At 40.9% G+C, this 72,089-nt stretch overlaps 2 pseudogenes; one reads left to right on the top strand and one right to left on the bottom strand.

Annotated features, from left to right (window-relative positions):
- Positions 1 to 29,203: 29,203 nt before the first annotated feature.
- LOC130028385 (TAR DNA-binding protein 43-like) lies at positions 29,204 to 30,471 on the bottom strand (annotated as a pseudogene).
- A 26,974-nt stretch (positions 30,472 to 57,445) lies between these two features.
- Positions 57,446 to 60,334, top strand: LOC130028136 (ribosome biogenesis protein NSA2 homolog; annotated as a pseudogene).
- The last annotated feature ends 11,755 nt before the right edge of the window (positions 60,335 to 72,089 follow it).

The raw sequence follows: 72,089 nt of genomic DNA, 5'->3' as shown, positions 1-72,089 counted from the left end.
GCACTGCATTGTCCTCCCATTGTTCATTGATTTGCTTGAGCAGGCCCAGTAACGTCTGCATTGTGAGACTTTGTTGTTACTGGGTTTGGCATATCCAATACGGCATGGGGAGCTTGCCAGGCTCTGACAAGCAGGCGCGATACTCTGGGTAGCTTGCTGGGCTCTTCAAGAGGGGCAGAGGAATTGAACCTGGCTCGGCTGGGCTGACTGCTTGCAAGGCAAATGCCCTACCGCTTTATTTATATATATTTATTTATTTTTGCTTTTTGATCACACCCAGTGATGCACAAGGGTTACTCCTGACTTTGCACTCAGGAGTTACTTCTGTTAGTGCTGGGGGGGGGGCGGGGCAGGGGGACCATATCGGATGCTGGGAATCGAACCCTGGTTGGCTTCGTGCAAGGCAAATGTCTTATCCACTGTGCTCTTGCTCCAGCACCAAGAGACACAAATTTAGTTCATATTGCTTGTTATTCTTATATAGTAATGTAAAGTTGCAGGCTATAAAATCAATACCCAAACGTCCATGGCTTTCCTGTATACAAACAGTGAGAGAGAAGAAAGCTACATTAAAAAACAATCCCGTTCACAATTGTGCCTCAGAAAATCAAGTACCTAGGAATCGGCTTAACTAAGGAAGTAAAGGACCTGTACAAAGAAAACTACAAAATACTACTTCAGGAAATAAAAGAGGACATGAGGAAATCTAAAGATATCCACTGCTCATAGGTCGGGAGACTTAACATTGTCAAAATGGTAATACTACCGAAAGCATTGTATAAATTCAATGCAATCCCTATAAGGATATCCATGACATTGTTCAAAGAAATGGAGCAAACACTCCTGAAATTTATATGGAACAATAAGCCCCCACGAATAGCTAAAGCAATTCTTGGGAAAAAGAAAGTGGGAGGAATCAACCTCCCTAACATCAAGCTCTACTACAAAGCAGTACTAATTAAAACAGCATGGTACTGGAAGAAAGGCAGAACAGCAGACCAATGGAACAGAGTTGAATACACTGACACTCCCCTCAATCATATGATCACATAATCTTTGATAAAGAAGCAAAAAATGTGAAGTGGAGTAAGGAAAGCCTTTTTAACAAATGGTGCTGGCAAAACTGAACAGCTACATGCAAAAAATGGGCTCAGATCTCTGCCTAACATCATGTACAAAAGTAAGATCAAAATAGATTAAAGACCTCAACATCAGATTGGAATCCATAAGGTACATTGAATACAAAGTCAGCAACACCCTCCATGATATTGAAGCTAAGGGTATCTTCAAAGATGTCATGCCACTGGCTAAGCAAGTGAAAACAGAGATAGACAAATGGGACTATATTAAACTAAGAAGTTTCTGCACCTCAAAAGAAACAATGACCAAAATACAAAGACAGCCGACAGAATGGGAAAGGATATTCGCTAAATACACATCCAACAAGGGGTTGATATCAAGGATATACAAAGAACTGGTTGAACTCCACAAGAAGAAAACATCCAACCCTATCAGCAATTTGGGCAACGAAATGAACAGAAACTTCATCAAAGATGAAATTCGAATGGCTAAAAGACAAATGAAAAAATGCTCTACATCATTAATCATCAGGGAGATGCAGATCAAAACAACAATGATATATCATTTCACACCACAGAGACTGGCCCACATGCAAAAGAACAAAAGCAACCGGTGCTGGCGCAGATGTGGCAAGAGAGGGACCCTCCTTCACTGCTGGTGGAACTGCCGACTGTTTCAGCCCTTCTGGAAAACAGTATGGACGATTCTCAAAAAACTGGAAATTGAGTTCACATTTGACCCAGCAATTCCACTCCTGGGAATATACCCCAGAGAGGCAAAAAAGTATTGTCGAAGAGACATCTGCAGTTGTCTATTCATTGCAGCACTGTTTACAATAGCTAGAATCTGGAAAAAAACTGAGTGCCTGAGAACAGATGACTGGTTAAAGAAGCTTTGGTATATCTACACAATGAAATACTATGTAGTGTCAGAAAGGAGGAAGTCATAAAATTTACATACAAGTGGTACTACATGGAAAGTATCATGCTAAGTGAAATGAGTCAGAAAGAGAGGGATAGACATAGAAAGATTGCATTCATCTGGATAACATAAATTAACAAACTAGGAGACTAACACCCAAGAATAGCCAAGATAAGTACCAGGCGGATTACTCCATGGCTTTGAGGACAACCACACATGCTAGGGGAAAAGGAAACTCAGATAGAGAAGGGAGCACCAAATAAAGGGTGTTGGGAGGTTCCTCTCAGGACAGGAGATGTGTGATGAGAGTAGACTATAGTCTGAACAAGATTCCCGCTCAATGTCAATGTCAATGTCCCAAAAGGAGAGAGATAACAAAAGGGAATGCCCTGCCACAGAGGTAGGGTGGGATGGGGGGAGGGGGGTGGGAGGGATACTGGGACTGGTGGTGGTGGAGAATGGGCACTGGTGGCGGGATGGGTATTTGATCATTGTATAACTGAAACCCAAGCACAAAAAATTGTAAGTCTACAACTGTACCTCATGGTGTTTCACTAATAAAAATTTAAGAGAAAAAAGAAACCCTTTCATGAATTATTCTCAAATGTGTTTATATATTAGAGAATTATTTCCCATAAGAAAATTAAATAAAATTAATGAACCTCTAGGCCCAGAGAGACTGTACTGTAAGTAGGGCACTTACTTTGTATGTGGGAAACCTGAGTTTGATCCTTAGCACCATATATGACCCCTGATCCCCACTTGGAGTGATCCCTGAGTGCAGAGACGAGAGTAAGCACTGAGCACTGTAAGGTGTGTTCCCACAAAATCAACTAACAAAATCTATGTGTGTAACACTATATGATTTGGGGGTGGGGGGTGGCGTGTCACACAGCCACTGGTGCTTTGGGGCTACTCCTGTCTCTTTTCTCAGGGCCATTCCTGATGGTGCTCATTTTACCAGGTTTGATTCTGGACATCAAACAGATTGAGGTCAACCACATCTGAGGCAGACATCTAAACCTCTGTACCAGCTCTTGGTTCCATGGTCCATGTTCATCACTTGAAATCAGAAATATACCGTTTATGTTCTGGAGGGGTCATGCTTGGGAAGTACATCCGGTTTTGCTCAGGGGCACTTCCTGACTTGGTGCTCAGGGAACCAAATGTGGTACTGGGAATCAAAGTTGGGCCACCTGTATGCAAAGCTTTCAAAATTTCAAGTTTTTTTAAAATATATATGTGTGCATATATGGGCTGGCACTCCACTTAGCACAGCGGATACGGCGTTTGCCTTGCTTGCAGCTGACCCGGGTTTTATTCCCCCGTACCTCTCGGAGAGCCCAGCAAGCTACCCAGAGTATCCTGCCTGCTCAGCAGAGCTTCAGAAGCTGCCTGTGCTCTGTGGCATTTTCGATATGCCAAAAACAGTAGCAACAAGTCTTACAATGAAAACGTTACTGGTGTTCGCTCGAGAAAATCGATGAAAAAAGGGAGGACAGTGCTAAAGTGTGTGTGTGTGTGTGTGTGTGTGTGTGTACACATATATATAAATAATTTATATGATAATTTTTATGAGATGGTAATTTTCCTAACGTTAAGCCTTGAAATTCATTTTCATAGTCTTTCTTTCTCCTTGCATATTATCTTTATTTTACAAATGACATATTTTTTGATGCATAAGTGTCTCACTTTTGTTAAGTTTATTTCTAGGTTCATAAATTTTTAGATAAATTATAAATAAAATTATTTATTTAAAATATTTCTTTCATTTTTTCTTACATATAAATATTTAGGATATTTTAATATATTGATTTTATAGCAGGCGACTTTACTATATTGGTTTATTTAAAATCAGCTTTTCAGTGGGGATGTTCAGAAGTTTTTAAAACATAAATCTTTGAAAGCACTGGTCATTTTAATTTTTCTTTATTGCCTAATTTATTTCTCTTTGCTACTTAATTTATCTGACTTTAACTTCTAGAGTTATGTTGAATTATAGTGGTGTGAATGAACATCCCTTCTTTTACATGATGATAGGGGAAAATCTTCCAATTTTCACAACTGAATATGATTTAAATGTGGGTTTCTCAAATACAACATGTACTTTACTGAGATATGTTTCTTTAATCCCAAACTTAATGGGCTTTTCATTGTAAATGTTTACTAAATCTCATCCAATGTCCTAGGATTATGTAAAACATCATTTGATACATCTTTACATGCCTTCCTATATTGCATCAATTAGTTTGTTTTTATTTAACTTTCCTGTGTCCCTAGGACAAATCCTGAATCCTGCTGTTGACTGTGAATTTATTGTGGAATTCAGTTTACTTTGATGATATATAATGCTTTTTCACTTTCTCCTTTTCACCTCCTCCTCTCATTTTATTTTCCCTCCATTGCAGTTTTTGCCCCCTCCTTGTTCTATCTCCAAGTCCCCTCAGTTGTTATGTTTCCTTAGACTACCCATTATGTTCTTTGCTTCCACTTCCTTTGGAAGTGACGTTCATTATTGACATTCATGATTTTTGACATTCATTATTCCCCCATTATGTTTCCTTACTCTCTGTATTGCACTCTGCATATGAGAGAGATCGTTCAGTATCGGTACCTTTCTTTCTGATTAACTTCACTCAGCATGAAACTTGACAGTTCCCTCCATGTGCAGGAAACTGCATTACTTTATGTATTTATGGCCAAGTAATATTCCATTCTGTATCTGTACCATAGTTTCATTTTTCCGTCATCCATTATTGGACACTTGGGTTGTTTCCAGAATTGTTTTCTGGATAACGCTGCAAGAAACAGAGGGCTGAAAATGCTTTTTCTCATTTTGTTATTGGGCTCTTAGGGTATATTTCAAAAATTGGATTTGCTGAGTCAAATGGAGTCTCAATTTGTAGATATTTTTAGGATCATCCATATGTTTTTTTTCAAACAGGCTGGACCATTAGACATTCCTACAAGCAGTGAATGAGAATCCCTTTCTCCCTACATCCATGCCAGCTTTGGTTGTATTCTCTTGTTATTTTAGATGTGTGTCAGTCTCCCAAAAAGAAAAAAAATGCTAAGAATTCTGTTCATATCCAAACCTCAGGTGTGTCATCGTGTGATCTTTAAGAAAGCATGCAGGTTTTGATGTGCTAATTTTGCCCAGAGATTAGAAAATTTTTAGTACTTTTAGAAATATTTTATTATTATTCTAAACATACATTTAGGAAAAGTGTTGTGGGATTAGGAAAAGTGTTGTGGGTGGGGAGGAGGAGGGTGGTGGGGAGGTGGAGAATACAACAGAATTACACTGTTACAATTTTTGACATGGTGGGTCCATGTGACCGCTTAATAAAGGGGATAAAGGAGAGGTAGGACCTCAGTCCCCAGCTTGAATTATTTTCTGTTTCCACAGAATCCATTTGTATGATGACATAGTCAGCGGTCTCATGGCCTGTGGCCTTCTCGTCCAGTGGGGACTGGGATGATTTTCCTTTCCCTTCCATGTTCTTTAAGATCTCCTCAATCTCCTCTTCGGGTTGTTCTTGTAGAATGCATGAACCTTGCAGCTGGGGGAAGATCAAATGGGGTGTGTTGGTTGGGTGTCCTTGGGAAGGGCAGTCCCTTCCTGGCCCCTAATAGCATACATGGGTTTTCAAGGAGGTGTTGAGAAGAGGTGGCCCAGAATATGCCATTGGAAAGTTGGGGGTTGAGAGAAATTGGAAGGGAAAACAAGAGTTAAGGAGGATTTCTCCCAGGGTCCCCTGAGGGCAGCAGTCAGTCTCACCGAGGTTGTGGTAAACACTGTGAAAGGCTCATTCTGAACATCAATGTCTTGTTCTGAAATTTGTAGGACTGCCACATTCTCCTTCACCTCCTCTTCCTCCTTCTCCTTTACAACCTCCTCCTCTTCCTTAACCTCCTCCTTCTTCACCTCCTCCTCCTCCTCCTTTTGGTCCTTCTCATTGTCCTCCTCCTGCTTTTCTTCCACCACTTTCTCCTCCTTTTGCTCCTGCTCAGCTCCATTTCCTGTGGGAGGATCCCCAGGGTCACCAAGAGCCAAAGACAGTGGAGCCACCTAGGGCAGATCTGGCTTGTTTCTGCCTCCCTGTGTAGCCCTACCCTCACCCTGCTGCCACCTCCCCCAAAGCTAGCTTCTCCCTCCTGCGGTTCCTGTCACTTACTATTTGCATTAATGCTGAGAACTTTGAGCTGAGCCTTCAGGTGCAGTGTTTCATTTTTGCTGGTTTTCACGAGTTTCTAAAGGAGAGGGAGGAAGGTGGTGAGGGAGTGAGGAAGGAAGCCTGCTTCAGGTCTTCCTGCTCAACTGTACAGGGCCCCTCTCTCACTTGAAGTTCTTTAATTTCAGACTCATGGTTTCTTTTCTCTTGGTCTAATTGCTCCAGGAGCTGCCGCTCCTTTTTGATGGCTGAGTCTTGGCATGTAGCCAGTTGTCTGTGCAGATTAGCAGAGCACTCTTGTAGATCTTGAAGGTAACAATCTTGTAGGATGAAGAGTGTCCAGAGTTCCTGGTTGCTCTTCCTCACCTGCGGGCATGAAGCTGGGATTAAGGATGGCCAGCAGGGGCAGCAAGAACAGGTGACTGTCACACACAGACTCCCAGGCCCAAGGAAAGAGCATTTGGGACAGTCTGTTCCCCGCACAGGTCCTGATGTTCTTACTCTCAGGACTTAAGAGATCCCCCTCCACACACACACACACACACACACACACACACACACACACACACGCACACCACTACCAACACCACTCAGGCCCTTGCCTCCTTCCCTCCTCCAACCTCGCAGGAATCTTTGTACCTGGCTTTAAGCTTCCGAATCTTGCTATTGTGTGGTGAAGTTTAGGCGTCAGTCCAGGGCTCAATCCCTGCTTTGTGCCCCTCCTCCCTCACCCCTCCACCCCCCATTGTTTGGACTCTCTCTTGATACATACTTCAGCCTTGATTATAATTTCCAGGCCAGGCCCTAATTGACATAGAGGCCTTCCCACTGCCCTTCCCCTTTTCCCTCATGGGAACTGCCTTGGTTCTCTCCCACCCTGGCTCCCTTTCAGGCAGGAGCCGCACCCCAGCAGGAGCAGAGCTTACCTTATCGGTGATATCTGCTAACGTTTGCTCCAGAAATTCCATTTTTTGTCTCTCCGGGTCCTTAACGTATTCTCCACTCTGGAAGACCCAAGTGAGTCGGTCAGTCAGCGCCACCCCAGCCCCTTACCTGAAAACCTCCTGCCCACCTCTACCCCCATCATCCAACTAGGGCTCTGTGCTTTCATTCCTGTTCCCTGCTTCCTGATGAAGATGGAAGAGGGAAACAAATTCCAGAACATCCCAGTCAATCAAGCAGTAGAGAAAACATCCAGAACGGGCCAAGGGGGGGAACAAGAGACACTCCGACAGTGGGAATGCAGCCAGCACCTCGTGCAGATCTGTCAGAGGGCATGGCACCTGGCATGCCACTTTTCCCATGGGACAGTATTCTCCGACACTTCACCCCAGTCCTTAGTCTAAAGGGAGCAAAGAGTACAGAGCAGACAAGGGCCAGGGAAAATAGGGAGTCAAACCGAGACCAGGTGTCCAGGGGTGGCAGGTCCCCTTGCAATGTGGCAGGAGAGAACAAAGCGGCCATAACAAATAGGGCCATTGGCCAGTACCACACATTTCCCTACCTGGAGGATTAGCCTGTCCCATTGCAAGGCTTTTTTTTCACCGTGAATCCCTTTCATCAGGCCCATGAGGATGGGGTAGGCGGCCGAAGGGCTGCATCCATCCACCTAAGCTTCTCCATTGTAAGAACTAGAACCAGATTTCTGATGAAGGGGCTCGCTTAAACAAAGGGGGCTACAGATAAATGATCATGGTTTGTGGCAGAGAAGAGACACAAGAACCCTTTTTTCTTAGGCTGCCCAGCATGCTGATACCTAAGAAACACTTCTTCCCGCCTTTCCCCCTCCCTTCCCCTCGTGTCCTAACTCAATCTCAAAGGCCAAACTTGCCCATTCAAGTGAAACACTCCAGTTCAGGGCTTTGGGATTGCCCCCCCCATGTCAGGCCAAGCAGAGCACGAGCATGTGGGGAAGCAGCAACAGATTTTCTGTGGGTACCCCCTCCTTCCACATTCCTAAACATCTCTGCAACACCCTTTGAGCACATATGTCCTTGGGATGTCCTGCAGGGCAAGACTCACCCCAGTCGGCAGTTGGCAGGGCCTGGAGGTGGCGGTGTTCCTTCCACTGTCTCCGCAGTTGTTTTTTCTTCTCTTGCCAGGGACTAAATCATTCTCCACTTCGAACTTTTTGAGCTGCAGAAAAGCAAAGCAACACCTGCTTGAGCCTGCTTGTTCCCATCTCTCTGACAAAAGTTCTCTTATACTCGTCTCCATGGGAGGAACCCATGGGCAGGAGGATGGTGTTTGTCTCGAGAAGGGGAGCCCGAGGGGTTACTGGACTAGAGTCCCCAGGAGTCCCAGGAGGGCAGCAGCTGCTGGGTGAAACTGGCTAAAGACTTGTTTGGTCTGGAAAGGGCCCAGGGGTTTATCAGCCAGTGGCCACACACTGACCACTGATGGGTCATCATGGGCCTTGGGCAAGCCACGGGAACCAGATCCCAGCACTTTTTCCTTACAATTTCTCTAGCTTTATCCGATTTTAATTTTATATCTTTATTCAGATGGGTGTCCATTGGTAATAGGGGTTGGGGCCTCAACTCGTTACTTTCTTGAGGATTTCTCATCAAAGTGCTGAGAGAGGTTGCCACAAGAGGCTGAGGTGGCGCTTTTATAGAGGGCTTCATGGGTGTGGTCCAGGTTCTGCAACCCCATTGGCCAGTGAGAATTCCATGTCCCACAACCCTGTGCAGAGAACACAGACATCACAATGGAGACTGCAGCCACTCCTGCTCATGCAGCAGTTGGGCCTGAGGGCAGCTCCCCACCCCCACCCCATGACCCCCAGAACTCCCCATTCCCCAAAGTGACTCTGAATGGCAAGACAAAGAGTGGGAATGGAGTGTCCTCAGAGAGAAAGTGCATGATTCTATGCCCTGACCCTTCCTGCCTTGACATAGTTTAGTGCACTACTTTCTCGATCCCAGAAATCATGTCAGAGATTCCTAACCTTAAGCACTATACTATATTTCTGCCCTCTCAATATGTGTTTCTAGCATTTTCATTCTAATCTCTGCTGAAGAGATAAACCCCTATAAAGAACACTTACTGATAAGAGCTTTGCAGTCTTCTGAATCTCAAATATCAGTCCTGTCTCTCCCTCTGTGGGCAACCAATAGTTCTTCTAATTGCATGATTGTTTTCAAGAGCAGCAGCATGTGGACATTCAAACTGTTAGGGTCTGTGATATCACGAACGGGTGCAGGACAAATGGGAAAGTTCAACAGAGCTTTATTTCGTTCCAAGTATAGCGTCGAGGTACTGATCGATCAATCAATCAGGGTCTTCTCCCCAGAGAGAGAATGAAACCCTACATCTTTGAGCCCCTTTTATACCCTGAACCCCAACTGTCAACAGACCTATTCTCTGCTTGGTTGGACTTGGGGAAATTAGGGACGTTGTGGTTCTGATTGACTGCCTTTCTGGGTCCGTTAATTCAGTGATTTCCTTCTCTCCGCTATCGGTCCACCAACTGCTGAAGATGGTAGTCATTCCAGCTAGGTGGGCTTACGTGGGCCCTACCAAAAACATGGGGCCAGCATCGCTCCAAGGATGTGAGTACAAGCTTTGCCTACTGAAGGCCTGGATTTGATCCCTCGACCCCTTGGTACCTGAAGCATCCCAGGAGCAACTCCTGAGCACCCTGCCTGGAGAAGCACCTGAGCACGGTTGGGTTTGAACATTAAGCAAAACACATCAAAGGAAAGAGGACTGTTTCAGCCCTATGATACAGCAAGAAGTAGGAAATCGGTGACTGTACATTGTATACTTGTGGGTAGGCTTAAGGACGGTTGTAGCCACTCACCAGCTATCCAGCTACATTGGACCCTAAGAGATATCCAACTCCCCCTGCACTACTGCAGTACTGGACTGTAGCTGGTTCTGGAAGTGGTTCCTCTCCTCAGACAGGTTGTTGGGAAAGTGGGGAGGCAGGTGAAGCCTTGATTCTATGTAAACTTTGCCATGCTTATTTGCCTCTTTGTAATTAACTGAAGTAAATGACCCTAAAATTGATGGTATTTTTTGCAACCTATGAACCCCACAAGAGGGCTTGGCTCATCAAAATTCATGTGAAATCTCTTGATTGTTGAATTCTTTTTTTTTTTTTTTTTATAATTTATTTATTTATTGAATCAATGTGGGAAAAGTTACAGAGCTTTCGGGTTTAGGTCTCAGTCATGTAGATACCAAACACATTTCCCTTTACCAATACTCATTTTTAACCCCGAACCCCAATAGACCCCCACCTCCCACCCCTCCCAATTCTTTGTGAGGCAGATGAGTTCTAGTTAATACTCTATCTACTTTGACTAGATAGATTATTTCGATAGAAGATGCACAATTATTGTTTAGAGTTTACGACCCACCCCCCCGCCCAATCAGACATGCTGAAACAGTGTTGTGAAATGATTTGCTTTCTACAACTTGGTTTAAGAATAAAATGATGTCGCGCGGCCGCAATAGCGGCCGCGAGGTTTTGAATTTCTGCTACTTTACTTATTGACCCTGGAAGAATTTCTATTAAAAGTTAGCTAGTTAAGAGATTGGTTTCTGTGCCCTGGAGTCGTGGCCGTGCAGGAGAGCCGCTCGTGGGGGGCAGCTGGCGACCTCGGTGGGGCGTGGGGGACGGCCCACAAAGCCCCCCTTCCCATGAGGTCCCCGCCGCTCCCCCGAGTCCGGCTCAAACCCGCTTTCCACAAGGCTCCCATGCGGCCGCCATCTTTCTTTCCAGAGAGGAGCGGGCGGGCCTGTCAACGCCCTTCCCCCTCCGGGCAGGCTTGGTGGCGCGGATCAACACAAGTCCATTTGCTTTTCTGCTCCAAGCGGCTGGTTCTCTGTGCTAAGTCCTTGTGCCTCCGGGGCCGTGGCCGTGCCGGAGAGCCGCTCGTGGGGGGCAGCTGGCGACCTCGGTGGGGCGTGGGGGACGGCCCACAAAGCCCCCCTTCCCATGAGGTCCCCGCCGCTCCCCCGAGTCCGGCTCAAACCCGCTTTCCACAAGGCTCCCGTGCGGCCGCCATCTTTCTTTCCAGAGAGGAGCGGGCAGGCCGGTCAACGCCCTTCCCCCTCCGGGCAGGCTTGGTGGCGCGGATCAACACAAGTCCATTTGCTTTTCTGCTCCAAGCGGCTGGTTCTCTGTGCTAAGTCCTTGTGCCTCCGGGGCCGTGGCCGTGCCGGAGAGCCGCTCGTGGGGGGCAGCTGGCAACCTCGGTGGGGCGTGGGGGACAGCCCACAAAGCCCCCCTTCCCATGAGGTCCCCGCCGCTCCCCCGAGTCCGGCTCAAACCCGCTTTCCACAAGGCTCCCGTGCGGCCGCCATCTTTCTTTCCAGAGAGGAGCGGGCGGGCCTGTCAACGCCCTTCCCCCTCCGGGCAGGCTTGGTGGCGCGGATCAACACAAGTCCATTTGCTTTTCTGCTCCAAGCGGCTGGTTCTCTGTGCTAAGTCCTTGTGCCTCCGGGGCCGTGGCCGTGCCGGAGAGCCGCTCGTGGGGGGCAGCTGGCGACCTCGGTGGGGCGTGGGGGACGGCCCACAAAGCCCCCCTTCCCATGAGGTCCCCGCCGCTCCCCCGAGTCCGGCTCAAACCCGCTTTCCACAAGGCTCCCATGCGGCCGCCATCTTTCTTTCCAGAGAGGAGCGGGCGGGCCGGTCAACGCCCTTCCCCCTCCGGGCAGGCTTGGTGGCGCGGATCAACACAAGTCCATTTGCTTTTCTGCTCCAAGCGGCTGGTTCTCTGTGCTAAGTCCTTGTGCCTCCGGGGCCGTGGCCGTGCCGGAGAGCCGCTCGTGGGGGGCAGCTGGCGACCTCGGTGGGGCGTGGGGGACGGCCCACAAAGCCCCCCTTCCCATGAGGTCCCCGCCGCTCCCCCGAGTCCGGCTCAAACCCGCTTTCCACAAGGCTCCCGTGCGGCCGCCATCTTTCTTTCCAGAGAGGAGCGGGCAGGCCGGTCAACGCCCTTCCCCCTCCGGGCAGGCTTGGTGGCGCGGATCAACACAAGTCCATTTGCTTTTCTGCTCCAAGCGGCTGGTTCTCTGTGCTAAGTCCTTGTGCCTCCGGGGCCGTGGCCGTGCCGGAGAGCCGCTCGTGGGGGGCAGCTGGCGACCTCGGTGGGGCGTGGGGGACAGCCCACAAAGCCCCCCTTCCCATGAGGTCCCCGCCGCTCCCCCGAGTCCGGCTCAAACCCGCTTTCCACAAGGCTCCCATGCGGCCGCCATCTTTCTTTCCAGAGAGGAGCGGGCGGGCCTGTCAACGCCCTTCCCCCTCCGGGCAGGCTTGGTGGCGCGGATCAACACAAGTCCATTTGCTTTTCTGCTCCAAGCGGCTGGTTCTCTGTGCTAAGTCCTTGTGCCTCCGGGGCCGTGGCCGTGCCGGAGAGCCGCTCGTGGGGGGCAGCTGGCGACCTCGGTGGGGCGTGGGGGACGGCCCACAAAGCCCCCCTTCCCATGAGGTCCCCGCCGCTCCCCCGAGTCCGGCTCAAACCCGCTTTCCACAAGGCTCCCGTGCGGCCGCCATCTGTCTTTCCAGAGAGGAGCGGGCGGGCCGGTCAACGCCCTTCCCCCTCCGGGCAGGCTTGGTGGCGCGGATCAACACAAGTCCATTTGCTTTTCTGCTCCAAGCGGCTGGTTCTCTGTGCTAAGTCCTTGTGCCTCCGGGGCCGTGGCCGTGCCGGAGAGCCGCTCGTGGGGGGCAGCTGGCGACCTCGGTGGGGCGTGGGGGACGGCCCACAAAGCCCCCCTTCCCATGAGGTCCCCGCCGCTCCCCCGAGTCCGGCTCAAACCCGCTTTCCACAAGGCTCCCGTGCGGCCGCCATCTTTCTTTCCAGAGAGGAGCGGGCGGGCCGGTCAACGCCCTTCCCCCTCCGGGCAGGCTTGGTGGCGCGGATCAACACAAGTCCATTTGCTTTTCTGCTCCAAGCGGCTGGTTCTCTGTGCTAAGTCCTTGTGCCTCCGGGGCCGTGGCCGTGCCGGAGAGCCGCTCGTGGGGGGCAGCTGGCGACCTCGGTGGGGCGTGGGGGACGGCCCACAAAGCCCCCCTTCCCATGAGATCCCCGCCGCTCCCCCGAGTCCGGCTCAAACCCGCTTTCCACAAGGCTCCCGTGCGGCCGCCATCTTTCTTTCCCGATTGTTGAATTCTTAAACATTGTTTTTACCAGGTTGCAGGACTGTGCCACAAATGCTGGATTCTGGCTGCCCAGAGGTTCATTACACTTGTCTTAATATACTTTGACTTTTTATTTGTGTAACGTATTAAAATAATAATAACAATGTTGGTGACTGAAAAAATGTAAGACAAATAATAAACAGCAAATTTTGGTGTTTCAAAAAATAGGTGGGAACGTATATGTGGTTTGGGAACATCAACACAGAATTCCTTACTTCCAGATTTGTCAAAACATTTCTATATAATGGGCATATATAGTCATGTCTATTCTGACTTTAAGTCAGTTTTTATTCACTGAGGTATTCATTTGTAAGAATTATAAGTAGTTATTCTTCTAAATGCTAGGGTATTTCTCATTTTTTCCTAAATGCTGTTATTTATATCTTGTTTTTATTTTTTTTAAACTCAGTGGGAAAGAAGTGTTTTCTAACAAGTTTCTTTGAAGTCTAATATCTTATGCATTTTCTTGCCTTTCCACTTCTCTAGTTTTTGTTGATATTCCCTTGCTCCCCAATGCACCTGTCTGAATCTATGACTGGCTAATTATTATGATTATGATTATTATCATAATCATTATTACTATTTTTGCAATTATTTATTGAAATTTTTTTGAATTTTACTACTGAAGTTGTCTTTTCTCAAAGAGTAATTTATTCAAGCAAATGGATCAGTATTGTTTGAGATAGCTTCCAAGAGTCTATCCCCATCTGGAAGCAAGCCTAGGATTTAAGGCATTTTCCACCTCGATTAATATATAAAACTTCAAAAGCATGGGCCAAGTAGTGATTATAGCTGATAGTAATATGTTGTGTACTTAGTGTTACTAAGAGAAATAGGTTTTAAAAGTTCTCAGTGCAGACACCCAGTTGTACATATTGGATGATGGGTGTGCTAATAAACCAAGATGCGTTATCAATTTTGTTTGTTGCATTTCTAGTTTTGTACTTTGTCTAATACCCTCCCCTTCTATGTGCAGGGGTTACTCTTGGCTTTGTGCTCAGGAATCAGTCCTATTGGGCTTTGGAGTTCATATGTGGTGCCAGGGATGTAACCCTGGTTGTGTATTTGCAAGGCAAGTGCCTGTCCACTAATTATCTCTCTGTCCCCGTAATCATTTTTGCCACATTGTAAAAGGGCTAAATTAGTTCCATTTGTCACAACTCTTCACGATTAAATGAAATTGACACTGACACTGACACTGTCCTACCTTTGTTCAACGATTTGCTCCAGTGGGCCCAGTAACGTCTCCATTGGAGACTTTGTTGATACTTTGTTTGGCATATTGAATACATCACAGGTAGCTTTCCAGGCTCTGCAGTGCGGGCAAGATACTCTCGGTAGCTTACCGGGCTCTCCGAGAGGGGTGCAGGAATTGAACTTGGGTCCGCCATGTTGGCTGCGTGCAAGGCAAACGCCCTACCGCTGTGCTATCGCTCCAGCCCGAGTCAAGCATAAAAAAATATTTAGGTTGGAATAGAATCTTACACTATGTAAGAAAATTAACTTAGAATAGGCTAGACCGTGATATTAGAACTGAAACCATAAAATGGAGAAAAAGATGTATAAGCATGCCTTCATGATATTGATTTCAGAAGTTCCCAATGATTCAGCTCTACTGACAAAGAAAACAGAGAAATATAAACAACTTAGCATTCATTATATTGAAAAGTGTTCTGGTATTTCTTCAGATGGTTGGTGATATTCCAATGCCTAGAGGAAGGCTGACAGAGAAAATTATGTTTTATTGATATTAATATATAATAAAATCCGAATTAAATTGTTTTCTTTAAAACCATAGTTTGCAAGAACTTACGAATAATGATGCTAGAGATTGAACCCGGGTTGTCCACCTCTAAGACAAGCACCTTACCTACTATACTCCCGCACCAGTTCCTGAGCCTTGCCCTGTAGAGGAGAAAAAAATAAGCAGAATTCATCAAACTACAATGCGTATGCACTGAGAAAGAAACTATCAGTAAACAAAAACATGTTCTGCTAAATAGAAAAAAAATTCACACATCACACATCTGACATAGAACTAGCATCTAAATTACTACTATAAAGAACTCACAAAATTCAGCAATAAAACAAATAACGTCAGGGGCTGGAGTGATAGCACAGCGGGTAGGTTGTTTTCCTTGCACGTGTCCGACCCATGTTTGATTCCCAACATCCCATGTGGCCCCCTGAGCACTGCCAGTAGTGATTCCTGAGTGAAAAGCCAGAAGAAAGCCCTGTGCAGCGCCAGGTGTGACCCCAAAACAAAAAATTAAAAAATATAAAGAAGAAAATAAGATAACTGGGTGCTTCTACAAAACCTGTGGAGATCCAGAGTAGGTGAATATGTGAGGCTTCCTTCAAAGAACAGAACAGTGCATATTGTTTGATATTATGGGTTTTATCTGAAGATGTCATCATTACCTCTCTTCTCTTTTTAATGTTGCTCTTCCTTAGGCATGATATGCCCCTAAGGTGAGTACCAAAACTCACGGATATCTGCAACATCATGCAACCTGGCAGAACGCACTGCCAAGGACTAAGAGACTGTGTCTGTGTTCAAACGTGAGAACTGAGAACCTGCCTGCCCTATAGGTAGGAAGCAGCACGATGCAGGATTTTGTGCAAGCCAAGTCTCCAAGCTCCCTGCCATTTGCACCATCCTCCCTTTGGACCTCACTAATGAAAGTCAAACCAAAGCTAGCATGACCAAGAATTTCAGGAGGGCAGTCCCAGAGGCACACGACTGTTTCAGTCAACTTGTTTAGACTGGATTTGTTGGAGACGAACTGCAAAATTGAATGTTTCTGTGAAAAGTGTCCTCAGGAAGTGTTGGCAAAAATACCTCATAGGAAAATAAAGAAGCAATGTGGGGGGAAAAATGAGTGATTCCTGAGTGCAAAGCCAGAAGAAACCCCTGTGCATCGCCGGGTGTGACCCCAAAACCAAACCAAACAAATAAACAAAAACAAATAACCTCATCCAAACAGAGGGGAGAGGAGTTGGGCAAATATTTTTCCATAAAAGATATAGAAATGACCAATAGGAACATAAAATGAAGTGTTAATTATCATCAGGAATTATCTAGGGAACGTAAATAAAAATGACAAAAATATCACTTTACACCAGTGAGGATAGAACATATGAAAGCACCAAGTGCTGATGGAGTTGTAGAAGCAAAAAGAATAAAGAAAAAAGAAAACCCCCAATCCTTCATTTTCTCTTGTCGTTTGCTGTTAGGGATGGAGAACTCTCTTGGTGCTCAGGCCATACTACTGGTTATGTCCTCAGGAGTCAATCCTGGTGAGACTTGGGTTGGGGGTTTGAGGGAGGACGTAGATTGTGCAGGGGCTTGCATTGGTATAAGTTGTTGGCAAGGCTAGTACCTTACCCCCTCTACCATTTCTCTGGCCCCAACCTTCTCTTTTTGAAGTGAAAAAATACTGGTTCAGCCTTCCTGAAAAGGCCATGGAGATTTCTCAAAAAGATCTGCCATATGATTCAGTGATTACACTCATATCTCTTTCCAAAAAAGTACAAAAACACAATTTGAAATGAGATATGCATACCTATGTTCATTGTGGTGCTTTTTTTTTACCACAATCTGAATACAACGTAGTATTCAATAGCAGATGAGCAGAAAAAGAGAATGTGAAAACGTATATCAATGCAGTACGTTTACCTCTCAACTGTCAGAAATTATGAAAATGTGCCCTTTTCTTCAACATGGACGGAACCAGAGGGTGCCAATATCATCACAATGAGTCAGAAAGAGAAAGTAGAGTCTGTACAGTCTCATTCATTCCTGGTATATAAACCTACAAGCATGTGAATAGCAATTTTTAATGAAAATAAACCCTCAGGCTTTGATGAAATAAATTTATTTTCCATGACTGTCCATTTATATTCAGGTGCAAAATCATCTATGTATAGTATGAAGTCTGACACCACTGGGTATGCCATAAAATTATAGGTTTAGTACAGAATTATATATTGTATATATTTACCTTTGAAAACAGTGATTTAAGTATTGTTAATTATATGGTTTCTTGCGTATAAAGTTTTAAATCATATACATCACCAGAGTGTCCAATTTCCTCCAACCTCTATGAGAGAGAAAGAGAGAGAGAGAGAGAGAGAGAGAGAGAGAGAGAGAGAGAGAGAGAAAGAGAGAACTCTGACTTTATTTTTCACATCTATTTCATTCTTTTTTGGGTGGGGCATATCCAGTGATGGTCAGTTCTTATTCCTTCTTGGTTTTACACTGATCACTTGTAGTGGCCTCAGGAGTCTATATTATGTGCTAGGAAGAAGACCCATGTGCACAGTAAGCATGTCACCGACTGTACTTTTGCTCAGACCTCAAGTATTCTGACTTTAAGGTCGCAATGTATGATGCCCTCTTAACTACATGGAATTTAAATGTGCATAATCCAGAAATACATATAGCATTCTTATCAAAGTACCAAGCTTTACCTTTTACAACACAATTATAACTGATTATTTCTCCTATTAAAGCTACTTCATGATCCTCTATCACGATTTAATGGCTCAGGCGCACCTAAGACAATTGATTTCTTTTCCTTCATGTGTTTCTAGGCTGATTTCATGAAATACCATATGCTTACATGTTTATATAGCATTAACCAGAACTTTATCACAAGACCACACTCAGATAAAAGGCATACTGGAAAAAATAATCCAACCTGATCAGTAAATAGGCACTGTCACTGTCATCCCGTTGTTCATCGATTTGCTCTAGTGGGCCCAGTAACTTTGTGAGACTTGTTACTGTGTTTGGCATATCAAATACTTCACGGGTAGCTTGCCAGGTTTTGCCGTGTGGGCGAGATACTCTAGGTAGCTTGCTGGGCTCTCCGAGTGGCGCGGAGGAATCGAACTCGGCTCTGCCTTGTTGGCTGCATGCAAGGCAAATGCCCTACCTGCTGTAATTATAGCAAAGTACGTATACATTTCAGAGGAGGAGATATTGAAGTTTAGAAGCATATTTAACAATTCTACCACATCAACTCAAAACAAAATTTTTTCTTACCTTAACTATTAATAAGACCATTAATATTTTTCACCAAAAGCTTTGTCTTTGTTAAGATCATTACCAAAAAATGGGGAGAGAAGATAGTTTAGCAAGTAGGCACTTGTGTTAGATACTTTAGCAGGCAGACACTTAGCTTGCACATGGTTCATGTAGGTTCAATCTCTCATACCCCATATGTTTCCTAAGCACTGCCAGGATTGATCCGTGAGAGTAGAGCCAGGTTTGAACCCTGAAAACCACTAGGTATGACCCCAAAACAAAAAATTAAAAAATATAAAGAAGAAAATAAGATGACTGGGTGCTTCTACAAAATCTGTGGAGACCCACTGTAGGTGAATATGTGAGGCCTCCTTCAAAGAACAGAACAGTGCATATTGTTTGCTATTATGGGCTTCATCTGAAGATGTCATCATTACCTCTCTTCTCTCTTTAATGTTGCACTTGCTTAGGCATGATATGCCCCTAAGGTGAGTACCAAAACTCACGGATATCTGCAACATCATGCAACCTGGCAGAACGCACTGCCAAGGACTAAGAGACTGTGTCTGTGTTCAAAGGTGAGAGCTGAGAACCTGCCTGCCCTATAGGTAGGAAGCAGCACGATGCAGGATTTTGTGCAAGCCAAGTCTCCAAGCTCCCTGCCATTTGCTCCATCCTCCCTTTGGACCTCACTAATGAAAGTCAAATCAAAGATAGCTTGACCAAGAATTTCAGGAGGGCAGTCCCAGAGGCACACGACTGTTTCAGTCAACTTGTTTAGACTGGATTTTTTGGAGACGAACAGCAAATTGAATGTTTCTGTGAAAAGTGTCCTCAGGAAGTGTTGGAAAAAAAAAACGCATAGGAAAATAAAGAAGCAAAGTGGAATGATGTGACATCCTAAACATTTTCGGAAGAACCCTGTCTCACTATGTTCAGTTGATCTCTATGTCAGTTGGTTATACCTCCAAGGTATCCTCACAAAAATGTAAAACAGTTTGCTGGTCTTCAATTTTGTGATGGTGTGTAAGAACATACATTCTCAGGTTTCCCAGCAGCATGCCGGTGTTCACTTGGACTGGCGGATAACATTTTTGTGGAGGAGAAGGAAGTACTGGTTGTAGGAGAGAACACAAAATCTGAACCATCGTTGCACTAAAGAATGATAAAAGGTACAAGGGAATGAAGTCCAAATGCCAGTAATGGTTACAGTGCCATAAATATCCCACACTGAGAGGCTTCACTTAGACTACTTTCCACCATAGGTATTTTCAGACAGTTGGAAACACTGAAAAGTTATTTGACGGTTACATCTACACTGTGGATATTTGTACTTCTCCTTCAAGGCAAAGATGGGTAGTATCAATAAGAGAAAGAATTTCTATGAACTGACCGAAGAACAAATTTAATTGAACCAAACAAGATGACATTTCCATTCAAATAAGCTATTCATGGGTCTTCTAGATATTCGCTTGTTCTTGTTATGAGCCACATCTGGCAAAATTGATAATGGGGATATGAAGTAAGGATGATGGAAGACACTGCATGCATAAGTACATGTGCAATTTTCTGTTGAGTAAATATAAATTTAATCCAGTTTTAAGCAGTATTCCTCTGAGTATTATTATTCTGGGTCTGTATCTTTTCTCTAATCCATTCTACTTAAAAGATATTAAGCAAAACAGAAGAATATTTAGATTAATCAAAAAGTTCAATATTGATCTACATTTGTTTAGTACCACACGCCTTATTTATTTACATTCATGAAATGAATATCTATTTAATATTTTGTGTCTGTGTTCTGGGAAAATGTCTCAGTTATATTCTATATGGCTTCCAATACAAATACGTCCTTTACCTAATGTCTTATATTATCCAGAGATATTTCATTCATTGTTTCCATTGACATCCTGTTCAACCTTTATATATTCACTCACTATAACTTCCCCATCCCATTATATAATGCCCAAAAAATGGGTACACTGTTGAATTAGATCATACCCAAAGTCACTTGCAACTTCATATTATATATTGTTATAAAGAATAATTTTCTAAAGAATTAGTACCGTTTCAAATCAAGTGGACCTTTGTCATAATGCTTATATGTCATGATCTTTATCATTAAAATTTTTCAAACAGTATCTAAATATTTATGTATTTAATTGATGATGACTAGAAGGGAAGAAGAGATTGAATAAGTGGTGTGGAGATGGATATAATTCCTCCTTTGGTGGTTTGCATGCTGTACTATATACATTTGTCAAATTACATACTTGCATCTGTAACAAAGAATATTATAAACATATCACCTCAGTTAAATATTGAAGAGTTTGAAAAGATGAAACCTGCATTAGAAAGCGAGGTGGTTGAGACACCTTTAAGAGTTAATTTCAATTTCTAAAGTAGAAACCTAATATGAAAAATAATAAAGTAGAAATGAAAAGTAAAGAAAGGTGAATTACTTGGATTGTTTTTTTATGGTCTAAAATGGGTCTAATTTAGGAAATTAATGGAGTAACAAAACAAACCTGTGTTTCTGGATGGCAAGACAACTGATTGGAAAAATCATTTTCAGAGAAAAGCCTGGAAGTAAAAATTGGAGATCTAAGTATTGCTAGTCAAATAAAAATTTAGACAAATTGAAAAAAAATATGGATTATGCTTGAATCTTTTGTGATCCCATGCCCTGCAAAGCATCTTTGGTGCTTCATCTTTTTATTTTATTTCTTTTTTTTTCCATTTTTTAAAATTTTCATTAGTTAAACACAATGAGGTACAGTTGTAGATTTAAAATTTTTTGTGCTTGGGTTTCGATTATACAATGATCAAATACCCCTCCCTCCACCAGTGCCCATTTTCCACCCCAATGGATAATATCCCTCCCACCCCCATCCCCATCCCACCCTGCCTTTTGTTCTATCTCTCCTCTTGGGTGTTGTGGTCTGCAAAAGAGGCATTGAGTGGCAAATATGTTCAGTCCATAGTCTACTTTCAACAAGCATCTCCCCTCCTGGGAAGATCCTCCAAACACCCTTTATTTGGTGCTCCCTTCTCTATCTGAGCTGCCCTTTTCCTAGAATGCCCAGCTGGCCTCTAAGCTATGGAGTAATCCTCCTGGTGCTGATCTCAGCTATTCTTGGGTATTAATCTCATATTTTGTTACTTTATATTCCCCAGACAAATGCAATCTTTCTATGTCCATCCCTCTGTTTTTGACTCATTTTGCTTAACATGATACTTTCCATGTTGTACCACTTGTATGTAAATTTCATGACTTCATCTTTTCTAACAGCTACATAGTACTCCACTGTGTAGATGTACCAAAGTTTCTTTAAACAGTCATCTGTTCTTGGGCACTCAGGTTTCTTCCAGTTTCTGGCTATAGTAAGGAGTGCTGCAATGAACAAACAAGTGCAGATGTCACTTCGACTATACATTTTTGCCTCTCTGGGATATATTCCCAGGAGTGGTATTGCTGGCTCAAATGGGAGCTCAATTTCTAATTTTTTGAGAATCGTCCATATTGTTTTCCAAAAGGGCTGAACCAGTCCGCATTCCCACCAAAAGTGAAGGAGTGTTCCTTTCTCGCCACATCCACGCCAGCATCGGTTGCTTTTGTTCCTTTGAATGTGGGCCAGTCTCTGAGGTGTGAGATGGTATCTCATTGTGGTTTTGATCTGCATCTCCCTGATGATTAATGATGTAGAGCATTTTCTCATGTGCTTTTTTGCCATTCTGATTTCTTCTTTGAGAAAGTTTCTGTTCACTTCATTGCCCCATTTTTTGATGGGGTTGGATGTTTTCCCAGGACCCGGCTTGCTCGCATGGTTGTCTTTCATCTAGTGTTCTGCTAATCCTATTCTGGATGACTTCAGATCAACACACTCATGTTATTCAATAAACTCCTGTCTTCACTGAGCTTTTTCCCTTCTGCCTTAGTACTTAGTTCTTCTTTTTCTTCTTCTTCTTCTTCTTCTTCTTCTTCTTCTTCTTCTTCTTCTTCTTCTTCTTCTTCTTCTTCTTCTTCTTCTTCTTTTTTAAATCCTCCTAATCTATTTCATTGCCTTTTCTGTATAATCCAAGTATCTTAAAATGAAAAGAAAATGAATTTCTCATGAGATGTCTGGCACTGGAACAAAGTGTATTTTTTTAGAAGACCAACAGTTATATAAATAAAAATATCAAACAGAAATTCAGTATCAGAATCGATAATTCAATAATTTCTCCTTTACTGCCTTGGCAATTTCTAGTGACTGCTTGGAAGATATTTATGATGCTTTTATCTCAGAAATCATTGAATCAAATTTGGGATAAATCCTGCAGCTGAAATGTGCTCAGTCTAGCTGCCAATCACATATCTGTCAGACACATGAGTGATATGGATAATGTTTGTCATGAATGGTGCATCCCCACTGACTAATACCAGTCAAGTAAGCCCCTTTCTCATATTTCTCTCTAGGACCAGGATGCCACTAAGGCAATTAATTACAGCCTACACAGCAATGTAAAAGCCAGGAACTTTGACAATAAAAAACCATTTCAGCAGTATATCCCTTGTTTTCTGGAATAGTCAATGGAAGTGAAATTAAAAGGAAATGAAAATAACATGTTAAGGGTGTTGAAGCAATAGTACAGCGGGGTAGGGCGTTTACCTTGGATGCGGCTAACCTGGGTTCGATTTCTGGCATCCCATTTGGTCTCCGGAGCACCACCAGGAGTAACTCCTGAGTGCAAAGCCAGGAGTAACCCCTGAGCATCGCTGGGTAAGACCCAAAAAGCAACAAAAAAAAAAAAAGAAAAGAAAATGACATGCTCAGGATTTGCCCTTAAACAATTAAAGATCACTTGGTCGACAAGCCTTTATATTAGTCTTTATTTTCTTATTTTCATTTTTATATCAAAGTCTTTAACAATAATATGGTGAATTGGCTACTCAGTTGCAATTTTTCTATTATTTTATCACCTTTAAAGAAGTTTAGGTAATCAACTATTTTCATCAACCTTATTTGAGACTAAGAACTCCCTTTTGTTGACTGATTAATGGCAGTGTATGAAGAGACGATTAGCTGTAGTTGGGCAGTGGTTCTGTATCTCCCTCATATTCTAGTTTTATATACTCTGCTGTGGCCCCTACTACCATTCGCTCCACACTGATTGAGGCCAGTGATTAGTGGCAGAGAATAGGAGCTGACTTCCCACAGCCAAGCACCACTCCTCACCATGCCCGTACCCTTCACCCTCTGACTTTCCACAGCCAAGCAGCACTCCTAACCGGGCCCTTACTCTTCACCCTCTCTCTTTCTTTCATCTCAGTCCAGCGCCAACTCTACGACTTCCTCCCCTTCACCCACCTTTCCTGATGAGGCTGAGATCTGCTCCCCCTGAAACAAGAACAAAATTTCATTCTTAGTCTTCTTAAGTGGAGGTTTCTCTGCATCTCTCTGCATTTTTAAGATGATTATTGGGGTTGATTTGCTGTCCAAACATCAATTCTTTTCCCATTCTTTGCCAGCTGGCTATGCTACTCTCATCTCCTGCTCACCGCTGTTATGTGGTGGTTTGGAAACAGCCTTACTCACTGGACTGGACTATCAAAACTGTGGCATGGTTTTGCTCTCCAGCATCTGCTATCATCAATAAAACTTCATTATCCTTGTAGTTGACTCACCTAATATCCTAGACTTTTGGTTTTGTGATCTCTACTCTACCTTAGCAATCTGATACCTGTGTCATTTCCTTTCTCCAAATGCTGGATCTGCTGAAATAATCAACGCAGACATTCCCTCTCTGACAAATCTTTTGGTCTTTTTGGTTTGCTGGTTCAAAGACTTCCAACAACCCTGTGCTGTGACAGCACCTGATCTTCCTGTCCAAATTTGTACCTGTCCTCTTCTGTCCATCAGCTTCCTCCTGTCCTTCTCCTCTCTCCTTGGTAACTAATTTTATTTTTTTTTTCCCCTTTATTTTATTTTATTTTTTTTAAAGTTGTAGATTTACAATTTTTTGTGCTTTGGTTTCAATTATACAATGATCAGATACCCATCCCTCCACCAGTGCCCATTTTCCACCACCATGGATAATATCCCTCCCACCCCCATCCCCCCATCCCCCCGTCTCTGTGGCAGGGCAATCCCCTGTGTTCTCTCTCTCCTTTTGGGTGTTGTGGTCTGCAAAAGAGGCATTGAGTGGCAAACATGTTCAGTCCATAGTCTACTTTCGACATGCATCTCCCCTCCTGGGAGGATCCTCCAAACATCCTTTATTTGGTGCTCCCTTCTCTATCTGAATAGCCCTTTCCTCTAGGATACCCGGCTGGCCTCTAAGTTATGGAGTAATCCTCCTGGTGCTGATCTCAGCTATTCTTGGGTATTAATCTCATACTTTGTTACTTTATATCCCCCAGATGAATGCAATCTTTCTATGTCTATCCCTCTCTTTCTGACTCATTTCGCTTAGCATGATACTTTCCATATTGTACCACTTGTATGTAAATTTCATGACTTCATCTTTTCTAAGAGCTACATAGTACTCCATTGTGTAGATGTACCAAAGTTTCTTTAACCAGTCATCTGTTCTTGGGCATTCAGGTTTCTTCCAGTTTCTGGCTATTGTAAAGAGTGCTGCAATGAACAAACAAGTGCAGATGTCACTTCGACTATACATTTTTGCCTCTCTGGGATATATTCCCAGGAGTGGTATTGCTGGCTCAAATGGGAGCTCAATTTCTAATTTTTTGAGAATTGTCCATACTGTTTTCCAGAAGGGCTGAACCAGTGGACATTCCCACCAACAGTGAAGGAGTGTCCCTTTCTCGCCACATCCACGCCAGCATCGGTTGCTTTTGTTCTTTTGAATGTGGGCCAGTCTCTGAGGTGTGAGATGGTATCTCATTGTGGTTTTGATCTGCATCTCCCTGATGATTAATGATGTAGAGCATTTTCTCATGTGCTTTTTTGCCATTCGGATTTCTTCTTTGAGAAAGTTTCTGTTCATTTCATTGCCCCATTTTTGGATGGGGTTGGATGTTTTCTTCTTGTGGAGGTAACTAATTTTATTCATTCTCTAAAATTTAGACTCTTTAATTGAAACTATTTGTATATCCATGATGTTATGATGTTATATGAACCCAACCATTCTCCTTTCTAGCTTGGGCATAAGCATAAAATTATGCAATTGAAAATTGCACTGACAAAGATAGTTGGAAATGATCACTCTAAGAACTGCTTGCTGAAAATAGGTAAAAGAACAAATAGGATAACCTCTCAGTATCTGTGTTTCAAACCATAATACCCAAAAGTGGGAAGGGGGATAGATGGGGGGGGGGGCAGACAGAGACAGACAGAGATGGGGAAAAACAGGCAAAGCGAGAAAGACGGAAATTGCCAGCTGTAGAGAGAGGCTTGTGGGGGAAGAGTGACGGGAGGGAAACTAGGGACACAGGTGGTGGGAAATGTACACTGGTGGTGGGATTGGTGTTGGAACACTGTTTGACTGAAATCTGACCATAAATGGCTTTTCAACTCTTTATCTCTTGGTGATTCAATTAAAGAAAGAAGAAAAGAAAATGCATAACTAGACAGGTTGTTATTATGAAAAAAATCAAGGCACTGATTCCAACTGTCATTGAACACTTGCTAGAGACCTTATCAACGTTGTTTGGTTGTTATTTGTTTTTATTTTGGGGCATCACCTGGGTATGCTCAGGCCATTCCAGGCTCCGTGCTCAGAGATCACTGTGCTTAGGTGATGATATGTGGTGCTGTGAGCAAACCAGGATCAGCAGTGTGCCAGGCAGGCGCCTACCCTATACAGTCTCAAGCTTTTAATCCAAGTTTTAAAAGTTAAATTCTGCTGTTCTACTTTAGTGATTGTGAAATCCATTCGTTTTTCCCCTGTGTCTTTTTCAGGAGGTGGTCTGGCCTCCCAGCTCAAAGCTGTAAAACTTTGACATCTTTCAACCTAAAGAAACTGTCTGGAGCTAAACCCACCCACCCTATCCTCTCCAACCCAATGTTTCATCAAAGGCATAGTTCTTTTGTCTGTGTCAGCTGCTTCCCCTTCCTCAGGAAGCCTTACTCAGATATCTCTAGGCATTATTTGTCAGTGTTCTTTGTCAAGAACACTGACAAATAATGCCATATCTTCTCTACTTGGTCTATAGACTCTTTTAAAGGCTCTGTCATATCAGTTCTTTAATTGCACTTTCACTACATTCTCTTTCTAGATAACCTCCTCTCCTTTCTATCTGTGTTATGGTATCTGTGTGATGATAACTATCAAGACATTATGGGAAATTATTCCTCTTCCATCCAAGGTGAAACAGTATATCTAACTTTTACCCAGACCTAACTTGCATAATTTAGGGTCACCTCAACCATATGTGAAACATGTAATCGTTTTCATCCCCTCAGATATCAATTAAAGTTTCAACTTCTGTATTTTTATGGATTTGAAACCACAAACCACCTAATTGTCTCAAACCAAGAATCTGGTGGTTACCTTCACCTTCTAGTTGTCCTTCACCCATTCTAAATAAATCATATGCAAAGTCTTATTCATTACTCTTTGGTATCTCAAATTACAGTCTTATCTTTATTTCGGTTAGTCTTTGGTCCAACTACTATTACAAATCTTTGAGATAACTTGAGAATATTAGTGGGCTTATTACGTACACTTTTTCTTCTTTCTTTCTTTCTTTCTTTCTTTCTGCCTTCTTTGGCTGAGGAATAGAAAAAAAGAAAGTGGCTTACATATAATGTGAAAAATTCACTGAGACTCCTAGATGTAATCAATGTCTCAATTAAAATTTAGAACATTTCTATTATTCAGAAAGTTCTTTTGTATGCTTTTCTAGTCATTCTTTGCCAAATAATCCTAGACTGGAGCAAGTAGCCCGGGTTATTATACCATAATCTGTTTTGCATTTTTATGTATTTCTAATTTCAAAGTATGCTGCCTTGTGTCCAGTATAAGGTTTATAGAATCCCAGGGGTTGGAGCTATATAGTGCAGCTGCGCCAGGGTTCAATTTCCAGGACTCCATGTGGTCCCCAACGCACCACCAGCAGTGGTCCCTGAGCACAGAGCTAGAAGTAAGCTCTGAGCCCCAACACCAAAATGAAAGAAAAGAACATAAAAGTATTTATAGAATTCCATGAATAATTCTTTTGTATCACGGAGAAGCATTCTATTACAGGGATTTATCACAATTTGTACACTAACCAGTGGATAAATATTTGGATGAGTTCCAGTTTCTCTAAAGCTGATGTGTATTTTTATACAGTTTGTGTATACATATGCTGTCTTATCTTCTAGGGAGAAATACAAATGGAGTTGCTAAGTATGTATTTACATTTAATTTTCTAAGGAATTTGCCACCATCACATTTGCTGCCTATTTATGAGGATTCCAGTGGCTTGCATTCTCACCAACTATAAAATTATTGGACTTTTAGATTTTAACCTTGAACATTTTTTCTTTTTTTTTAATTTAAATCAGTTTTATTTCAGAATTTCCAACATTGACAACTCTTATAAAAGCATCCGAGCACAGGGTACAAGACCACCAACAGCATCCTAGGGGTGGGCAGGCCCCAGGCCCCCCCCGCCCCCCCCCCCCCCCCGCCCTCACTGGCGACTCAGCTCCGAGATTCCTGTACAGCACACAAGCTCATCCCACCAGCGCCAGGCCACATGACCACACCGACAGATCAGGAGCAGGAGAGGACACGAGGACAGACACCATACAGCATTCACAGCAGTTGACAAGGGGGCGGGCAGATACAGTATCGTGTCACTAACACATTCAGCTAACGTTGGTTCGCTAATAGTAAGACTCACTTCAAGTCTTCCAACAGACGTGGATGTCCTTTGAATGCAAGAAACATTCGTACATATGTTATCTGCTACCATGGCTCTCCGCACACTCTCGCACCAAAGCCACAGGTTGAGAGACACATCTCGCCCAGTTAAAGAATCTCCATTATGCACCACCAAGTCTCTGCACGCGCTCTCCTGTCCTCGCTCATACCAGCGTCTCATGCCCCGGCACCACCATCAATCCCACACAAGGTTTCAGAAGTTCAGACAGCCTTCTGGTCCACAGCACAGCCTTGCCGTCACAGCGTTGATCCGACTCCAGGAAAGAAAGAGTAGCGGATAAAAATGGGACACCCACCGTCAGAGACACAGCCCGGCGGCATGGGGACGAGCTCTTGCGTGCGTGGGCAAAGCAGCGGACAGAGCCCCACGGCGCAGTGAGTACAGCACTCCTGTCAGTGAGTGCTTCTTCCACAGACGTTTGAAATGAGATGAACTGCAGAGATTAAATGAAGGCTTCATATCATACTCTCGCATATGAGCGGAGACAAGTGTTAAGAAAACACACAGAAAGAAAAGAACCAAACATTGCAACACCACGATCTCCAGGGACCTTCCTACGGAGAAAATCCGTACGGTGGGGTTCAAATTAAAACGAGGAGGAAAGAATGCAGCTCTAACCAATGGGTTCCACTTTGAACATGCAAATAACTCAGGTGACAAGTCCAGGGATAAAATATTACAGGAGAAGCTTCTTGATAGCAATTGTGGTGTTGGTTTACCCGTCAGGCAAACAGCAGTTCACTTTCAAACACTCAAGAGTTCAACCCGTTATGTAAGAAAACTTCGAAAATTCCTTTAGCTTTTCCTCTTTTTCTAAAGGAAAAATGTCAAAATTACTGCTAAATATACTCCACACCAAACAAACCAATTAGTGCATATGTATCTTACAATATACTTACCGTGAGTTTAGAAAAATTTGACTTCCCACCAGTCTTTAGCGTCTAACTGACCAGCCCAGCCTACATGCCCCAGCCCGACGACTTCGAGTCCATGCTGGAGCTGAAGTCCATGCATTGAAGCCGCTGCCCGAGCCCGCGTTGGAGGCCGACCCCCACCCGATGGCGGCGCCCGAGTTGGAGCCGCTGTACTGGTTGTTCCCAGAGCCAAAGGCCTGGTTGGGCTCTCTCTGCATGTTGGCCTGACTTTGATTGTTCCCTGATGGGCCCGACTGGTTCTGCTGACTGGCCAGCATCCCCATCATGCCCCAGCTGCTCTGCAGGGTGGCCTGGGTCGTGGCCCTCATGGCCGGGTGGACGCTGAAGGCGCTGAAGTTCATCCCGCCCCCCATGTTGCTGCTCTGGTTGTGGCCCAGCCCCGCCCCGCCGCCCCGGCTGTTCCCGAACCCGCCCTGGTTCCCAAAGCCACCCGGATTACCACCAAATCTTCCACTTCTCTCTAACTGCCTATTGCTATTGTGCTTGGGCTCCGCGTTGCAGATATGCACGCTGATGATGCCTTTGATGATCAGGTCCTCGCCACACAGGGACTGGGCCACCTGATCATCTGCAAATGTGAAGAAGGCAAACGCCCCCCCCCCCCCAAGGGCTTGGGGATGAACACATCGACCACCTCCCCGTACTGGCAGAAGAACTGCCGCAGCTCGTCGGCAGTGAGGTCCTGGGTGCAGCGGCCCACAGACACCTTCCTGCTCCTCAGAGGCTCATCCAGGCTTTGCTTAGAATTTGGAAGTTTGCAGTCACACCACCGTCCATCAATCATGTGTCGCTGGGACATCACCTTCACTTGGGTCTCATACTCCGTGAACCGCACAAAGCCAAACCCTCTTTTGGTGACCAGTCTTGATATCTTTTTTTTTACCTGGACCATGAGGACCTCCCCGAAGGTGCTGAAATATTCCTTGAGGTCCTGCTCAGTGGTCTTCCAGGGCAGGCCGAGCACGATGGGGTCGGACGTCTTCTGCACGGCCCTTTTCACCTTCACCGCCGATGAAGCATCAGCCTCCTCCATGTTCCTATTGTTATCTTTGGGGTAGTTGACCACGTAGACCAGGTTGCCCCAGCCCGCGTCGGGCGCGTGCAGGATGCCCTCCACCAGGCGCGCGTACGGCAGGCATGCACTGCGACACGGGGTTCAGGTAGCGCAGGCCGCAGGCGCCTGGGAACTGCGCCGTGACCGTGGACAGCAGCACGATGCCATCGTCCTCGGACGGGATCTGGACAGGCTCCTCGTTCTCGTCCTCCTCCATGACCCGGATATACTCGGACATCTTCGCCCGCTTGGCGTCCGCTAGGTCGCTCGGAACCCACGAGGCGGCGCGTGCAACGACAGCGCCCAGGACCGCTCGCTCTCGGCTCGCATTAACCTTGAACACTTTGATGTATTTATTATTCATGTCCGGGGCTCGCTCTGGCTCTCTTCCCAGTGCGGCACGGGGGCCCCCCGGGAGGAGGAGGAGGAGGAGCAGCGGCGGCGGGTCGGGGTCCGTCCCCGGTCCCGCTCGCCCGCCCTCCCTCCGTCCCTCCTCCCGGAGCCCCGCCGCTCGCGAAGGGGGGGTGCTCAGTGGGTCGCTGAGGCGAGCCGGAACGAAGGTCGCCAGAGAAGTGCCCTGGTTGGTCGGCGGTGTCGCGGGGGTGCTGCTGTCTGTCGGGGATCGTTCTGGACGTGGGGTTCATCCCGCCGGGGTTACGGCGGCGGCGCAGCCTGGGTCGGTCCTCGGGCCCTCCCGGGGGAGGGTGAGCGGGTGCGAACGGTCGGCGTGGCGTTCCGAGTGCCGCCGGCCGCCGCTCCCCCTCCTCCCGGGGGCGGTCCCCCGGCCCCGGCCCGGTGCCGGCCGGCTCCCCGCGGGCCCGTCCTGATCTTCCGACCGCTCTCTCCCCGCTGCCGCCGGCGGCTTTTCCGCCTCCCTCTCCGTCCCGAACCGCGCCGTCCATCCTTTCGCGTCCGTCGCCTGACGCCTCCCTCCGCCGTTGCCTCTGCGGCCCAGGCCCGTCCGGCGTCTTCCCTCGCCTCCCCCGCCGGGGGCGCGTCGCGGCCGTCTCGGTCGCGGCCGCGCCCCCACCCTGTCCCAGGTACCTAGCGCGTTCCGGCGCGGAGGTTTAAAGACCCTTCGGGGGCCTGCCCGTCCGCCTCGGGGTCGGGGGCGGATGGGCCCGTTGGGGAGCCCCGGCTCCTCCAGACCCCGCCCCGGCCTTCTCCCCGCCCGTTCCCCTCGGGTGTCGTATTTCTATATTCTTCGTGACGTGACTATTCAAGTATTTTACACATTCTTAAATCGAGCTCTTTGGGTTCACCGATGTCTTCTATTTTTCATAATTTTTAAATTGGATTTAATTGAAATGTCATCTTGTTGTGGGACTAGACATCTATGTGCTTTTGAATACATTAGAAAGGAATTGGTGGGACCAGAGAGATAGACAGCAGGTAAGGCACCCTACTTGCACACGGTCAACTCAGGTTCAATCTCTAGCACCCTATATAGTTCCCTGAGCCCTGTTAGGAGTGATCCCTGAGCCCAGAGCTAGGAGTAACCCCTGAACAGAGCTGGGTGTGGCATCCCACCTCAATTAAAAAAAAAATTGAAAAGGAAAGCAATTGACAAGAACTAGGCTTAGAATTTAGAAAAGAAAAACATTCACTGAGGAGTTAAAAATACCCCCCCCCCACAAAAAGAATTAGAACGATATGTTTTGCTGACTGCATTTGGAAGAGATTGATAAGAAAGAAATTGACTTTGATGCCGTAGAGAAAAGAGATGAGAGTGACTTCTTAAGTTTCCTTTCTGTCATTTTTTTATAGCCATTTACCCTGATTTACTTTACTGTTTGGACTGATTTTCTTCAATCAACCCAAAGCAGCTGCTTACTTTAGAAAGCAGAATATGTGGGAAAACATTTCAGTTCCATCATGCAATTAGTAATGACAACAAATCCAGCACTTTTGTCAGGTATGATCCAATGCTGAGGTAAGCTAGCATATGAGCACACTAAACAGAAATGATGGCCACTCAATACCTCTGTTGCAAATCACAATACCCAAAAGGAGAGAGAGAACAAAAGGGAAAGCCCTGTCACAGAGGCAGGGTGGAGAGGGGGAGGGGGTGGGAAGGTGGGAGGGGAACTGGGATCATTGGTGGTGGAGAATGGGCACTGGTGGAGGGATGGGTAACCGATCATTGTATGACTGAAATGCAAAAATGAACGTTTATAAGTATGTAACAGTATCTCATGGTGATTCACTAATAATAATAATAATAATAATAATAATGAAATGGCTTCTTCTTCCTGGGTCTCCTGTGCTCATTTCAAGAACAGTATATTTTTCAGGTCTTAAAGTTTGAATAGCGGGATGTCAAGTGACCAAGTGAAAGAATTTCATGAGTGCTCCATGAAATTCTTTATGACATCCCTGCTGAGAATGGTGTCTATTGTTTTCCAAACATGCTGTCTCCTTCACTTTCTTCATTTCATACCATTTTCATCCTCAGTATGAAGAGGATCTTTTGGTAACTTGGAATTATGCTATGGAGTGATCCTAGTCAGCAAGAAAGGTTGAGTTCGCCCCCCCTCCCGTGCCCCTCCCAGCCCCCCTCACCATCCATTTTATATAGGAGCTCCCTTTTTAAAAAAAATTAATTAATTAATTGATTAAGTTTTATTTTTTAATGAATCACCATGAGATACAGTTAGACTTACAAACTTTTGTGCTTATGTTTCAGTCATACAAAGATCGAGTACCCATCCCTCCACCAAGTGCCCATTCTCCACCACCAATGTTCCCAGTATCCTTCCCACCAACCCCCCTGGTCTCCCCCCCAACCCCCAACCCCCCTCCCCCCCTTTCCGCTGCCACGGCCTCTGTGGCAGGTGGATCCCCTTCTCTCTCTCTCTCTCTCTCTCTCTCTCTCTCTCTCTCTCTCTCTCTCTCTCTTCCCCCCCCCCTTTTGGGGCGTTGTAGTTTGCAATGCAGGTATTAAGTGGTCATCATGTTCGGTCTATAGTCTACTTTCAGCACACATTTCCCATCCCGAGCGGGTCCTTCAAGCATCCTTTACTTGCTGGTCCCTTCTCTATATGAGCTGCCTTTTAGGAGCTCCTCTTTGAAGAATATAAAGGTCCTTTGCCAAAAATATAAAAAGCATTATCCAATGGGATTTTCTAGATGAAATATAGAAACGAAAGAGAATAAAGCTAGCAAACTGAAGTTGGAAAAGAAGGATCCTAGAGATATCATGGGCAAGGATTACCTAAATAGGCCAGGAAAATGCTCACCAATGGAAAGATTCCTGAAACAATAATGAACAAACTCTTTTTTTTTTGTCCAGCCATGACTACAATTACCTGACCAGATGAATTGAGTCATTTCTTGTGGCTGACCTACATCTTTGGATTTTCTGTCTCTGTGTGCTTGCATGGATCACGTCTTTCTTCACTTCTTTTGTTTGTCTCATTCTCTAGTGATAATTAAAATGATAATATCAATAACAAGCACCACTTTGGGGATAAGGAAATTAAGGCTAAGAGAAATAAGACAGGAATCGTATGGCCAGAAATGGCAGCATTTGAAATCCCAGAGACAGATGCTGGGCTCTTTATGCTGAGTTACAAGGCATGACAGATTAGCAGGGAGAGTATGGGCTTGGAAACCAGGCAGTGTGGATGTGGATCTTGGTTTAGCTTCTTACTGGCTGCAGAAGCAAGTCTTTGCCACGCTGTGCTACCCTCTCCTCTGTGATGGAGAGACGATTAGAGAATATACTTCCTGTGATTGTTAGGAAACTCAATCTGGTTAAGAATGAAAGTGGCCCAAGTTCTCAGGCTAGTATGGATGACATTCACTGTCCAGTTTGCTTTCTCTTCCTTTGCTTCTTATGTTGAGTAACATAGTGCACTGCACACGATTTCTCTGCAGATGTGTCTCAACTTTACATCATGTGTGATTAGTTTTAAGAATAGACTTGTTGGGGCTGGAGTGATAACACAGCAAGTTGGGGCTGGAGTGATAACACAGCGGGTTGGGCATTTGCCTTGCATGCGGCTGACCCTGGTTTGATTCCCACTATCACATGTGGTCCCCCAAGCATCGCCAGGAGTAATTCCTGAGTGCAGAGACAGGAGTAAGCCCTGTGCATCTCTGGGTATGACCCAAAAAGAAAGAAAAATAGACACGTTTTCATACACCCCACTAGTGTTTGTCAGTTTTTTGTTGTTGTTGTTGCTATTGTTTTTATTGAACAAATAGGCATTGAAAAAATATCAACTGCCTAGTATTATACAGCAGAGAATATTTAAGAATGTAGACTCTGGCGTCTGACTAATCTGGGCTCAATTCCCAGATCTGCCGATCTCTAGCTATGTGCTCTTGAGCAAGTGACTAAAGCAAGCAGTGCCGCAGTTTCTTTTTCCCACACTGGGGATAATAAATATTTCCTACCTGGCTTGTTTATAGTCAGGATTATATATTATTACATGACAGATGCTCAGAATACTACAGAAGTAGTTATTTTAATGTTGTTTTTCCTTTAACGGTTTATATCTTATCTCCCAGAGTAGGCCGTAAACTTTTGGGAACCAGGGACTTGGCTAATACAGCAACACTTCACTTTCCATTCATGCAAATTCCAGCATGGAATTTGCTCAGATCCGGGCTGCTCACAGTGAGGAGTCTCTGTAATGTGTTTTTTTTCTACGTGGTAACTCCATGACCCTGTTTTGCTTCCTTCTCTGAGATCATGATAAGTCACCTCTCTTATGTCAGCACTGATAGAAGACTGGAGGGCGGGAGGGATGGTTTTCAGGTCATTTGCAGCATTTCTGCTTGCGTTTCATTGGCCAGAACATTTCTCATGACCCACCTCATGCGAGTGTCTTGGACAGGACAGTTTTCCTGTGTGCCCATGAAAGCACTGAGGTAGTTTGGTTTACACAGAGCCTTTATTTAGCCATGTCAATTGAGGGCCTAACTCCCCAAAGGAAAACCGACATGTTAGTAGAAGAGAGATGGGAAAATGCTATTGGTTAGATTATTAGATTAATTATAAGTTTATTTATGTGACCCAAGTGTCTCTTCGCAGATGCTCATCTTACCACTTTTGTCTTCAGAAAAATGATAGGGGCTGGAGCGAATGGACAGCAAGTAGGGTGCTTGCCTTGCACACAGCCAATGTGGCTTAGACCCCATGTGGTCACCTGAGCACCACCAAGAGTGATCTCAGAATAAAGCCAGGAGTAAGTCTTGAGCACTGCTGGGTGTGGTTCCGAAGCCAAAAAACGAAAGGTAAAGATTTTTGGGGGGTCATACGTGGTGATGCTCAGAGGTTACTCCTGGCTCTGCACTTAGGAATCACTCCTGGCAGTGCTCTGGGGACTATATGGGATGCCGGAAATCCAACCTGGGTTGTCTGCCTGCAAGGTAAAGGCCGCGTGCAAGGTAAACGCCCTCCAGGTTTCACTCCGGCCCAAAAGGTGAAGATTCTTCTTTTTTTTCTTATTTAAATTTTTTTAATGAATCACCGTGAGATGCAGTTACAGACTTACAAACTTTGTGCTTACGTTTCAGTCATACAATGATCGAGTACCCATCCTTCCACCTGTGCCCATTCTCCACCACTAATGTTTCCAGTATCCCCAAAAGGTAAAGATTCTTAAGCACTTGAGTCAGCCACTTCAGACTCTCAATTCCAGCTGCATCCCATGGCTCTTGGTTATGTTCTCAGGTATTGCTTGTTCCAAAGGAAAGTGGCATATATTGTGCCCACATCTCCACAAATCTTCCTCTGCCTTAAATTTGTGGAGAGCATGATCTCTATAAAACTTGCAGGACTGGGCTGGAGCGAGAGCTTTTACCATGCACCCAGAGGATCTGGGTTTGATTCTTGGCACACCATAAGTTTCCCTGAGTAAAGCCACTGATCCCTGGGTGCAGAGTCAGGAGCAAACTCTGAGCAATGCCAGATGTGGCCCCCTCAACAAAACACCACCATCACTACCAACAACAACCCCCCCCGACAAAACTCGAGGAATTGGAAGGAATGTCCAAACAGAATTAAAGGCAAAGGAATCTGATTACTTTTGTGACTGAACTATAAACAACCTGGAAGATGTAGGCAATTGGAAAGTTGGCTTTTAAATTATCCAACTTTTTTTAGGATGAGAAAAGGACTGATCCTAAGTTAATTTAGGAAAGGATTCCTTACTAGTGAGCTTTGAAAATTGAAAATAAAACCAAAAATGAACCATAGGCACTTTGAATTTTTATTTCAGATCCCCCAGTTTATTACTGAGGGTTCTCAGCTGATCTTTCTTTTTTCTTAACAATGTTTTATTTTATGTATCTATTTTTTAAATTTAATTTTACTTTTGTAAAGTTGTTCACAATAATTTGATACATATAATATTCCAACACCAATCCCACCACCATTACACCTACCCTCCACCATATTTTGAATGTTTCCACACAGACCCCCAAACCCTGCCCCCAAACCAGGACTAAATAATTTATTTTGTATTGCTTATGAATAATCCTCAGGTGATCTTCTAATTTAAGGTTTTGTTTTGTTGGCAGTGCTTAGGGTTTAGTCCCGGCTTTCCTCTCAGGGATTACTCCTGAGGTGGGGACCATATGGGATGCCCAGGATCAAACCCAGGTCGGCCTGGTGAAAGGCAAATGCCTTGCCCGTGGTACTATCGCTCCAGCCATGAACTTTTATTTAACTATCTTAGAACAACTTCCTGTTTCTCTGTCCCTTCTGGTCATTGTCCAAGAAGGTCTTCGTATTTCTTTTTTCTTAATTAAAAATATTATTTTTGCCATTTAATTAATTCATTTTACCTTTTTGCTGTGGTTTATGGATTTGTTCATGATGGTTTGGCAGAGGCATTCAATATTCCAACACCAACCCACCACCATTACATCTTCCCTCGACCATTGTCTCCAATCTTTCCAACCATCCCTTAAGCCTGCCCCTATAGCAGGCCCTCAATCATTCATTTGATATTTCTTTGTATCAATGATTTGCTAAGAGAATGATCAAAAAATATTTCTTTAGGAGAATGTTAGTGAGGAGTGTTGTGTCTCACTTTAAAGTCATTAAGGTTTTGTCAACTCTTTGTGATTTATTTGTGAATCTGAAATAGGCCCACTTTCGGAATGCCGTCTTTTTCACGAAGAATGACAGCTTTGTAATTATTACTCTTGCTCTCCACTATTTACAGTTCTTCATCGCCAAACCCCCCAATCTCTTTGTTTCCCCTTCCTCAGAACTCTTCTTATTTTAAAGAGTTGCTCTTTTCCTGATTGCATCTAAGTACTTGATTCCACTTTAATATAGACTCTGCCTTCTCTCCACAGGCCCTTTCCCTCCCACATGTCAAACCTGATTAAAAAAAAATTATTGTGGGCACCATGGTTTACAATACTTACCAGATCTGATTTATGTTGTGGACCAACTGTTTGTGGAGGGATTTGGAATGAAGCCTATGAAAACAGAGCTCTGGCTACTTGCATAGTGTTCCCACTAGATGGCAGTAGTGTATGGGCTGTAAATGCAAGTTCCTAACCCTTGAAACGGAGTATCAAAAGAGAACACAGAATCCTAGTCAGTGAACACCCCATTCCTTCAACGGCACCCAGAAAGCAGTATAGGGGTGTGAGCACATTTCTTTCTGTAAGGAGACCAATGAAAGACTGGTTATGAGGGTTAGTATGAATGCAAACTGGGTATTGTAGATTTAACAAGAGCCAATAAAAGTGTTGATGACTCCGTCTCAGATTCCTCCACTCCATTAAGTAAGACAATCTTCCTGACATGGAGCTTATTGTCCTATAAAAGTTACAGCATCAGTGGTCTGCTACAACCAGATATAACAGGACGATAGGATTTGTGCACTTCATAGTCTCTTGTAACTTATTTGGCTACAAGATGTAGCCAAATGTTTGTATAGTAATACACAGTATTCTATTGTCTTGATAATAACTTTTGAAATCACTTAGGGTGATTCCTCAATCTCTGCACTTATTTTTCAAAGTTGTTTTGATTACCCTAGGTCCCCTGACTGTTAGAGTGAATTTTAGAATCAGTCTCACAATTTTTGTAGATCAAATCTTATTAGAATTGAGATAGCTTTTGATAGTCATTTTAATGATGTCTTAATAACAACATCTTAATAATGAAAGAGGAAACCTCAGATTCCCCTTGCCAGGTCTTCATTTTAGCTGTCCTCACTCTACATTTTAAATATCCCCACAAATTCCTGGACTCCTTTTGAGAGTGAGAAGTTTATAATTTTCCAAGACCATAAATTCTGACCCAGACCTTGGAAAGACAAGAAAAGAAACAATACCTGGGCATATGGTGAAATATATAAACTAAACTGTCTGAACTAAAGAGACAGTCCCCACCAGCCTAAGTCTGAATAAAAGATGTTAATTTATCTTAACACCACAAATGAGCCCTAAATTAGCAAGACCTCTGTGTGAAACAGGAAAGTGCTGAGATTTTGTTTGATAAGAAACAGGAAAACTTGGGAAATGTACACTGGTGGAGGGATGGGTGATGGAACATTGTCTGAATGAAGCCTGATCAGCGTTTGCAACTGTGTATCTCAGGGTGATTCAACAACAACAAAACAATAAAGAAAGGAAAACAAAAAAGAAATGCAAAAATCCAGTTTACCTATGAATATACCACAAACTGAGCCACACTTGAACGTCCTGTACTACATTTCTTCTTGCCTGAGGAGTCTCTCTTCTGTTTTCCTTCCCCCCACACCCCATTCCCTCATTTCTAAACCTGAATCTGAGCACCTTTATTATTCATCTTCATTTAAGAACCTACCTGGGCGGGGTGGGATGGGGGGTGGGAGGGATACTGGGACCAGTGGTGGTGGAAAATGGGCACTGGTGGAGGGATGGGTACTTGATAATTGTATAATTGAAACCCAAGCACAAAAATTTGTTAGTCTACAACTGTACCTCATGGTGATTGCTAAGAAAAATTAAAAAAAAAATAAAACAACCCACAAAAATATTGCAGGAGGAAAAAAAAAAGAACCTACCTGGGAATTTTGGATGAATAAAGAGACCACCCATATTTTCTGTTCTGTGAACGTGGTATTTTCTTGTCTTTATAAAATTTTTCCAAGAAAGTAGCTTTAGGTTTTATTTTTGTATTTTGTGCCACACCTGGCAGTGCTCGGGGATCACTTTACTCCTGGCTCTGTGCTCAGGGATCACTTCGGTGGGGATCTGGGGACCTTATTAGGTGCTAGCGATGAAACCTGGGTTGATCACATGCAGTGAAAATACCTCACTCTCGGCACTATCTCTCCAGCCCAGACGTTTTATTACTTACTTATTTTTGTGGTGCTGGTATTCATGCCCACTCCTCTTGCATAAAAAGCATGAACTTTTTGATAGAGCTACATCCTTGCTCCTATCACTTTAAAATATAAACTTTTTTAGAGGTACAGAAAAGTTGTGAAACTAGGTATGTGGTAGGTTTGCCACGTACATCACACCCAGTCTCTCTTAACACCAACACCTTATGTATGCAAATACTTAGCAGTATCCACATAATAATTTAGAAAATATTTGCAATGTTTTGCAGTACAAAATTTAAGTGTTTTGTCATATTGACTCATTAAATGAGCCAAGAGAGACTGGCAACTAAAATCCCATATACTTCTCCTACGTCCTCAATCTTGTTTTTTTCCCCAGTACCCTCTTTCTGACCTAGGATTCAATTCAGGATATTTATGTTAGTGTAGTCATTTAGGTCTCCTTAGACATTAGTGGGCTGAGGTCGTGAGCAGGATTCTCTTTGATATATTTTTTGTTCTATTTCAAAGTTATCACCTAAAGTTTCCCAGATAGTGAATTTTATATTAAATATGTTAAATTCTCTCACACAACGCCACCTAAACATGTGTAGGTCATGTTGGTAATATTTTGTGTCCTCTCAATGCCAATATAAACTTTTGAAATGTATCTATTTCTTGGTTTTAATTTTAGAATGCCAGGAATGAAAGATTAAATTTTTATGAACTGATGTATTTTAAGCAAAATCCATCTTATTTGTTGTTTGCTGATTGTTTTAACAGGTGATAATAATTAACATGCAACAAATGAACTCAAGGAAATATATTGTTAATGTGAGGTATTTTCAATGTTTTTTTCATGACAACTTCTTGGAGGTGGTAACATTTGATCTTAATGCTTAAAAGCAGAAAAACAAAAAGACTTCTGTGAATACAAACACCAAGAAGAAGAAATATGTAGTGCAAATATACTCTAAGAGCTTGCCTGACTAATTCAATAAATATCCAAAGGTCAGGTGACAAGAATGAATTATTCATAGTATACAGAAGCTAAGAGATCTTGATGGAGACTTAACCCGGCCATATCCTATAACTATATAATTTTATAAATTTAGGGGGACATTTGATTTTTTTCTAAGCATGGTAGAAGACTAACAAGAGTTTAGTTTTCTCTTTTACGAGAAAATATCAGATTTAATGCATTATAGATTTTACTATGTCTTCTCTATGGAAGAAATACAAGATGGAAGCAAGATGTTGGATATAATTATTTATCCATGTTATAGTTAGTACCACGAGGGCTTTTAATGGAGGGATAGCAACAATAGAGATGACAATGAAATAGGCAGTCACCATGAGGCAAATTTTAGGCAAAATTTATTTCCAAACTAAGAAATATTTGGAATGACAAGATATAGTCAGAAAAGGAGAAAAGATTCTCAGGACAAAGTTAATCCCTGACTGTGCATAGATTTGATGAAAAGAAATCCAGAGTTCCTGGAGCATCTTAGGAAAAATAAAATCTTATATAATCAGCTATCCAAAGCAACTCAGGGCATTCTATCTTAGAAATATCTACAATTCCTATTTCTGTGTGTACTATATTCTTTTAATACGACTCTTTTGAGTTATTGTTTTCCTTTTTCTAGAGAAGTCCATGTTCTTCCTTGAATATTCTCTACCATTTATTCAACTTTCTTCTGCTTGAATGCTTTCATTTTTATTTTCTTTCTGTGGTAAAGACAAGGAACTATGCCATGGCTGGAGGTGGGGTCTAACTTTTTTTCTCTGCAAATAACATAACCTATGAGGTTTTTATCTCAGCCTGAAAACCTCAACTTCTCAAAAATCTGGATGAACTCTCAGATTGTGTAGAGTCTCACGTGTACCTTAGCACCTTTGTGTCCATACCAAGTAGGTGCACAGAATACTCATCGTACAAAAAGATGATTTGGTATTACACCTGTTATCAGAGTTCTAACAACAACTGTTCTGTTTAGAGTAGGTATCTATTGCAAGCAATAAACATGGTACACTAATTCCAGAAACTGAGTCAATCGTTACAGTCAGAATAAAGGAAGAAGGGAAAGGTGTACCAAGATTACTGAATTCTGGATTAAACATAGTCTAGTTTATCTCATACCAGACACTCTCTAGGACCTCCTAATGCATTACCTTTTTCTCTATATCAAGAAGGCTTACTATCCATCTGGTGTTGGACCTGCAATGAAAAGCAAAGAAAGTGACAGATAAATATAGCAGAAGAAGGGTTTAGAAGAAACTCCTGAGGAATTTTACAGATTTAATAAGAGCTCAAAATTGTCTATTTTAAGTATAAAACTCGATGGTGCCTGAAAAGTCAGTAGAAAAAAAGTGAAATGGCTGCAGGACCAGAAATGAATTACAGTGTTCAGTGAATAAATTTGATGCTGTTTTTGTTCAGCCAAGATTTTAAAAAGAAAGAAAGAAACACAGCTTTCATCTTGTGACAACTGAAAGCATGCACCTCCATCCATAAAGATTATTTCTTTGTTGAACAGAACTAAATCACAAATTGATCAAGTGTGTCCTTGGGTAAAGGACACTGAACCACAGAGGGTACAGTATCCTTAAGCACAGTCTTAAAATCAGTAAGGAAAGCCCGAGCAATCTATTTTTAAAGAAATCAATTCTCCATAAAAATATAGGGCTTGACACTGAATTGAAAATAAGCCAAAACAAAGATGTAAGGAAAAGAGATAAAGTTATGCAGAAACTTTGCTTTGAGTGGTCATGCTCAAAGCAATCTAGCACATGGCATTTCTCGAATAAGTGGATGATTACAATCTTACAAAATAGAACTTAAATATCTAGTTTCATAAAGGATTTTTTAAAAGATGTTGAAAATCTTTTTTTTTTTTTTTGCTTAAACCCGGTGAGAACTCCTCAGCATGCACATATTTTGCACTCTTTTTTAGAGTAAAATCTAGTGGTTTACATGTTTGGTAGGAGGAAAGACAGCTATGATACCAGACATAATTTTTCATGCAAGAAATTTGGCTTTTCAAGCTCTCGGGGCTTTCATTTACCTTAGGGATCAAGTCCTTACTAAAGTTGCTGACACCATTTCCTCATAGGACATGGTAGTTCTTACATGATTTTCAATTTGTTGGTCATTAAATATAGATCTGATAATGAAGAGAGAGAGAAGAGAGTCCTCCCGTTCTTCATCGATTTGCTCGAGTGGGCCCAGTAACATTTCCATTATGAAACTTGTTGTTACTGTGTTTGGCATATCGAATACGTCACGGGGAAGCTTGCGGGGCTGTCTGAGACGGGTGGAGGAATCGAACCTGGCTCGTCCAGGCTGGCTGTGCGAAAGGCAAACGCCCTACCACTGTGCTATTTTATTTGCTAGAAACTAATGATACATTTTAGTTCAGAGTTTATGGGGGGGGGGGGTTGTTCCTTCTTGTTTGAGGAGAGGGGACACATTTAGCAGTGCTCAGGGGTTCTTTCTGGCTCTGTGCTCAGGAATTGCTTCCAGCAGGGCTCCAGGGACTGTACATGGTGCAGGAAATCAAACCCAGTTGTCCACATGCAAGGAAAATGCCCAACTCACTATCTTATTGCTCAGAATTCTTAGCTCAGTTTTATGCCTTCTTATAACAAAATAAAGTCAACTTAAAATATTTTGTATTTTTGTTGAGATTTTTTCTCATCTATCAAAGGCAAGGTATATAAATTAAAGGTTTATTCCCCCCCCTTTTTTTGCTTACTTTCACACTATATTTATATACACTATCTAGTAGTTATCCAATATAGTTTGATACATAAGTACATAATTCTTATTTTGGAAGATTAAACGCAAGTCCTTTTTAGATATTTTTTTATTAGATGTTCATGTTTTTACCAACACGATTTCATGGCATATGAACAATGGTTTCCACAAGAAAAAGAAAAAGTACTCTATAAAAATATATCATATATTGATTCTATTTGAGAAAAGTTAAGAAACAAAAATAGTTTAGCGGCTGGAGTGATAGCACAGCGGGTAGGGCCTTTGCCTTGCACAAGGCCGACCCGTGTTCAATTCCCAGCACCTCATATGGTCCCCCAAGTACCGCCAAGAGTAATTCCTTAGTGCAGAGCCAGGAGTAACTCCTGTGCATTGCTGGGTGTAATAAAAAAGCAAAAACAGAAAAAGCTAAAATTATAGTAGAAAATATTACAAACTATGGGGCTGGAGCAATAGCACAGGGGATAGGGCGTTTGCCTTGCACACAGCCAACATGGTCGACACAGGTTCGATTCCCAGCATCCCATATGGTCCCCCGAGCACCGCCAGGAGTAACCCCTGAGCATCGCCGGGTGTGACCCAAAAAGCAAAAAAAAAAAAAAAATTACAAACTATACAGTTTCAATTTCAAAGAATTTTGATGCCATTTTTGTCTTTTAAAATCAGACAGGATTTCACTCAGTTACTTCGCAGAACTTAGAGAAAACTGATACTATCTGAATACTGAAATCTGCTACTAACCAATTTAGTTATCTTTTTGAATATTAGCACTGTCTTTTTATTGTTCATTGATTTGCTCAAGTGGGCACCAGTAATGTCTCTATTGTGATACTTGTTGTTACTGTTTTTGGCATATCAAATATGTGATGGGGAGCTTGCCAGGCTTTGCCCTGAGGGTGGGATACTCTTGGTAGCTTGCCTCGCTCTTCGAGAGAGATGGAGAAATCAAACCCAGGTTGGCCACATGCAAGGCAAATGCCCTACCTACTGTGCTATCACTCCAGTCCCTAGAATTTTTTTTTGTTTCTTAACTTTTCTCAAATAAAATCAATACATAAGATATTTTGATCTTTTTGAACCTTTTTGAATATTAGATTTTAAAACTAAATTCAGCTTTTTTCCTTGTGAAGTCTTCACAAATGTGCTACTTAGCAAATCATGTGTTATGTTAAAGAATGATTTATAGTTTTAGTTCTGCCAAATATTAAGTGTGAAATGTTAAAAGAGCACTTAAACTTTTTAGCTTTAGTTTCTTTAGTTAGTATGTTTTCAACAATTTTCAATATGATTTAAAACTAGATATTTTTAACTATTATTATAAAGTTACAGGAAATTACTATGCTATGTCTAATATTTTGTGAAAAACATACAAAAATAATTATAGAACTACATCAGTGGTGTTATTAGCAGAACTTTACTTAAGAGTTAATTGCTGTCTACAAAATATTAAATGAATAAAATGCTATATTTTCTCCTAATAGGATTTGATTTTTATTAATTACGATAACATTTTTCTTTTATTAAAAACACCATGATTTACAATGTTATTCATTATACAGTTTTTTCAGTCATTTACTGTTTCAACACCACCAATGTGATCTTCCCTCCACCAATGTTCCCATTTTCCCTCCAAATTCCAACTTGCCCTCTTAGGCACAAAGTAAATTTACTTTATATTATTTGTTCCAATAAAACTTTAAGAAATGGCAACTAGAATGATCCGAAAATATATCAGTAAGAGCCAAATTTGTGATTGCTAGATGATTTTAAATTATGTAAGCAAAGAAAATAAACCCTTTAATACAATGTAATAAAATTATTCTTCTCATTTGCATAAGTAAGTTTTCAACTCTGAAATCAAGATAGATTGCATTAAATTTTATTTTGTATTTGGATAACATTATGGTAATAATCATTCCTTACCTATCATGAATAAAGCTTTTAAAGAAATTTTGTGCTAATACATTTTGGAGTTTGCATGAAATAGGAAAGGCTTACTTACATAACTTCCACCCCCTACATCTTCTTTAAGTTTGTAGTTTACAAACTTGTTCATGATGATTTCTTAAAGACTTTCACCACAATTTTCTTCTTCTCTCTACCATTGTTGCCAATTTTTCCAACCACCCCTCAAGCCTACCTCCATAAGAGGCCCACAATAATTTATTTTATATTGGTTATTATCAATAATTTGCTAACATAATGATCAAAAATATTTCCTTAGAAGACAGTGTAAATTGTAATTATTCACCATGGAGACATTAAGTTCTTGTATGAGGGATTTCTAAAATGTTACAGCTTTCTGTTTGGATAGTCCACATTGGTTGCTTTCTATGTTATGTCTATCCAATCTGGAGAGCTACTACTGGAATATTAGTAACGGAGAGTTTGGAGATGTCACTCTAGGAAGTTCAGAATTTTTAACTGGGCGACAGAGCTGGAGTTAAAGTTTTTAACTGGGCAGCAGCTTTGAAGTGTGGACCTGACTGCCTGGACTTCTGGAAGTACAGGGGGATGAGTGAAGGTAGCCCATCCTGACCCTGAGAAAGTCAGGAGATTTCAGTCACAAATACCCACATACCCAAATTTTCAGCAGGGTGATTTTTCTGCGTGAGACTTGGTCCAGAGACGATGGAGTCCGGTCAGAGAAACGGCAGCAATTTTGCAGCATGGGAGCAAGTGGCTCCCAGGGCTCTGTTTGGGTGGGTCCTGGGCTAATCCACCCCTCTCCAAGGATTTGATTTTTCAAAGAAACACTTTTATCTTTTTAAAGTCCCAGGTGAAACAGATATTACAAAAGGAAATTTGAAAGAAGTAGGTCAATACAATAATATTTACTTTCAAGATAAAATGCACAATCCACATATAAGATCAGATATTTTCCTCTAAAAATAACTCATTTTAAAAGGGCACAGTGTAAATGTAAACTCAGTCTAATTTCCATATTTAATAAAAATGGTATTGACAAAATCAGTTCGTGACACTTTTGGAATGAAACCTCGATCTCTGATAGTCATTTGCTCCTCACGATATGTTAATAAGAGAAATAGTGCAGTTATTAACACTTTGACTTGACAGATGAGGCCCACAAAAATAAGAAAAGTTAAGTGCACTTTTAAGGACTTACAAGTAACACAGAAGTACCAATTATTTTATATATGCCTCATTGTGTTCCTGGACTTTCCCTGGATTCAAGAAATGTAGTTTAAGAATAGAAATCAGGGCAGAGAGAAAGTACAGGCGTTATGATGCATTTCTTGCACATTTTGATCCTAAGCACTAATTGAAGTCCCAAAGGAAGCTCTGAGTGTAATTCTGGATGCCTACCTAGGTCCACTAAGTGTGGAACTGCAGGTCTTCATTACTACTAGGGTCATACAGGTAATCACCTTCATGTCAGTGTCTGAGATTCCCACATCCATAGATCAACACATTGAACTGCTCACTCATTTGACTAGGTATTCTGCTCAATTAAATTAAGAAAGTCTATCACTAACATTTATAAATCTCATAAATTCTGCCACTTTAAGTGTATGGGTTCCAATAAAAATTAAGAAAATAAAGTTATTGATCACTTGATCACTTGATTCCCTGTTACTCATAAATTTGCTCGAGCAGGCGCCAGGAACGTCTCCATTCATCCCTGTTGCGTGCTAGTATAGCCCAATGGCATCTGCTGGTTCTAGGAACATGAAGAGCCTCAAACTGATCGTTCAGGGTCTTGACGAAAAAGTCTGATCATCTCGTAGGTGGGCATCCACGTGATCTTTTGACGTCCCATGGAATCCAGTCAGTAATGGCTCTAGTCCAGAGGTCGTCTCCAAACCTCATTATGTGTCCAGCCCATCTGATTTTTGATGCCTTGGCAAATGAGACAGCATCCCTGATTCTTGAGCGTTGATGGAGATCAGAACTCCAGATTCTCTCATTTGAGTGAAGCATGATACTCCAAACATAGCTCTTTTGATTCTTCTTTGAGATACCTGAATAGTGTTCTCATCCTGTTTTCGGAGGGCCCAGGTCTCTGAGGCATATGTTAATGCAGGAAAAACAGTGCAATCGAAGAGATGTGCTCGGAGCTGGAGGTTCTTTGTCCTCTTACTTATTTCTTCAACACTCTTGAAGGCATTCCAAGCTGCTCTCTTCCTCCTGTGTAACTCAGGTGCCAGGTGATTCATCATGTTGACTTCTCGACCTAGGTATATATAACTGTTGCATTCAGAGATGGTCATTCTGTTGAGAGTGAATGAAATATCGAGAACAAGACTGTTTTTAGAAAACTTAAGAAAAAGTCAGTATACATTTTTTATGCAACTTAATTTATGGAAATAATGCAGTATTGATGATTTTTTTTCTTTTTGTGTCACACCCAGTGATGCTCAGGGTTACTTCTGGCTCTGCATTCAGAAATTACTCTTGGTGGTGCTGGGGAGACCATATGGGATGCCACGGATCAAACTCAGGTCAGCCATGTCAAGGCAAATGCCCTACTCGCTGTACTATTGGTCTGATCTCACAGTACTGATGAAATTTAAGTGTTATTTTCTCTTTAGCTTTTGCATAATATTTTTGTCACATAGTTATTTTTCTTAAAATATATTAAATCACCATGTCTTACAAAATTATTCATAATTTACTTTCAGTTCCTCTATGTACCTTATGGACTATTGTTTGATAATGAGGTCTTTAATCCATTTGAATCTGAATTTTGTGCAAAGTGTTAGAAAGGGATTCTGAGTTTACTGTTTTTTTTTTTTTTTTGCATATGGCTGACCAGTTTTACCAAAATCATTTATTGAAGAGGATTTCCTTGTTCTATTTTATGCTTTTCACTCCTTTTTCAAAAATTAACTGATTTTGTACCTGAGGATCTGTCTCTACATTTTAAATATTATTCCATTGATCTGAGAGTCTGTTTTTATTCCAGTACCAAACTGTTTTAATTACTACCATTTTGTAGTACAGTTTGATATTGTGGTATATATATTGTCATATATATTGAATCTATACAAAGTTTTGAGGACTATTGTCATTTTGCTCCCCATCCAAGAGCAGGGGGTGTGCTTCCATTTCTCCAAGTATACTTTTATTTCTCTAACTAACGTCTTGTGTCATGTCGTTTTCTTTGAATAGGTCTTTAACCTCTCTTTTTAAGCTGATTCCTATGTATTTGGTACTTATTTTTCTCAGACACGAGCGATAGCACAGCGGTAGGGCGTTTGCCTTACACGCAGCCAACATGGCCGACCTGAGTTCGATTCCTCCGCCCCTCTCGGAGAGCCCGGCCAGCTACCGAGAGTATTCGATATGCCAGACACAGTAACAACAAAGTCTCCAATGGAGACGTTACTGGGCCCGCTCGAGAAAATCGATGATCAACGCGAGGGCCTTTACTGTAAAAATTATTTTGAAAAAAATCTCTCCTTTGTGTTTCTCTATTCGCATATGGAAAGCTGTGGACTTTACATGCTGATTTCATAATCTGCCACTTTACTATACAAATTTATCATTTCCAGGACTTTTTTTTAAGAGTTGTTAGGGCTTTCTAAGTATAGTTTTTTTTTTTTTTAAGAGTCGTTAGGGCTTTCTAAGTATAGTTTATTTTTGTTATTTGTGAGAGCTTGACTTCTTTTTCTATCTGGGTGTCCTGTTTTATTCTTGCCTAATTTCTCTGGTGAGGACTTCCAATACTAAGCTGAGCACTACTGGTAAGAGTGGGTAATCTTATCGTGTGACTGATCTTAAACCTGTTCTTCATTAGAGTATAAAGTTCACTATGGGCTTATGGTAAATGGCTTTACCTATGGTAAGGAAAGTCCATCCATGAAGTTAAGTATGATTCCTTCAAATATGAATGAGAATCTGGCTAGGTAAAGTATTCTTAGTGAGGCATTCATTTCATTAAATTTTTAACTATATCCCACCACTGACCTCAGGCCTGGAGAATTTCATACGATAAATCTGCTGTAAATCTAAGGTATGATTATTTGTATGTAATTTCCTTCTTTGATCTTGCTGCTTTCAGTGTTGTGTCTATCTATGATATTTGATGTTCTTATTGGGATATGTCTTGAGATCTTTTCATTGGGATTTCTTTTAAGTGGCACCCTTTGGGCTTCTTGGATCTGGATTCCTGGCTTTTCCAGCTTTGGGAACTTTACAGCGATGATTTCTTGAACTGTTATTACTTCATTGGAGTTGCCTGCTTATTACTCTGGGACTCCAATGATTCTTTTGCTGTTCCTCTTGAATTCATCCCATTCATTTCTTACTTGGGGCTGGAGTGATAGCACAGCTGGTAGGGCGTTTGCTTTGCATGCGGCTGACCCAGGTTCATTTCCTGCCTCCATCTCGGAGAGCTCAGCAAGCTACAGAGAGCATCCCACCTGCATGGCAGAGCCTGGAAAGCTCCCCATGGTGTGTTCTATATGTCAAAAACAGTAACAACAAGTCTCACAATGGAAATGTGATTGGTGCCCACTCAAGCAAATCGATGAACAATGGGAGGTCAGTGCAAAGTGCAGTGCTACATCTCTTACCTGACCTTGTGCTGTTCTAAGGTCTTTTTCCATCTTCTTTTGTTGCCTGTATACTTACTGGATTGCATCTTCAAGCTGACTGATTCTGTCTTTGACTATTGTCATTTTACTGTTGAGGGCAACCATTGAGCTTTTTATTTCATCTACTGAGTTTTTAACTGATGGCATTTCTGTTTGTAGTTTTCTTATTTCTGCTCTCATTTCCTCCTGTATCTTATTGACTATTCATTCCACTGTTGCCCTCACATCTTCCTGTATTTTATCGGATGTCTGTTCCACTGTGAGCTCATTGGACATCCTCACCATATCATCTCTGAATTCTTTATCAGAGAAATTGTGTATGTGGATATTCCATGTTGAGACTTCAGGACTCCTATCTTCCTCCCTACCTTGGGGTGGGTTCCTGAGCTGTCTTCCCTTAGTGCCTAGTGAAGTCTGAGGGTAGTGATCTAGGATTTTCCTTTCATTCCTTTGTAACTATGTGGAGTTACTTTGGAGATGAATCTTATGAGTTATACGGAGGGAGTATAAGTGTGGCCACGTTAGAGGCTACCTACTGAAAAAAAAACACAACTTTCACCTTTGTAACCTGTGGGTGAGGTTTAGAAGAGATCCATGGATTTAAATCCTGTGCAATTGCCTCCTATTAATTTGCCCAGTGTCCGTGCAGCTTCTTCTGTCTCACCTGGTTCCTGGGAATATTTTCATATTTTATTAACAGTTATTATTATGAATGGGTGCTTACCGTGCATCTATTGAAGGAATCATATAATTTTTTTGTTTTTCCTTATATGGTGTATTACATTGATTGCCTTGCATATGTTGAACCACTCTTACATTGTCAAGACCCTTGAATTTATACACCATGACCAAGTAGGATTCATTCCCAGCTTGGGACCCACCATCCCTGCCAAATGCAAGTAAGTCTTGAGCACCTATATGTATGGTGCTAGAAACCAAAATGATAATTAAGTATCCATAGATATGGGAAATATATGCAAGTATATTAAAGATATTTTATCATATCAAATGGAAAACATAGCTCTAAGGCATAAGATAGTCACAGAAATGATACAGAAACTTCAAACATATGAATAGAAACATTATTTGACCTGACTAATTTGCTATTTTTATCATATTGCTGAATGCAACATAGCTGTCAAATGTTATAAAATCATATCTAATGATATGACATTAAAAAGTTCTTTGAAGTTGTTGTTACCAAACCTGAGACATTGGAATAATGTGTGTGTGTGTGTATGTTTGTGTGTGTGTGTTTGCGTGTGTTCCTGTGTGTGTGTGTACAGGAGTGTTTTCTCTGTAGTCATTCCTCTCAGGCATCAACTATTACTGCAGAGATTTATTTTTTCCCATGGAAAGTGGTCACTAGTCTGAAATTATGATGATCCACAGTGGACCTGTATACTGTCACTTTTTCCATATAACCTGATAATACTGTAAATTTAGAGGAGAATTACTTCAAGTCATTGCAGAGAGTTTAGCAAACTAGAGTCTAACGGTCATATAAAAATAAATGATATAACTTACTGACTCTTACATTTATCTCCAGTCTTTCTCTCTACTCTTGTCATACTGTTCTTTGGTAAATAATTTTGTCATTCACCTTTGTTTTCAAGATTAGAAATATTAATTTCTAATATTTATATTAATTTATTATAATGTATCTCTCATGTGTATATCACTGAAATATTTAATATTCTTTATACACATATAATTTTTAAATTGTATTATAATACTTTGACAAATTATTTTCAGTTCTTTTATAACATGACTAGCAAACAACTCAGTGACATTGATTTCCAGTCAAATATTCAGTCATGTATTGGTAGAGTCTTCTGACATATTCATTAAATCATCTGTTTGTGATTCTGTAAAAACTTCTAGTATTGATTCCCACTTCCAGACTCATTGACACCAGCTCCATTTAATTTCCTTTCATCCCATTCTTTCTACTTGTTTTGTCCTCTGTGTCCTATTTTATAATTTTTTTCTTTCTCTATTCTATAAGATTGAGCTCTATGAAACATTTTTGTTGTCTTATAATTTCTTACTGGATTTTTAAAGGCACCAAAAAATGGAAAATTATAAGAGAGAGTTTGGTCTATCATTTACCCATTCTCTCTATACTTTAGGATGTTCCTGATAGTGCTACTTTGCTTCATGATTACAGCTTCTCGAAATGATTTCAGTCCTCAGACTCTTATGTAAACTTAAAAATAGTGAGCATGGGGGACTAAAATAATACCATGTAGCCAACCTTGATTCAAATGCTGATGCCATATATGGTCCCCGAATACCTCCAAGAAGTGATTCCTGAGTACAGAGCCAGAGTAAGCCTTGAGAACTGTGTGGTGTGGCCCCCGATTAAAAAAAATATGATAGACTTCATACTGGTATGTGTTTCTCTAGGCAATTAAATGCATATTGAAAGAATCCTCATAATCAAAATAAAATTTATTCTAGGGGAAATTACCAGATGCTACTTATCTGGGGGTTGTTCTTTTAATTGATCAAATATTCATCTACACTCTTATGTTTGTTTTAGGTGTATAATTTTCCGACTCTTTTCTGTTCACCCACATGCTTTTATTTCTTCTTATCTTTGCTTAGGTAAACTCCACCATATTTCTGAACGTTAGCCCAACCCCTTATAGTAACATTTTTAGGAGAACTTTTCTCACATTTAACAACAAAAGCATTATATTAAAAATAGCATACTAGGATTTTAATGTTCTATATCATTGTATGTCTTAATACTTACAATATCTGAGATGAGGCTTAGAAGATTTCTACAAATTAACACAACTGTAAATTAAAATTAAGGATTGAAATCATGTGACTTCATGAAACGTAAGCTCTGAAATTTCTACACTTTGAAATGTACGCTCTAAAATTTCAACTGCTTTAGGGTAGGGGATGTGACTAGGTAGTAGAATTCCTGCCTTACGTGTGTGAGGCCTGACTTTGACTCCAGGCACCACAAAAGTGAAAAACAAAAACTAAACTATGCTTTATAATAGAATGCTAGTCTGGAAGGTAAAATAAATTGGGAAATAGAACCATGTAACAATTTTAATTTTTCCGAATCATGACTATGGAATTTTTATTTAACTTTTGTGCCTTCAAATTTTCTTAACTATCTCATTTCTTAGATTTTTCCATTGCATACTAGTACATAACAGAGAATGTGGATATTGAAATGAATATTTTACTGCTATTAAATTTATAAATATGACTACATTAAGTATTAATATTAAAAAGAAACTCCTATTAGACTTTGTTGCACTGAAAAACTCTGAAAGTGTCCATTTTGTTTAAATTCCTAATTTAACATGAGGCACTGACTAAATGTAGTGATCTCATCTGATCATCTCGCTACTGCAAATAATATTTTCTCTCTTCTTTGTAGTTTTAATTGTCTAACAATAATAAATTTATCATATATCAATAATAAAAAAAATTTACTCTTAATGGCATTATTTGGTTTGCCTTATATATTGTGATTACTTTTGTCTGCATGAAACATTGTAACTTAGGTACACAGCAAGAAAGCAAAACAAAACAAAACAAAACAAAAAACATTAGCAAGGTCAGAGAGATAGGACAGGGTTAAGATCTTTTTCTTGCATAACTCTGACTCCAGCCCTGTCTCTTCTCACTTGGAGTGTTTCATTTGAGAAATCCGATGTGAATTTTCCCTTGTGTTAGGAGTTTTGCTTCTTTCTTATCACTTTAAGGACTCTCTCTCTTTCTCTCTAATTCTCACTATTACAATTATAATATTAAAATTATAGTATGTGTTCTATTGGAATTTATTTTGCTTGACACTTCTGGATCTCCTAGATAAGTGCAGAGTCCCTCCAGGCGGAAGTTCCCAGCCAGTAGATCTTATGCACCTGTTCTCCCCTTTATCTCCTCTCCTTTCGGAATTCTGATGATGCAGAGATTGTTCCTCTGGCCATTGCCCATTAAATGCTTGGATTTTATTCATTCTTTACAAAAATCTCTTTTCTATTGCCTCTTCTTTATTCATGATGCCATGTGCTTTGGCCTCAAGGTCACTGATGTGATTTTCAGTCTCTTTCATTCTACCACTAAATCTTCTTCTATGTTCTCCCCTTGTTTTAAGAGTTCTTTAATTTTACCCCATAAGGAGTGAAATAAACATGCTGAATAAGAAAGTGAACTTACTTGCTTTGTTTGGTTTATGAACCAAAATAAGTTTGGAAGTATTTTTATTAATCATTATAAAAATTGAATTGGGGATTGATTGCCTAGATAGGTATTTATATTAATGAGTAAATAAAAAATAGATAAAAAGGATTAAATATTTACAATAAATATAATTTACATATGTAATAAAGAGACCATATAAATTAGCAAATCTCCAAGATCAGAAGCAGATAAGAGACATAAATATCACACACACACAAAAATGTGGGCCTGGGGTGGGGAAGAGGTGGGTGTGGCGAGGATAATTCAAAAGGCCTGATACTAGCATGAAGTGGCCCTGAGTTAGAGGCCTGGTGTTGCAGACTGCTTCCTCATCATCAGGTGTGACCTTGGGAGCCCCTAGCGCTACTGGAGTGGACATGGTGGTACCCAGCACCCAGCACTGACTGAAAAGCAGCACTGCATCTCCAGACCTGAGTGTGGAGATTTTCAGGCTCAGGCAAATTTCTCAGGAAAGGGCCTACTCAGTCAAGTTGTGTGATCTTCTGGATGTGTTGTTATTTTCACTCTGCCAGCATGTTGTGAGGATCTTTGCATTGAATCTCATCAGGGATCTTGATCTGTAGTTTTCCTTTTTGTGCTGTCTTTGTCTGCTTTGGGTATCAGGGTTATGTTTGTCTCATAGAAACTGGGAGGAGTTCTGTTTCTTTCACCTTCTGAAAGAGCCTGAAGAGAATTGGCAGTAGGTCTTCTTTAAAAGTTTGGAAGGACTCACTAGTGAACCAAGCTTGTCCTGGTCTTTTGTTTTGGGGAACCTTTTGGTTAGCATGTAGATATCCTCTACAGTAATTGTCTTGTTGGAGTATTCTGTATTTTCTTGTTTTAGCCTGGAGAAGTTAGAAGAGTTCAAAAATGTATCTATTTCTTCTAGATTCTCTCATTCCATCGCATCAAGATTTTCAAAGTATTCCCTGATGATCCTTTGCATTTCTACTGTATCTGTTGTGAAGTCTCCCCTTAGATTTCTAATTCAGTCTATTAGGGGAGCACAGCAGTAGGGCGTTTGGCCAGCCCAGTCAAGCCAGGTTCTATTCCTCCGCCCCCCTTGTAGAGCCCAGTAAGCTACCAAGAGTAGAGTCCTGGTGGCAAAGCCTGGCTGGCTACTTGTTATGTATTCAATATGCAAAACACAGTAACAACAAGTCTCAAAAATGGAGATGTTACTGGGTCTGCTGGAGCAAATCGATGAACAACAGGAGGACAGTGACAGAAATAGTGACAGTGAAAGTCTTGGTAGTGTTCGTAGATCTTATTTATCTTTTCAGAGAACCAGGTCTTGGTTTCATTAATCTTTTGGATCTATTTTTTATTAAAAGTCATTACTTTTTGCTTTGAGTTTATCATTTTCTTCCTCCTTCCTGCTTTGTACTCCTTTCTTCCTTCCTTCCTTCCTTCCTTCCTTCCTTCCTTCCTTCCTTCCTTCCTTCCTTCCTCCTTCCCTTCCTCCCTTCCTCCCTCCCTCCCTCCCTTCCTCCCTTCCTTCCTTTCTTCCTCCCTTTCTCCCTTCTTCCCACCCTCCCTCACTCCTTTTCTTTCTTCCTTACCTTCTTTTTGTTTGGGGCCACACCCTGCAGTCATCACAGATAACTTCTGGTTATGTGCTCAGAGATCACTCTTGGGGATATTTGAGGCAACGATATGGTGATGACAATGAAAACTTGTCAGCCTTATGCAAAGTAAGTGATCTGACCACTATACTATTGCTCCAGCCATTGAATCCCTTAAATTTTATCTGTGTGAATGAAACAATGAATATCAATATAAATTAGAAATGAATATGTCCAGAGCATGTGAGATTTGTTGTGGTGGGGGGGAACATACTTGGTGGTGCTCAGATGTTACTCCTGGTCTTGTGCACAAGGCAACATAATAAGATACTCTCCATGTCATGAGAAAATATTTTCAAATAATACATTAGATAAAGAACTAATATCCAAGATAGAGTACTCATAAAAATAAAAAACAAATTAATAACTCCATCAAAGAATGGGGATAGTATATAACTAGAAACTTCACTTAAAAAGATGTAGAGAGGATCAGTAGGTATATGAAAGAGCAATCGCTGATATTTATTATCTAGTAAATTCACATAAATGAATAATGTGATTTTATCTCGTATTAAGCTATCTCTTTGCATCCAGAAATTTAATGTTTCATGTTTTGATGAGCTGTGAATGCAAGGCATACATGCAAGCCAAGTGTTTTACAACTTAAACTATATCTCCAGCAAAAAGTGTCTATTTTTACCACAAAAATATTTATCTTTCCAAGAAAATTTTGTATAAACATGAAAACAGTGCATCAAACCATCAATAAATAAGCATAGCTTATATTTCTACAGTAAATCTTCGAATTCAAGTTTTAATATCATCATCACTTAAACAAGATTAAAGTGTATCAAATGTATAATATTTGATTACAGATGTAAATTTTTACTTAAGGCCTGACAGTTATTTTAATTATCAAAATTAGATGCTTTAGTTCATTATTTATAATTCTTATCCATTTGAATAAAAATATCTTAACTAATCAAACAGCATAGCTTAAAACTTACAAACAAAGCTAAAAACAGACTTTAGAAGTTGAAATGTCACTAACATAAGAAAGGATCTTTGTATGTTAGTAAGTACTGCGAAGGAAGGTCTTGTGGAGATGTAGTAAATTCACTTTCCTAAAATCAAGAACAACAGTGAAGGCCATAACATGGACCTTAGAGCTCTTCATGAAGGTCAGATTCCTCTACGTATCACTGCAGATTTTTTTCCATAGGATTAAATTAGTGAGTACCTAGGAATGCATTTAATTTTCTATAAAGTCAAAGATAAAGGATTTGCTTTAATTCTGTAGAACAAAATTATGTATTTTTAAAACCCAACAATTATGCTTTTTATTTTTGTCTAAGTAGCCAGACCTGCTAATTCCCCATGACCTTCTTCTTGTCTCCAAACTTGTAAGCCCAGAGAATGCAGAGGAACGGTATGATAATCCAGGGCAATGAAGATAGATGGAGCATTAGAGAAACAATCTAGGAGAGAAGATTTACAACTTGACCTTCTGATATACTTAGAACAGCACCATTAGCTGTCCTAATTCCTTTTTTCTAGCAATTAGATTTTTTAGATCTTTTTTTATTCTCAAAGATACTCATTGCTTATATTATCAAATTCTTACCTTAGTTTTTTATATAGTTTATTTTTGTTACCCTGATTTTTAAAAAAATCTTTATTATTTTATATATTCAATTATTTCTTTCTGAAAGATGTTTTGAGGTTTATAAGTTCTTTTGTATTTTGATTTAAAGAAAAGAATAAATGACTATCCAAAACATATAAACTTTAAAAAGAACATTAGTTGCTCATGAGTTTCAAATGCCAAAAGTTCAGTACTTTGGATACTTGGGCAGCTCTACCAGAAAGTCCTGAAGCCATAACAAAGCCACAAACTGAATGTATTGAGTAACACCTTAAGCACTATGGATATTATTTGAATTTCCATGAGAAAAAGAGAAAGAAGATCAAGAGGCTTAAGAGCCTTTAAAAAAAGCAAAAATGATGATTGGCCTGAAGGCTAAGCTCTATCATAAACAGTGTAGTACTGAAAAAATACAAATGAAAAAGACTGTTAAGATGCATGAAAGGAGAATTCCCAAAGGAAAGAATGATGGAAAGACAGTACAAGAAGCCATACCTGTATATCTGGGTGGAAAGAGGGATAAAGTCCTTTTCCATATGAATAAACAAAAAGAACAACAAATAAATAGCAGGGAATTGGGAAGTTCATCTCCAAGGAGAAACAGAAGTATTAAACATTATTCAGACAGGAAAGAGAAAGAAGAAAGCATGAATGAGGATGGTTACTAAAGTTTACTTTGTTGTTGATGGCTTCACAAGAAACATAAATTTGAAAAATTCATTAGGCCAAAGGGCTGGAGCGATAGCACAGCGGGTAGGGCGTTCGCCTTACACGTGGCCAACATGGCCGACCCGAGTTTGATTCCTCCGCCCCTCTGGAGAGCCCTGCAAGCTACGAGAGTATTCGATATGCCAAACACAGTAACAACAAAGTCTCCAATGGAGACGTTACTGGGCCCGCTCGAGCAAATCGACGGTCAACGGGAGGGCCTTTACCTTTACCTTTACCATTAGGCCAATGGGTTTACATTTCAAAAAAGGCTTTGTAACACATCTTGAACTGAAAGTTACCTTTTGCCTGCCAACACTTGGTGTAAAAAAGATCCTTCATCTTCACTCTATGCTGCCTTGGTGCTCTCACCAAAGGTACAGTCATGAAGGTGAATATGAGCAAGTAGGGCCTTGTCACAGAGGGAGGCAAGGCTATTTGGGAAAAACATGTCCAGGTTACCAACAATTCTGAAAATGCACTCTTACTGGTTTGACAGTAACTTCATACAAATAACTCCTTATAATTATGAAAGACTGCATACCACTGAGGAGAGCCACCATTGACTACCAAAATGCCTAATATGTATGCAGTCATCAAGAAAAATGCATATGATGTTGCACAAAACATTAAAGTAAGTGATCGTGTTTTTTTTTCCAAAGAGCATTAATGGTAAGGTAGTTAAGGTTCTTGCCTTACATGCTGCTGATCCTCGCTTGATTCCCCACACCCCATATAGTCCCTGAAGTCCAGCCAGGAGTGATCCCTAAAAGCAGAATCAGGAGTTAGCCCTGAGTACAGCCTGGTATGGCCCAAGTACAAAAACTAAAATAAAATAAGGGCACTGATAGAATGCTGAAATATATAAAACATGTTAGTAATATATCAATAATTTGATGCATATTAAGATTTTAACATTGAAAATCAATAAACGCAAGTTAGTACTTTCAGATTTTCTAAATTAATTCTAAACTCCATGTACCATTGTCTTCACTTTTTTAATTTCTAAGTCTACTTTTTAACACTTATTTTATTATCTTTTCCTCAGAATACTTCCAGTGGACTAGCCTTGAAGTTATTATTATCATAAGCCCTTTTTATTTATAGAGGTTAAGGGAACTCTAATTTTACCCACATTTTAATAAATGCTATACTCAATTTTTATGCTTTGAAAGAATGATGTTCCATGAACTCTCGTGGAAAAGCCACACATTCCTACCCAGCTGCTTTTGGGTTCAGCTTCCTAACCAGCCTGCACTGACTGTTGATGTTCTCTGCAATCTTAAGTTTCTTCCTAATAATAGTGGTAGGTAGTTAGTGGGAACTTTAAGAGACTATTGTAAACATTAAAGCACACACTGACCTCTTTGGGGGTCCTCTCTTAATGGAGTTTTCAACATCAAGTCGCACAAGATAGATGTATTTCTGACTCTAAGATTTTCCGTGGATGTGTGCTTGTGGTTGTGTGTGTATGTGTGTGTGTGTGCACGCGCATGTGTGAGTGCACGCATGCGCGTATGGCCATTAATTCAGGAGAATCTTCAGAGGCACTGAAACTGTTTGCCAAGATCTCTAACAAAGCATCAATTGATGTTATAAGCAACCTTGAGTAACAGAAGAATTTACATCACATTTTTCATGGTTCATAAGGAACCTCTTGTGATTTAAACGGTTTCATCAGAGAAAGCACCATTTGGGTAAGATTTAGAAAGAAGTTTCTCTTTGGAATGCTCAGTAATATTTGGTGGGAAGAAGAAGAGGGGGGTGCAATACTTAAAATACTGGTGAATTTCAGCTATTGGGTTCTATCTTATGGGAATCGTTTGTTAGTTTCAGAGGTCACAATTACCAGCAAATTTCTCACTGTTTCAGTTCAGTCTTTTTCCCATAGCGGTCCTTCCTTCTCCACCCTTTTAAGCTGCTTGGCACTGGCACTTCCCGGTTTGCCATCCCAAACTTTCCCTGGCAAGCAAGGACTCCAGGCCACCAGCAGTTCAATTATCCTCCTGGTTGCAGCACAGGTGTCCATGTCCTTCTTTGAGCTCTGGAGCTTCCAAAGAGACAAAAACAAAAAAACCCAAAAACCAAAAAAAAAAAAAAAAAAAAAAAAAACTTTCTCCTTCCTCTGGGCTTCTGCTAGCAAGTGTATCCTTGAAGTTAGCAATCTCAGCTGAGAGTGACCCTCACCCTTTCTCCCAGCGCGATCCCCACCACTCCCACCAGGCCATCAGGATTCGCAGAGCCCTCCCCTGTCCTGCGCTAGGTTCCAGTTATCTGGCCGAGGAGATGCGGGGTCCACCTGGAGGCTGTGCCGCCGCCTCCACCCGCGCGGTGTTCCCCGCGTGAGCGCTGGATTATTCCAGTCTTTGAGCATGGCAGATTTCCACCAGATGACATCATGGGAGCCAAGTGAGTGCGGGCTCCGAGAGCGGGACTGAGAAGGGGAGGGGGAGGCGGGGAGGGGAGAGGGCTGGGAAGCTGAGCCCCAGCCGGGCTGCCTGCCACCCAGCTGCACGGCCCGGAGCTCGCACGAGCGCTCCTCCCGCAACTGACAAAGGATGGGGAGATGCCAGCGCTCGGGGCTGCTGGCTGCACGCCTGCAGGCAGCCGCCTGAGCGACTTCGCCCTCCGCGGGTGAGTGATGGCCCTGCGCCTTCCGGCCTGGCAGTGAGCCCGCACCCCCGGGCCGGGTGTCCCGGCAGGTGTGTCCCCGAACCCGAGCGAAGCTTGAGCTCTAGAGCGCTGCTGGAGCACCAGACCCGGCAGCAGGTGCCTTTGCTGGCGGGTCCAGAGAGGAGTGGATGATGCCTCTGGCTGGGATTCTGAGCTGGGATTGGGAGCGACTCACGGGCGGCAGGCTCAGCTCGGTAGAGTGGATGCTCCGGGAGCCTCCTGCCCTGGCTAGTTACCTTTGTTGCATCCCAGCGCCCGCTCCCCGCGCGCGAGTCCTTTCTGGTGGATGCCCAGTGCGAGGCGCGCTGTTTACACCAGCTCCACACTAGTCACAGAGCCGCACCCCTCGGAAAGCGCGGCATCAGTGACAGCCCCTTGGACAGGCTTGCGAGGTACTGGTGCGGGCTGGAAGGGGACCCGCACCTATGGTCCAGGGTGGTGCTGGGGGGCGGGGGAGGCGCTGTCAACCAGCTGGGCAACCTTTGTCTTGGGTTTAGCGCCGCTGTGCTCCAACCTGAGTCAGGTTTTCTCTTAACTGTGGAGTCGAATCTTATTGAGGCTCAAGCAAGCTTGGGCGAGAGATAATTGGTTTTCTGCTCCAGGAGGGACTGAGAGCCGGGGACTTAAAATAGGAGAAGGGTGCTGCGCGCAAAGGTGAGTGTGACAGCTATCCCGGTGTAGAGCGAACTTCTTCAACTCCAGAAAGTGACATGACCCACGGAGGCAGAGAGGCACCCAAGTTCTGTTACCCAATGGTATGGGTAGGGGGCAGCTTAGCGAGACTCACTCTCAGTCTTGTTTTCGAAGCTTTGGTTTTAAGGATTATTGTGGCAGGTGGATGGAGTTAGGGAGACTAGCGTCTTCCTGGCAAACCCTTTTTAATTAAGTATTTCAGAAGAGATTCGCTTGCTTAACGTTTCTGAGATGGGTGTGTGGTCTATTGTGCAGCATTGTGGACAGAGAAGAGATTCAAACCTTGCTCTAGCATCTTACTTATTAGAGTTTCATTCTTCGTAAGTGTTAGGAACCCGATACTCCTGCTCCTCCCTTTCTACCCTCCTTTAGTTTCTGCTATCTGGAAAGAGTTCTTTCTACTCTAAGATCCCAGAGAAGTGCCAATATTTATAGAAGTGTTTTGTTTGAATGTCGATTTATTTCCAAAAGAAACATTTTATGAAAAAAAAAGACGCACGAAAATGTAACTTTGCTAAATTGAAGTTTGCTTTTTTTGCGTTATTTGCTTTTATTTACTTTAATTGAAAATATTTAAATTTTAAGGTACTTTATAAATATGATAATTATGAATTTAGTGTCTCATAAATCATATCTAAATGCTAAGCTGATTTTTGGTGTAAAATCATGCTGCCGGTTCAGTATCTAGCAATGCTAGAGAATAAGAGAGACACAGAAATCGGTTATAAATTCAGAGGAGTGCTTTATTTTAGAAAAACAGAAAAGTTTCTTTTACTTGTTTAATTTTGTTTTGGGGGTACACACAGTTGTGCTTAGGGCCTTAGTCCTGGCTTTGCACTAGAGGTCACTCCTGGCAGAACTCTGGGACACCATATGTAATACTTGGGATAAAACCGTGGTCAGCTGAATGCTGGCCAATCCCCTTATCCATGTATTATTTCTCTGTCCACAGAAAACAATTTTTTTCTATTTTTCTTAAAGATCAACAATCTTAACGATTTTTTTTCTAAAGTAGAAATATGAAAGTAAATTTCCCTTGTCAGGGATTAGGCACTGTTTTTCTGACAAAATTTGAGGTCTTTTCAGAACTCACATGTTGAAAAATTAGAGAAATAAGAAATGTGAAATATGAAAAAGGAAGTAGGTAAGAAAATTCGGTGGTTTAACTAAATGTCAGTGGTAGGTCTAAAATGTGTTAAGTGGAGGTCATATTAGTTTGTTTTGGGAATAGTTCATGTTAAGTTTTACAGGCTTGGCCTCTTCTTCCAGGAAGTAGAAGATTACATCTTTGATTTTGTTATATTGTTGTATGTTGTTATATGCTGTAATCTTGTTAAAATTATGTTGTATATTACATTGAGAATGCAGTGGTCTGATTAAAGAGAGCTTCTCTTTATTTAGGACTTAAAAGGTTATCAGCAAATTTTTCTTTTGCAATTCAGGATAATTTCTCATTCTTTTTCTCTTGAATCTTTATCACAAAGGTATTTATGTGTTTTCTTTTTTACTTTATTACATTAATTTCTTTATAATGATGTTTAAGGAATTGCATTGCAAGCTGTTGAGAACCTGTTGCTTATGTTGACTGTTCTCTACAAATGCTATAATACCAAATCTCTTTTGAAAATGAATTTTTTGTCTGATGATGTGCTACAAGATGAAGTATACCCCCCAAATAGAGATTTTTATAAAATGCATATCTTATTCTGATGAGTCTGCTAGAATCATAAGAAGAATATATGTTACTAGGTCATAGTTTTGTCAAGTAATACTTCTTTTAATAATCAGATGTTTTATTTTCTTTATGTGGGTATTATTACTTTATTTCTTTATATGGGTATTCTTTATATGGCTATTAAGGGTAACAGGCCATATTTTATTTATGAAATTTTTCATTTTATTTAGAAAGTCTTTCATCCAAAAAGGTGAAAAATGTTCTAGTACTTCAAAATAGATACACTAGAATATGTGAGGAAGTCCTCAGAGTTTAGGCATACTATGATAAATATTTATGATTTGCATGATACATATATGTTTATAGCATTGATTTGTAAATACATGAATCAAAATTACGTCCTTTAAATAAAGGTAAAGGCCCTACCGTTGATCGTCGATTTGCTCGAGCGGGCCCAGTAACGTCTCCATTGGAGACTTTGTTGTTACTGTGTCTGGCATATCGAATACTCTCGGTAGCTTGCCGGGCTCTCCGAGAGGGGCGGAGGAATCGAACTCGGGTCCGGCCATGTTGGCCGCTTGTAAGGCGAACACCCTACCCACTCTGCTACCGCTCCAGCCCTTCTCAAAACATTCTTTAAAGTATTTCTTATTTTGTTACGTAGAACTCAATTGGGAAAGATAGCAGTAGGAAGAAAGGGTTTTCTTTAAAAGACATAAAGAATACTACAATTCATTGCTAAGCAATAGTGATATTTCAAGGTCATGGAAAAGTGCATCTTGTCAGAATGCTGGAAACTTTCCAAGTAAAGATTATGAGGAATGAAGTTTTGCCATTCGGTAGCCTCTTGCTTCCATTGTTTCGATTATTTGATTTAATAGTTGATCTCCATGATTCAGTAAAGCTCTCTTCACTTTTCTTGGGACAAAATTTACCTTAGCCTAAATCAGCAGTTTGTTTTATGGGGGTTTTCCTATGGTGTAATTTGAATTCTAGTCAAAGCATGCCTTATGAATTACAAAATATTATTATTTTATTTTTTGCTTCCAGTCAAATGTTCATCAAACTGATTAATAAAACAGAAGTCTTGCCTTAAAGGTTCGGGCATGACAGCTTTTTCTGGAACTACAGGTTAGGACTGTAAACCAACAGTTATGGGATAGTTGAAAATAATTAGGAACATGATGATACATAATTGAGTATAGAATTTTTGCTAGGTATTGTCTTTTGTTGTTATTCTTTGGATTTTGACTTCCATTAAATATCTCTACTTCTTTCCTTGGAAATAATATGTCTTCATCTCTAACTGATTTGTTTTGCATTTGTCTTAGTTTTTCTTCATGGATGGTCCGTGATATATATATATATATATATATATATATATATATATATAGTCTTTACTTTTTCAGACTGACCTGCCTTAGTTTTATTGAGATATGGGTTAATGTCTTTCATGTGATAAATTCATGGCCTTCAGCTCTCTTCCATTCTTTTTCCAAAGAAGAAATACGTTTGACTCTTGAACTTCTTTTATTATTTTCCATTATTTTAGACTCTCCATTGCATTTTCTTATTTTTGAATGTGCGTTCTATGTTCTTTTCCATAAATGCTAAATTGTGACTTGCCTTTTTTTCTTCTGTTCTTTTGAACAATATAATCAAAATTATTTTAGAAGTCTTTGTTTTGTTCTTGCTAATGTTGATAAATGAAATATAATAAGTTTGTTTTTCACTGTCTTCTTACTCTTAACTCCTAATGAAAACCATAAAGTTGTCAGAGTTTCCTGTTGGCATACATATAAACGGAGATAGCTTATACTATAACGCTCTCTAAGTAACTTGAACTGATTCTGTGCTAATCAACTTCCCCTGCCAGAAAATCCAGCTGCTAAGGTATAGGTATCTTGATCTTTCCCTGGTTCATTCCACTTTGAATTCAGTGTAAGACTTTGAAAATTGTGTTCCTCTTTTTAGAAGTCTCACTCTTTCTTTCTTTGTCTCCAATTATATGTGCACTTTGACACAACAGCCCCAGTGTCATATGGATGAAACCAGTCAAGTATAGCTTCACCATTTATTATTTCTCACTGGGATTATAACATTTCTAACTTTGTTCATCTCCAGCTGTACAAGACTGCCAATTTTTTACTGGATTTCATCTCTCATAACAGAAGTCCTCTGCTTTAGCAAAGTCCCTATTTTCATTCTCTGGCTATGTGTCTAAGTTGACAAATGTCATTGTCACTCCCCATGGTAGGTGAGGGAAGGCATGCTAAATTCAGCTTATTTTTTCAACACATCTTTCAACTGGAATTTTGCTTTGTCTTGTGTTTTTTGCTTTGTGATATTATTTTTTTTGCAGGGGTTGCGGGGCTTGCCTGACTGTGCTAAGGGCTATCTCTGCTTCTGCATTCAGTGATCACTTCTGGTGGAGCTCTGTGGAACCTTATGGGATGCCAGAATTAAACACAGCTTGGCTGCATGTAGGCCCAACTCACTGTATTATCTTTTTAGCTCCCTCTATCTGGAATTTTGAACTCTCTAGTTATGGTTTGTTCAGAAGTTCCACAAGTTTGTTGTTTTGTTTTCCCTTTTTGGGTCATACCTGGTGATACACAGGGTTTACTCCTGGCTCTGCACTCAGGAATAACTCCTGGAAGTGCTCAAGGGACCAAATGGGATGCTGGGAATCAAACCGGGGTCAGCAACTTGCAAGGCAAAAACCCTACCCGCTCTGCTATAGCTACAACCCCTCCACAAGTATTTTTAACAGACTTTTTTTTCCCCTTAATTTTGATTTAAAGGCGGGATGGAAGAGTTGAGCCACACCTTGAATTGCTTAGGGCTCATTCCTGGCAGTGCTCAGGGTCCTCACATACAACAAAAGTGCCTTAACCACTGTACTATTACTCCAGAAGCTTTTTTCCCATATTCTTACTCTTTTAGTTGTTCTTAGTGGTACAGTAGGTCTACTGTGAATTATTTCAGCATAACCATGAGCTGAAGTGGTTCCAGTCTACAGTGTCCTAAGAAACAGTGAATTCTAAATCCATTTGATGTTAAAGTGTTACTAAATTCTCAGGGATGCAGAGATAGTATGAAAATTAAGGTGCACGTCATGCATGCAATGAGCCTCAGTTTATCACAAGGGTAGTCCAAGTTTGATTTTCAAATGTTACCAGATTGACAGGGATGGAGAGGTAGTATGAAGGTTCATATGAAGGTAGTATGAAGGTTCAGATGCATGTCATACCTGTGACCAAGATCAGTTCATCACGGATAGAGCCCAAATAATTCCCAGCACTACAGGGTGTAAACAACTCTGCATTCTGGGGTCCTGAAATGTGTGTCTACCCCTCTGTTTGGGCAGGTGGGACTTGTCAATGCTGAAAGCCAGTGATTCAAACAGTAAATTCAAATTCATGACAAGAAACATAATAAATTGACAAAAATCTTTTTTGATCCTAGGAGTGATGTACACACATATAAAATACACACATACAAATAACAACCTTCTGAATCTAAGTAGCTTATGTTTTCCAAATCATTTCATTTGTAAAGCAATGCTACACATAAGGAGTGGATACAATATGTAAACCCCCTCTTAGAAATAACTTCCCTTTGTTTCACAAAATTTTACTCTGAAAAGCAACTGATATACCAGACAATTTGTTATATGTATATTTTAGAGGTAATGGGTTAATAAATAGTAAGGTAAAGGTAAAGGCCCTCCCATTGATCGTCGATTTGCTCGAGCGGGCCCAGTAACGTCTCCATTGGAGACTTTGTTGTTACTGTGTCTGGCATATCGAATACTCTCGGTAGCTTGCCGGGCTCTCCGAGAGGGGCGGAGGAATCGAACTCGGGTCGGCCATGTTGGCCGCTTGTAAGGCGAACGCCCTACCCGCTGTGCTATCGCTCCAGCCCAATAAATAGTCATTTTTTAAAATTTTTTGATATATGGGTGAAAGTCAGTATATGTATCTTCTGTAAAAAATGTTATAAATGGTCTTTGGTTGTTTTAGAAATAATGTCATTTACAATATATCTCCAGTATGACCTACTTATTTAACTGTACCTCTGTGGATTGTCTTAGAATTTCTGTTAAAACTGTCTAATAATGAATGGCTAGATTCTCAAGGTGAACTAAAATAAATAATGCTATTTTAAGTGATCACATTTTTTTCAGGTAACATATTAGAAACCATTGACTTTGGTGGACATGATCGCATGCAAGTTGGAAATTTTTGGTCAATTTTACTTGCCTTTCATTCAGTTTCCTGAGACTATTAAGAAATTCATTAAATCATGGAAGGAGTGAAAATTGTGATACAATCACACTGCTGCCTTATTATTTGGGACTGAGTAATGTGCTGATTCTCATTAGTTATATATCACATGCTTCTTGGGCCCTGGCTGTTTTTTCAGTCTTGTTTCCGATTCTGGCTAAGATTATCTCAAGAATTATAGGCAAACTGAACCACACTTGTACTGATATTTTTTCCATCTTGCACTGCTTTTCATTTCTACTATGTGACTTTACCAGCTGGCCTTGTCTTCTTTTATCCCTGGAAGTACAGCCTACTAGTGGGGAGAAACTAATACTACTTTGGGAATCCCATAATCCTTAAAAATAAGTGGACAGTTCTTGAAAGTTTTTCTCTCATTCCTCAGAGGTTTCAAGTCAGATGATATTTTGTTTTTTGTCTTGCCCACAATCCAGCCCTTTTCTTGGCTTTTGTTTGTTCACTTTACCCAGTACCTCTCTCTGATTCCCTAGTGTCTAAGGTTTTAGCGACTGTATTCCCCCTCTCCTGCTCCCCTACCTTCAAAAAATTAGAAGGCTATTTTGGAGTCAGGAAAAGCTAAAATATACCTGACTGAAGCTTGTAGTTTGAAGGATGTGACAACTTCTCTACAGTAGAAATCACCTTGTTCCAATGAAATTATCCTGGCTCTTTTTGGGTCAAGACAGAATCTCAAGAATACTTTTGTACTGATAAGGACCCAAGGCCTTGGGTGGACAGTACAAGGCAGTGAAGACTGACCAGTGAGCCTTTATGGACCTCCACTCCTCTTCCTCTTCATTTCCATACTGAAAAGCAGACACTTCATGGGCTTTTATTCTCTTCTGTCCTTGTGATATCTGGTCATTGTATATTCTTCTGTTGAACATTCACACAATTCTCCCCCATAAAAATGTGTGAATTACCCAAAAAACTATTGGAATATGTATAATCTGTTTCATCAGTTTACCTCAGATGGAACTAAAATCAGATGTGCCTTCTCCTTGAATCTGTAATTCAGCTTAAATGGACTGGTGGACATCCTACCCAGGCTAAGGAGTTTTCAGGCTAATACAGTCCCTCCCTCCCTCCCTCCCTCCCTCCCTCCCTCCCTTCCTTCCTTCCTTCCTTCCTTCCTTCCTTCCTTCCTTCCTTCCTTCCTTCCTTCCTTCCTTCCTTCCTTCTTTGTTGTTTTATCTGAGGAGGGGCCATTGGGGCTACACCCAGTGGTGTCTCCTGGCTCTGCACTCAGGGATTACTTCTGGCAGGACTTGGTGAACCATATGTGGTGCTGGGGAATGATACCTGGTTAACTGTGCAAAACAAGTGACCTACTAATTATACTACTGCTCTAGCACATTTAGCCCCTCTTATTCAGTTCTTCTTATGCTTTTGTTGTGGTGGTGGTTATTAATGTCTCTAGGATCACCTTTTACTATCATGCACATAAGATTTTACTTCAGACTCTGCCTTTGGAAGGAACTGGTCTAAGGTACAGTATTTAGTACTTCTTCCTAGAGGAAAATGGGAGGAGGGAGGAAGAATCATGGAGAAAGTTTAAGTTACACCATTTACAATGGGAAAAAAATTAAAGGAAGAAGATAAATCAATGAATCTCTCAGAAGTATTTAATTTATAAAATATCTTTCAGATAATCAAATTTCCATATGAATATTTTATTACCTATGAAGTCAACTATTGTCTTATTTTCCTCCTTTTTAAAATTTTGTTTTAATATATAATTATTGATAATCCTCTTCATGTCCTGTATATTCATATAAATCCCAGTGATGTAATGTATAGACAATATGTCCTGTTGTCTGTCTCTTAGGAGTTTTTAGATTCTATGAAATTTATTGACTAATAGCACACATAAATGCAAATATGAGAGTGTCTATATTTCTGAGGATAGGTACACATTAATGAGAATAGCAGAATTTGATATAGATAAAGAGAAAGTCTTTGGAGGGAAGTGACACAAGCTGACATTCTGAAGAACAAAATGTTAATTACTAGATGCAATGACTGGTAGAAAGTTTTGAGCACATAAGTGGTACTACGATTCTGTAACTGTATATATCAAAAGCATGAATATTGTGACTGGAGAGATAGTACAGCAGGCAAGACTCTTATTTTGTATGCAGTCAACCTGAATTCAATCCCCATCATTGCATATAGACCCTCAAGCCCTGCAAGAAGTGATTCCTGAGTACCAAATCAGGAGAAAGCTCTAAACACGAATCCAGATTGTGGTCCCAAATTTATAAAAAATATAAAAATATGTATAAACACTATTGTAGTCATGTTTGCTGAATTATAATAATATGCTAATGAATTAATTATTTCAACTAACTATAATTAAAACAGAAATTTAAAGTAGCTAAAGAAAGAAAATATTTTCTAACAGAGGAATATGAATAAGACCTCATTTTTGGGGAATATTTGGTAATTTTGAGTGATTCCAAGTTTGCATGAAGGAGAAAGTATGATGTAAGTTGAGCAGATGTATCAATTATGTGTGATTGTTAGAATATCTTTCTAATATTAAGTAATAAAGTATATATGTATGTTTTGAATGGTATACTATATATTGCATGTCATAGCTGCAATGAGGAATCTAAAAATAAACAAGGTGATAAATAGCAAAAAATATGTATATGTGAAATATTTGGGGAACATATATAAAATATTCTGATTACATTTTATCACATATTTGATCATAAGTATTCAGGAAATGTGAAAACATAGCAGTTGATCATTTTATGTTATTGACTAAATACATAGACTTAAAATGAAAAAAGAATGGGATATTTATTTACTGCCGAATTTATCAGCCATACTCATAGTGATACCTTAAAATCTGCATGCAAGTCTAAGTTACTTACACATAAAGTAACATTTTATTGTTGTAAAATATATATGCTTGTAATAATTATACATTAACTTCAGGATGTTAGAATTTTCAGTAGACTTCTATTTTTTAAAAATGATTCAGCCCAAGTTCCATTTGTGTTTGACATCAGTATTATACATGAAAGAATTCTGTATGATGTAACTGAAGCATGGTGCCTAGCTACATTTAATTATTAGTCCCCAATTAGTTGTTTTTATTGTGTTAATAAAATTAAATTGCTACTGTATTACAGAATTTTGGATTCCTATTTTACTGGTTTTGCTAATTTCACCAAAATTTGAAATTCAAGGAAATAGAAATAACTTATTTCTTACCTGAACTTATATTCCCTATGATATGATATTTCTTAGTAATATGCCTTGATATATCTCAAAGTAATCTAGCACATACAGTGTAAAGAGATGTTTAAATATTTATCATAATATACAAAACTACTATCATTAACATCTTCTATGTTAGTGAGATAATGTAGTTTATTTTAATAGATTGCTCTAAAATTTTATGATGTATAAAATCTCTTAAAAGCAAGTCATTAAAATCATTCATTAGGGCCTGGAGAGATAGTATAGCAGATAGAGCATTTGCCTTGCACATGGCTGACTGAGTTTGATCCCTAGCATCCTATACAATCCTTTAAGCACTGTCAGGAGTTTAACCCTAGCATCACTGACTGTGGCCCCCCCAAAAATAAATAAGTAAACAAAAAAACCCACTCATTAGTAGATAAAATTAAGCCTTGATCAGTCACAACTGAATAAATTAATTGGGTATTATTAAGATAGTGAATTTTTAGAAAATATAAGTTACAGTCTAAGACTCTTGGTTCTTAGAACATTTGTGTTAAAGTATAATCACTCTTAGAAGATGAAACTTAAGAATAAGTCCTTCCTTAGTCAAGTAGACAAAGGTTTAAAAATTAATTTCTAGTAAGTATAATGTTACTATGAATTTCTATAGACCTTAGTAATGAAAATGGCATAGTTGTAAATTCTAGAAATTGTTAAAAAATGATGAGAAAATTGTTTTCATTATAAATTGCATATTAGTCCAGAAAGCCTTAAATATAGTTAAGAGATGTGCAAATGGGAATCTTAATGTTAGAAGTCTAGTTACAATAGTATTCTTGTATACAATAAAGTGTAGCTCTAAACTATTGACAGTGTTACAGAACTATAGTTAGTTTCTCTCCTACTCTTTTCCTTTACTTAGAATATTTTCATAGTCTACACACTTCTGATAAGTTGATGTATTTTTACAATAAAATATAAATAAGTAGCAACTAAAATGTGAATATATGAAGAAAAATTAAATAGCATATTAAAACATTAAAGATGAAGTTATTTTGTGGGTGATTGTCACTATTTAACAGTTTTCTACATAAAGATTAAATTACGTAAAAATAAAAGTGGTACTTCTATTTTATGCTGTTATTTTACTCCATATAGTGACAACTAATGCAAAGATTTCTTTGAAGAATTTGCCTCATAAATTAAAGACGTGTGCTTCTTACTTACCGAGTTTGAAGAACTAATATTTGTCTTAAATTATTGAATACCTTTACTAACTTGTATCAGTGTTACTAAGAGGAAAATTGAATATTGCCAAGTGTTATTTTGATGTGCTTATAAGGAGACCAAAAAACAATCCATATTTCTCCCCCCCTCCTGTTCTTTGAGTGATGCCAGCAGTCATATCAATCTATGCTCAAACCTCACAAGTCCCTCAGTCCATCATGCACTTTAGTCACTTAGCAGCTGTGGTGTGATTTTGATGATGTGCATGTCACCATATGGGTGCTCAGAGGGTGTCTCTGTTTTTAAAGATAGAATGCTTTTTTGCTAGTTCATTTTTTCACTTAAG

Source organism: Sorex fumeus, unplaced genomic scaffold (genome assembly GCF_029834395.1).
Source record: "Sorex fumeus unplaced genomic scaffold, SorFum_2.1 ptg000039l, whole genome shotgun sequence".
NCBI classification, from domain to species: Eukaryota; Metazoa; Chordata; class Mammalia; order Eulipotyphla; family Soricidae; genus Sorex; species Sorex fumeus.
The sequence above is the reverse complement of the archived record's forward strand: the minus strand, read 5'-3'. Positions and strand labels throughout refer to the sequence as shown.